Genomic DNA, 72,089 nt, shown 5'->3' on the forward strand with positions numbered 1-72,089 from the left:
AATTTTGTTGCTAGATCACATGCTCTAACGTTCAGTTATTAGGAATCCACCTAATAGCTAAGTCTATTTGAATGAAGACTTGTGCTCTCTGCCATAGAAAATAGTAAAAGCAACTCTCAGCATCTCAGAAATCTCATTTACACAGCATCAGGCTTAAATGTATGGAGAACATAATCAAAAAGATTTATGTGCTTCATTCTATTTTCAGAGACTGAAGTAAATGGAAACTCCAGGAAACACTTCAATATCTTCATCTTGAAGGAAGAAGGAAACATTTGGATCCTTAGATGTATCTGCAATTCTTAATCCTTTCCCAATTGTTGGTGAAATGAAGACTCTCTAGGGAGAGTCAAGATCTGGGAGGATATGCCTGTCTGACAACATTTACCATAACTGTCCTGTCTGTGAAAACTGATGTATAGAAGAGCAGAAGGACCTAATAAGAAGCACGATTGTCACAAATCTACAGTGAGAATGAATAACTACAGAGTAAGATTCAGCAAAATACAGGCACAGTTGTTTAAAAATAAGCATTTCCCATCTTCATCAATCCAATAGATGTCAGATTAGGCAATAGCTTGAAAGTCCTGTACACTCAGAGGTTGAAATATCAAGAGTTTACACTACTACCTGTCTTTCACTCTTTGACTGCCAAGCTTTTTCAATGCAAGCTCTCACAAGAGGCTGAATGATGTAAACTAAATTTTCTTGATAATTGAACAAAATGATGCTAAAAGAGGGCTTGTAAAAAGAATTTCAAGTTTTGAAGTGATTTAGAACTCAAACCTACCTAAAGGGGCCTCTTGCTCTTGGAATGAAACCTTATTGAAGATAAATCTCCATGCATCCAGTTGGGTCAGGGTAAGGACTTTGTTTTTTGAGCTGGGACCCAGAACAAAACAACCTGACCTCTTGAACTTTAAACAAAATAATCAACAATATATCATTTGATCCAGCTAAGATTTTTTTTTTTTTTTAATTAAAGGCTTTTCTCATTCTGCACCTTATGTCACCTGCTTTCATTCAGTAACTGTAAATCTGTTGGCTTTTGATTTGACGTCATACCATTTTTTTATGAATCTGTCATGCATGCAATAAAATTCAAGCTATTTAATGAGTCTGGTAAAGTCAAAATAAAAAAAAACCCAAACCAATACAAACTATCTTTGTGAAATGAGGATCACAGCTCACATATATAGTATCAGGAAAATTTAAAAATGCTTCCCTTTTCAATAATGGCACACACTTAGAGGACACATAAAGCACTTTTTTCCAGTTTTCTCATTTTCAGCATTCTCTTTAGTTCCATGATCCTACTTGAACTTGTGCAAAGTGTTTGACATGGTCCTGCATGACATCCTTGTCTCTGATTTGGAGAAGCATGGATTCGATGGATGGACCACTCTGCAGATGCGGTCCACAGAAGAACTGTTTGGATGGTCTCACTCAAAGAATAGTGTTTGCTGACTTGATGTCCAAGTGGAGACCAGTGACAAATGGTGTTTCTCAGGGGTCAGTATTGGAACCAGAGCTGTTTAACATCTTTATCAGCAATGTGGACAGTGGGATGGAGTGCACTCTCAGCAAGTTTGCTGATGACACCAAGGTGTGTGGTGTAGTCCTTCCCAGGCTTGAGAGATGGGCTCATGCAAACTTCATGAAGTTCAACAAGGCCAAGTGCAAGGTCCTGCACATGAGTCAGGGCAATCCCAAGCACAAATACAGACTGGGCATTGAGGAGAAGGACCGGGGGTGTTGGCTGATGAGAAGCTCAGCAAGACCTGGCAATGTGCACTTGCAGCCCAGAAAACCAATTATGTCCTGGGGTGCATAAAAAGAAGAGTGGCCAGCAGGTCAAGGGACATGATTCTCACCTTCTACTTCACTCTCATGAGACCCCACTTGGAGTACTGTGTTCAGCCCTGGAGTCCCCAGTATACGAGGGACTTGGACCTGTTGGAGAAAGTCCAGAGGAGTCCATGAAGATGATCACCTCTACTATGAAGTCAAGCTGAGAGCTGACTTTGTTCAGCCTGGAGAAGAGCAGGCTCTGGGGAGACCTTATACCAGCTTTCTAGTACTAAAAGGGAACCTACAAGAAAGCTGGAGAGGGACTTTTTACAAGGGCATGTAGTGATAGAACAGGGAATAATGGCTTTAAATTGAAAGAGGGTAGATGCACCATCCCTGGAAGTATTAAAGACCAGGTTGGATGGGGCTTTGAGAAATGTGGTCTAGTGAAAGATGTCAACGGGGCCTGATGGGATTCATCCAAGTGTGCTTAAACAGCTGGCTGACATAAAAGTGAGACCTCTCTTGTAGTGGCAGGGCTCATTCTGGGGGGATGGGGTCATTGCCAGACTGGCTAGGAGGTAAAGCGGGAGACAAAAGAGGCAAAAGGAATTGTATAAGAAGGTACCAGCCAATGAGCAATCGCTGACACATGCGTGCAGAGCACGTGGACAGTGCATGTAGCCAATCACGTTACTGTATAGCGTGTGTTGTAATCAATCATATTGTTGCAAGGCATGTGGACAGGGCAGTTTATGGGTATAAAGCTAGTGTGGTCAGATAATAAAGTTGAACTCTATGAACATCATATTGGTTGCTCGCATGGCAAGCAACACTCTTCCTGTGATTTTTCAACGCTCTTGGGAATCTGGAGAGGTCTCAGAAGGCTGGAAGCTGGCAAACATTGTCTCAGTCTACAAGGGCAACAGGGATGATCCTGGCAACTACAGGCCTGTTCAGCCTCACTTCTGTTCCTGCCAAAATCATGGAGAAGATTGTTCTGGGAGTTATTAAAAAACATCTGAATGATGACACGGCATTAGTCCCAGCCAGCACGGGTTCATGAGCGGAAAATCTTGCCTTATCAACTTCATTTCATTCTACAACAAGGTTACCCACCTAGCTGACCAAGGGAATCCTGTCAACATGATCCTTTTGGGTTTCAGTAAAGCCTCTGATACTGTCTCTTGCAGTATCCTCCTGGACAAGATGTTCAGCATACAGCTGGGTAAACACACAATGCAGTGGGTGAGCAACTGGCTGATGGAGTGGGCTCAAAGGGTTCTAGTTTATGGGGTTATGTCAGGCTGGTGACCAGTCACTAGAAGGGTCCCACAGGGATCCACCTTAGGGCCAGCACTCTTCAATGTCATTATAAATGACTTAGACTCAGGACTTGAGGGAATATTAAGTAAGTTTGCCAATGACAAAAAAATGGAGCTGTCAACAGTCTTGAGGGCAGAGAGGCCCTGCAGAGGGATCTGGACAAACTGGAGAACTGGGCAATCACCAATCACATGAAGTTCAACAAGAGCAAGTGCCAGATTTTGCACTTGGGACACAGCAACCCTGGTTGTACACACAGACTGGGGGACGAGATACTGAAAAGCAGCTCTGTGGAGGGAGATCTGGCAGTTCTGGTCAACAGCAAGTTTAACATGAGCCAGCAGTGTGTTATGGCAGTCAAGAGGGCCAACCATCTGCCTGAAGGAGGTGATTGTCCTGCTCTATTCTGCACTGGTGCAGCCTCACCTGGAGCACTATGTGCAGTTCTGGTTGCCACAGTATAAAACAGATACTAAGCTACTGGAGAGTGTCCAGAAGAGGACTACAAAGGTGGTGAAGGATTTGGAGAGGAAGCCGTATGAGGAGTAGCTAAAATCACTTGGTTTGTTCAGCCTGGAGAAAAGGAGACTAAGAGGAGACCTCATTGAGGTCTACAACTTCCTCACAAGAGGAGAAGGAAGAGTAAGTGCTGAACTCTTCTCTGTAGTGACCAGTGACAGAACTTGAGGGAATGGTGAGAAGATGTGCCAGGAGAGGTTTAGGTCAGACATTAGAAAAAGGTTCTTCACCCAGAGGGTGGTGGAACACTGGAATAGGCTCCCCAGGGAGGTACTCATGGCTCCTGTCAGTATTCAAGAAGAGACTGCGCAACTCCCTCAGACACATGGTGTGACTGTGGGGTTGCCATATGCGGGGACAGAAGTTGGACTTGATGATCCTTATGGGTCCCTTCCAGCTCAGGATATTCTATGACTCTGTGTCCCTGCTTGTGTCTGGGGGGTTGAAACTAGATGATCTTTAAGGTCCCTTCCAACCTAAAGCATTCTATAATTATACAATTTTATGGTAATTTGGCTTTTCCCGAAATCTGTTCTAAAAGTTGTGTCACATCATTAAATTTATCTAACAACACTGACATGAATTTTAAGAATTATGATAATCCTGCTTTGTGGACGGAAGTATTTCTCATTCAAATAAATGGAGGAAAGGAAAGAATCCTCTCCACAATGTTCCTTCACTTAAAGGTGTTTTCCAGGTGACCTAAACAGTTTTGTGGATTTTCTGTTTGTTTGTTTGCTTGCTTGGTTGGTTTTGGTGGTGGTTGTTGTTTGTTTGTTTGTTTTAATTGAGGGGTAAGTTGGAGATCATATAACGATAGTTTATTTTGCTTCTGTTCTCAGGACTTTCATATGAGATATCCAAGTATATAAACAAAAATTAAAGAAACAATTCAATGTCATTATTGTGGTGTACACATTTTATGGAGAGATAAAATGTGAAGAACAATTCTTAAAGTCTTATTTCTAGATATCATACTTTAGCTTTACAAAAAAATCAAGATTTTATAAGACAGAAGACTTTCAGGTGCTGTGAGGAAGGAGGAGTAGTTGATTACAAGTGCTGAGGTATGTTGGTTTGGATTTCTAAAGAAATGTTCACAGATTTCTTTTTGAACATGGACCCTGCTCTACCCATTAGATTACTCCAGTTTCTGCAGTTTTCAGCATAACTTTTTCAATTTATATTTGACTTTATTCTGTTCCGCTTCATCTCCCTGGTTGTGTTGCTTATATAATATTTTGTTAGTGACATCTTCTACTTTTGACTGTTATTGGGATGTCATACATTCCAGATCATTATTTCAATAAAAGAATAAGTAGGAGGATGGAATAGACTACAAGCTCCACACCCTTTCCCCTGCCCCCCCAAATTCTCAAGTAATTTACTGAAATTCCTAGATGGATTAGTACTGTATGTTTGTTATTTAACTGTAATACACTTTTCAGTGTAGAAAAGAACAACTTATCCTCCAGTTAATTCACTATGTCCTTCCTTGCTGTGGTTAATTCTGTCTAATTTCTGAACTCATAATTGTGGGGTCCCGGTCCAATTTCAGATTCAGGAAGGTTAAAAAATTATTCCAAGAATGAGAGTAAGACACAAACAAGGTCAGATGCTATTAAATAATCTTTTTTAAAAAAATTTTTATGCCTAAAGACAGAGTGAAACTATTTCACTTTCATTCCTAAAGCTAGAGCAACAGAGACAGAGGGGGAGAAATTAGGAGGAAATTTAAGCAAGTACATTGGAAGATAAGCAAGAGATGAGCAAGAGATAGTCACCGTCAGGGATCCAAATGTCATCTCCTGTGGGGCAGCTCTCAGATTTCAGGCCTCAGTAATGCTGGCATTTTGCAAGTCTCGGGTCGTGCCGATAGCGGAGTCCAGGTCCCAGTAGGTGTTGGCAGCGCTTGGGTCTCAGGTCCACCGGTCCCAGATGTCAGGTTTTGGTGCTGGTGGTGGATGGCCATACTTGCAAGTCATAACTTCGTCATTTTATAGCAGTTGGTGGCGGGCATTGCCTGAGCACACTGCAGGCCTAGTCGCAGGTGTTCCTGGCTGGTATTGCTGGAGCTTCACTTGAGCTTACATAAGCTTCAAGCATTCTTTGAGTTTTAGCAACTCACAGTGATCATGCTTTTTGTACTTTAATTCACTGTATTTAGGCCTTTACAGTGGGCCCAATTAAGCAAGCAGTGTGGGCAAGCATTTTTCTGTAACAAACAGGCCTCAAGCATATTGTTTTAGCAAGCAAGCTTTGAGACAAATAATTCACAATATCTCAGCCTTTCACACTTATGCCGTGTGTTAAGGACCACTGTGTTTCACACACACTCAAACTGTATGCTGAGGGCCACCATCTCTCACAATAATTTATAGTTTTTGCCACAAATATAGTTGTAAATATGCATAAACAAAAATTGATTCTTCTCTTCCTCATTGGATCTTTTATTTTAGTAGGCAGAGAAAGAAGGTGCAGGGGTGAAAGTCACCCTCAAACACCACAAGGTAGAAATTCAAGTGGTAGACAGAAAAAAAACAATATGAAGAAAGAGGATACCTGTGATGTCTTTTTATTACTTTGTTTATATCTTCATGTGTCAAGGTTTAATTGCAAGGCGACAATAAACCGTGGCAGGTGCTCTCTGTTACCCCCTCCCTCATCCTCCCCTTAGATAAGAAAAAGTGATAAGGAGGAAGGATGGGAGACTTCAAGTTGGAAAGGTTTTAAAGGCTTTACGAATGCTACTAATAAATAGAGAAAATGATACAAAATATACAAAACCACAAAACCAATTATGAATGTACTGAGGTGGAGCAGTGTTTAACCCCTCTTGCATGGAGTTGGCATGCCTCCAGTGGTGGTGGAACTGGGAGCTGGTGTGGCTCCAGGAGCTGCAGGGCAGGCACCCAGAAGTCCTGGGAGGGACTTCACAGCAAACCGGAACTGGATTCAGGGATGCAGGGTCTCAGGATCCAGGCTTAGGATTGCAGGCAGACAGGCAGGGTCCTCTTCAGATGCTAGCCATGGTCGAAGAGAGCGAGAACCTCGTGATGTCCCTCTTTTATAGGATATATGACATGTATGGGATGGGATACTCAGTCAGTTTTAGTCACCTGTTCTGTTGGCCCCTCCTTGCAAATATGCCCCTCTCACGATGGAATGCGTGAAATCTTATCAGAATTCCTAGTTGTTATAGTAATAAATCTAAACATCAACTTCTTCTGCATTCCATTGGTCACTCTTATCAGTCCCGGTGCAAACTGTCCAAAAAACATGGAGCTAAATTCAGAAAAGTACAGTTCCTTAGAAGAACTTAGCTGAAAGGAAAAAGCACTAAAAGAGAACTGGTCTTGTTTTTGACAAAACCAGGACATCATGTGACCAGTTGTTTTGTAATTTACTCTCTGTGTCTTTTAGCTGAATTGAATCAGTGTTAGAGGCAAAGCTAGGTGAGTTGGGTTTTTATAAAAAATATGATAGTAACAGAGAACTAGAGGAGCAGAACAGAATACAAAAATGATAAAATAGAAGGTTGTGAATTTGGAAATAGTAGTGCTTTCTCTCATTACAAATAGGGTACTGTGTACAATAACATTCAAGAACTAGTATTTTGTAGAATCTGTGTAAATTAGTATACTACATTTCTAATATGCTTGTTAATATGCTTTTTTTAATTTTTTTTTTTTTTTACTTTTTTTTTTTTTTTTTTTGGTCAGTGGAGGCATAAAGAATATAGACAAGAAATTGCCTAATTGAAGTCAGATGGAAAGGAGGAATTTCTCTAGAAAAGATCTGCTAATAAGCCTGGTAGGGGTATGCATCATTTACAAGCATGTCCTAAGAAAAGTACGGCATGAAAGATACTAAGGGTGATGACAGTTTGAGAAGTGGAGATAAAAACAGATAGCAATGTTAATTGTAGACAGCAAATCTGCAGTGTTTATACTGTCTTGTGCAGAAGTTCACTGAGGCTGCAAGCTATTATTTTCAAACTCTTGATGCATTTAGTGTATCGTAGAATTTAATGGACATGTTAAAACTAATGTGAAAATAAAACCTGATTTTTTTGTTTTCCTAAGTGGATGTTTTCTCTTCTCCTGATCACCAGATAAAAGAACATAAGAAGAGGCAAGATGGATAAAAAAGATATCTGTAAAGTAACTTAAAGTTCTAGGTATTGCAGTCTCCTGGTAGTTCAAGAAAAATCTGTTTTCCACTACACTTCATTTAAAATAGGTAATCTGAAAATGTTGCATATTGAATGAGCTCCATTGTTTGATTGATTAAATTAAAAAAAAAATGATAAAAAAGCAAAGGTATCTTTTTGACAGCCATGCACATGTGAGAAATCATATGAGATCATCTAACTTAGGTAATCACTTTTGAGCTAGTTTGCTAATGATAATTCTAATTATCTTTTCATATCCAAATAGGCAATATCCATTCTGGGCTAATTTTCCTTCTTTGAGTTGCAAAGCCCTAGAGTATTCTAGCTTTAGCACAGACTTAATTCATTTCAAAGTGCATACTTTATTTGGGAATTGTGTATTTAATCAACTTCTGCAGTAGACTATATTTGAATAGATATCAGAAAAAAAGCATACTTCATTGTCATTTATTAGGTTCTTTAAGTTCTTCTAAAGTGTTTTTTTTGTGCAGTGTCTGACCTATAGGACACATCAAAACTGAATAATTTATGTAACAAAATAAAGATAAAAGGTCAAAGGAGATGTATACTTTTTACAATAGGGAACATTCAGGGACATGATAGTATGTGAGACATATTCCTGAATGTTAAGGAAGATTTCGTTTTCTCATTTTTCACTGCAAGTAAATGAGCTCAAAGATATGAGACGAGAAACCAGATTTGAGAAAAAAATGCAACTTTGAATGAGTGCTAGATAGGAATTAGCTGCTTTCTTTACTCCTTGGGATTTTCTGTGGACCTCAGGGAAGGAACGTTCTGGGAGGTTGCCTTAGCAACACTACACTGCAATAATTGTATTAGTCAGAAAATGAAAAGCCCTCAAATTACTATAGAAAATCACAATGTCCACAGAACAAAAATTATCGCCTGTAGAGAGGTCTCTTTTTACCAGATTTTGGGTCTTCTCTTTCTCAGACAGTCTTTGATAGATGTCTCTTATTGTTACAGAAGATTCCCAGTTGGGAACAGGTTCAACATTCCATATTAATATATCATGGAATCATGAAATCATAGAATAACAGGTTGTAAGGGAACACAAGGATCATCTGCTCCAAACTTAATTGTCAAAAGCACAGTCTAGACAAGATGGCTCAGTACCCTGTTGTTGGGTATTGATAAGGATCATGGCTGAAAACATTGTGGCCAAACTAGTTCAGCCAGGAGATGACACATTCAGAGCAGGGGGAAGTGCGATCTGCATATCAACGATGAGCTAACGAGCCACAGATCAGGCCAGCTTACCAACCAGAGATGGAGGATAGCCCCATCTCCTGATATGCCCAGCTTGGCAAACAACGGGGAAAAGATGAAACCCTTTAACACGGCCCAGGACTTGTCAAAACTTGTTGATCTTTTGCAATCACTACTTCCCCCCGGATTTCTGCATGACACAAAGAGGCAAAGCAGAGACCCCTCAAAGTGGCCAAGGACTTGTCCAGACTTGTCCCTCTTTCTGAATCACCACTTTTCCCCCCAGACTTTTATCTACTCTGGGAGCTATAAAACCTCACCTAAAACAGCACAAGTAGGGAATACCAGCTTGGCCTCACCAAGAGAATACCAGCACCCTGAGGACCCTCACTCTGAACCAGACATTGGAGGACGCTGCGCTCCTGACCCCAGCACTGTCACCATGGAACACCGAGGCCACACAGCATCGTACAAGTCTTGTCATCTACACTGTGGGGCCGTAAGAGACTGGATCCCTCACTCTTTTCTTTCTTCCTTTCTCTCTGCTCTTTCCTTCTCTCCTTTTTTCTATATCCCCATTTCTTTGTCTCTCCTTCTGTATATATATTACTGTCTTTCTCTCTCCCTTCTTCCTTAGTTTTCCTTCCCTCTCTACCACTCTCTTTCTCCCTTTACCTTTTGAACATATAAGGATAACACCATATTTAAGCTCTGCTGTTGATTTCTGGCTAAATTTCATATTATAGTTACTGATGGTTGCCAATATATTGCTCGTAGTAGGATTTTTGCTGTTAATGTGTTGATAAGTTCTGTTATACTTTTGCCAAGTCACCATTCGCTATAACAAATATTCCAACAAGTACTTTTAGTAAAACTCACAATTGAATTGGACCCCGGAGGTGATTGTCTGTCATTCACTTCACATAACGGCGCAGAATGAACCCAGAGTTAACTCACACCTGGTCTCATCTGTTGAGTCAGGGCACATGTTGTGTCTAGAGTTAACTCATCCCTCATCCCATCTGTTGGGACAGGACACCTGTCCAGCTGAATCTTAAAAGCGTCCAGTGTTGAGGAATGCCCAGCTTCACTGGGGAGATTATTCCAATGGCTAATCATTCTCATAATGAAAAGATTCCTTCTTGTGTCCAATTGGAATATCTCCAGGAGTAAATTTTACTTGTCATCTTTTCCATGTGATTCCTTGTAAAAAGGGAGTTGTGGTCTTCTTTGTAGCCACCCTTTAAAATACTGGAACATGGTGATGAGATCTCCCTAAATCCTTCCTTTCTCAAGGCTGAACAAACCCAGTTCTCTCAGCCTTTCTTCATATGGCAGCTTCCCAGTTCTTTGATCATCTTTGTGGCCCTTCTCTGGACCCTCTCTAATCTGTCCACATCTTTTTTGTATAGCAAGGACCAAAACTGAACACAGTATTCCAGGTGTGGCCTGACAAAGGCTGAGTGGAATGGGATAATGACTTCTTTGTCTCTGCTGGTGGTGCCCTTGTTGATGCAGCCCAACATCCTGTTGGTCTTTGTCACAGCAGCATGCTGTTCACTCATATTGAGCTTCTTGTCTGCCAGGACCCCTCACCACAGAGCTGTCCCACTCAGTTTGGTGTCATAGGCAAACCTCATCAGGGTACACTTGATTCCATCATCCAGATATCCCCCATCTGAACTCACTTTTAGTAGATGTGGCACAGAATTCTTGGAACAATTTTCATTTCTTCAGTCCTGCCTCTATACCTATCACAAGGAAAGTGTGAATGTACAGTGCTGCAGAAATGGCTTTCTCCTTGGCTGTGGAAAAATATGAAAATCTGAAGGGAAATCCCTCTGCTTGTATAGAGAAAAAGGAACCAAAGGAACATGGCAACCTCCTTTAGACTCTGATATTTAAATTGTTCCCATGACATAGCACTAAAGATAGCTCAGAAATAACATCATGGTTGCCAGGAGTTGATGTCACAGGTGTATGATTCCAGATAGTCATCACTTCAGGGTCAGTCATTCTGAGGTCATAGGTCAGTAATTTTTCACATAAATCAGTTCAAGAGATTAATTTTGAATATTTCATTCTATGTAAATCATATGCACATATGTACATAATTATCACTTTGAGTTAAAAATCCAGTTTATACATGTGTCTATAACTTTGCTGCAAGATTAAGGCACAATAAGAAATGTTTGCTTATAGAATAGACTTTTTTAGTCAAACCACCCTGCATCACTGAAAGCTTATTCTCGTTTCTGCTTTTCATTCTCTGTCTTTTGTAACCTTTCAGTGCAAAGGGAACACAGCATTTTATTCCTTTCACCATGAGCTAAAAACCTGCTTTTTTCTCAGTAAAACAAAATTACTGCCAAGCTATGTGTTAATGCAAAAATCTTTTAAAGCCTTGTTATTATGGGTTAAGGCTATGGTTATATAACACAGGTTTTCATGAAATATAGATTATGCTGATTGAAATTCTTTTTCAGGTGCTAGGATCAGAGGCTGGAATATTTGATACCTATTTTTTGCTAGCCTTTTTGATTTTTAAGTAGATAAATGTTATGACAACTCAAGAAAATGTGTGAATACTAACATTTGCAAGAATGCAAAAAGCATAGTTTTAAAATAAAAGCTTGGAAAATGCTGCACATCAGTTTGTGTACATCCACTTGAATTTTCCATCCTAACAAATTATCATTCAATTTTTTTTTTTTCTACTGACCAGTCATCAATATGTTTGTTCACAATTATTTTCCAGGAATAGCTGCCACGCATACTGTAGTATTTCACCTGAAAATAATGATGTCAGTCTAGAAATGAGTCTTCACAGGTCAAAATCAAACAAAATACTTTATGGCACAAGGAAAAATGAGGACTTTAAGAAATAAAGACCTCATGTAGCTTTAGAAGATTTGGAAAGAGAAGAATTAAAGCAGACAGGCTTAAAGAAAACAGTGTTGAAATGGTTTTTAAAAGGTCATCTACTTAATCTTATTATTTTATGTATATTTAAATTTTCCCTAGATATTTTTAAGACATTTACTTGAGATCCCTGGGTTACATAAGAAGTACAGGACAATAATAAAAGAAATCTAACATATTTTATATTAAAAAGTTTTATTTATTTATTTATTTTTCCTCAGGTAGACAACTACAAATAGAAATCCATTTAATTTTGTAAGTGTATTCATACATAATTTTTCAAACATAAATGTATTGTCATTATTGTGTTTTCAAATCCTGTCTTGTCAACATCCAACCAGATATCATTCTACTGTTCTCTGAGCTTCAGGCTTCTCAGTTTTCCAGTGATATTTCCACTTATTCAACTAAATTTAACCTGGAGAGTTCTGGTATAACTATTTTTTTTTTTTTCCTGCTAACACACATTGTCATTAGCATTTATATCAATTTATGGAAAAAAACCCTGAAAACTCAGAAGTATTGAGGGAGTTACTCAAGGTTAAACAATTTGGAGAGGGAAGATGAAAATAAATCTAAATCTCAAATTTTTGCTTTAACTTGTTTTATACTTCAGATTGCTGACATATTTTGGAGATAAATTATGCACATAGTTTGAGTTTACAGTGAAGTATTCTATCTGTTAAAGAAACATATCTGTGTCTTGAAGAGAATTTGCATATCTATGTAAACTCCAGACAGTGCACTCTTTAAGTACGTGTGTATATTACAGAGAGACATACAGTCATAGATCCACAAAAACTTGCCCCCATCCAGTTCATTCACAATGATGGCACACAGAAAACCTTCAAGCTGCAGAATTAGATGAAATTTCTGTGGACAGACCTCCTCAGTGCGATCTTTTCTTTCTTCTATGTTTCCTTTTGTATCCAAAAAAACATTGTAAATAACATGTATGTGGAACAATTTTGACATATTCCCTTAACATATAAATTTTTAAGAATACAATGGATAGCAATATGGTTAAAACCTTCTTTCCTGAGGGAAAAGCGGTAGGTCAACTATAGGACAGGATCTTACAATATTCACAGTGAAGTCACTGACAGAAGAATATCAAAATCAGGCTACTGATTATTTGTCATACATACATAATAAACATGCTGTGTTAGTAATATCCTTAACAATTTTGAAACGAGTTTACGTGATAGAAATAATCTATTTAAAATGTAAAAGATAATTTTGAGAAAAGTCCCAAACAAAAATATTTTGAAGATATATTTCCATACATTTAAAGAGTTTGAACAAGTTTACCTTTCCGTTCTAAGCAGTGTAATTAAATTTGTTGCCCTTCTTGTCCTTAGGAAACAAGAATCAAGAATATCAAGCCTTCAGAATAATTCAGTTAATGGTGTTCAGTATGGCAATAAACACACACAGATACTATTTCACGCAAAAATAGAGGGGTGGAAGTAACACTGTTGGCAGCCTGGCTAATAGTGGATCTAGCACAAGTTCTTTAAAAAGTGTAAATCTCAGAATGAACTTGGAAAAGGAAAATAGTTAGCATGACGAGCATGTTCTATATTTTAATGTCTGTGCTTTATGTCAGTAGCCATAGACTGAATGTTTATGTTACCCAGTTGTTTCTGTAGCAGCAAGTTTTAAGATGCATTGCTGGATTTCATGGCGGTAATGAGAATTTTTGGAATATTCTGTGGATTAAAACCTGTAGGTGATCAAGCTGAATTTATCTATTGAGAGATCATGGACAAACAAAGTACAATAAATATCCTTTGTTCATGAAAATATTATGACGATCATCTTCATTTATTTAAGTGATGAAATGTTCTTTATGATGTCGTATGAAAGCAGATTCACCTATCATGTGGGAATGGGATAGAATAAGATATAATAGCTTGCTCCACTGATAATCCTGTTAGATGAATCAAGTTGATTTTGAAATATTAAACATATTTTTCTTGTGTAAGAAAACCAGATTCAACATTAATATACAGAAATTTCCAATCAACTGGCTGTTACAACTGTAGGCTTTTTTTTTCATTTTCCATATAGGAATGCAGTAAATAATTTCAGCAGATCTTGAACCAAATGACTGAGAGACAATTTCCCCTTTCTACTTGACCAAGGCTAAGTCTGGTGAAGACAAATGCAGAAAGTGCTTTGCTGGTGTTTCTGCCTGTTTTTCTTTGTTTAGTTTGTGATTCACACCCTGAAAATGTGCCTCAAGTTTTTCTTGAGTTCCAAGAGAAACAGGCAGTGCTTTTGAAGCCTCCTCTTAGTAAATCAAGATCCTAGTCCCTGTCTAAGGGAACTGTATCAAAAGAAGTAATCTCTGGGCATAGATATAATTATCCCAGGCTCTACTAATACCTAGAATCCTTAACCTTAATCAGCACATATGATAGGAGAACTGCAATGGTTTATTGCCTGCTTATCTCCTCTTGGCAATGGCTGTGAGTTAAGTCCTCAAACTGATTTGTTTAGGTCTTGCAGCTGCCTTTGATGCAATTAGCCATGAAGCGTTACTGATACTGTTTTGTTAAATACACCAGGAATAGACAAAATTATGCTCTATTCCTTTCATTCTGAAAAGATGCATGAGAAGAGCTGACCAGAGAGAGGTTTACAACAATGCTGATTTGAAAAGTGGAATGGTAATGCCATCATAAAACTGTATTTTTGGTATTCGTTTTCATCATGCATCGGATGAAAAAAAAAAAAAAGACTAACCTCATATTATATGGAATTGAATAGAGTTTGAGAAATGTTTATAAACAAGGCAGAATGTCAGATTTGAGATTGTATTAGAGGCCTATCTTTCTGAAGTTCCAGTGTTTTATGGGAGTTTTAGTTATGGCGTCTTATACATTAATTTTCTATTCTGAACCTATGGATTCTATCTTCTTTGCTTACACAGCTGATCACAGATGTAAAAGAGGAAGATGAGCCACACAGTATTTTACCATAAACTCCAAAACAGTTTAGATTTGATATCAAACTAGCTGGAATGGAATGAACTTCCATTTAATACACAGTAATTTCAGTTCTAGGTGATAAACAGAGACACAATTGTAGAGGAAGAAAATTGCCAAATAAAATTTACTCATGTATAATTAACGTTTTGATTACACTATGTTTCTTTAAAAGCAACAACAAAAAGGTAGGAAATTTCCAACCAGATACTTTTTGTTACTTCAACTATCTGGTTCATATGCAAGAATATTGCAGAGAAAGCAAATGGATATATATAGGGATATCTGCAGCTTGTAGGTGGTGTTTGTCTCAGTTTCTTTATTTTGTCTTGCTTATGCTTGATTGACAGTGTTTTGCTGAGACTGGAGGAATGAGATAACTGAAATGTAATCTTAAAAAGAACGGGCATCAACTGCAAGAAACAACAATATAACTCATTAATCTATTGGAAGACTTTGTATAGTGTCCACTCACTAAGCTTTCCGTTTGATCTTGTATGTCACACAGAAAGCAATGACAATGTCTGATTTTTATTACTTAAGGCTAGTAACTTGTTTCTGGCTCTGTGGATCTTTCTCATAGTGGTACCTCAGCTGCAAAATAAAACAAACAAACAAAAAAACCCCCAGAAACACAAAAACAAACAAACAAAAAAAACCCCAACCAAAATAATCCCACAACAATGCCTCCTCCATAGAGCTTGAAGAAACTACTCAAGTCCAAATACTTGAAAACATTTTTGCAGGCTATATGTTGTACCCAGCTTGTAGGTAGCTCCTAAGTACAACTTAATGTGTTGAAATTAATCTACCCATTCATAAGTGTATTAGGTCTGGTTACCTTATGTGCTGCTATTTTTCTCCAGACAAATGAGGTCATTTGAAATATTAAAGTAAAAACATTCTGAGAAAACTCTGACTTATTTAGAAGTGGTAAAGTCACGTTTGCTTTAAGTTTTTATTCATCTGGCTATACTTAGTTTTCTCTGACATTCTGAGTTTACTAAATAATCACTGGAATGATAGACAGCAGGACTATAGATCTTCAAAAAAGGTAGAACAATACTTAACTCTTAGGCCACAATAGAAAAAAGAGCTCTTCAAGACAATTCTGAGAACACCTTAGTTTTAAATGACAGAGGCATTGATTAGGACAGCAAATACCAGAAGAGTAAACCAGAGATACTCTGATGTATTCAAAAGAGCTACCAGTCTAACAGAGGAAACAAAGGAAACTACAGCTGGGAACCTGTTGGGCTAGAGATAATGGGAACAGCAGGAGAAGAGGGAAGGAAAACATCTAAGGAGAAAATAAAACATTAAAAAGAAGAAACAAAAAAGGAAATAAGAAACCAATAGATTATGCTGGAATATTTGACATTGAGGGGCAGTGTCTGAAGGCATTTCTGAAAGGTTAGCTCTAACTTCCTCCCAAGCCTAGGCTTGATCTGGTAAGATATTAACCAAGAGGGATGTCTAGGCAGCTCCAAAGGCAAATGGAAAACTAACAACAAAACCACAAAAAATAGACGAGAACTGAAAGGTTGTACTCTTAGAAGAGAAAGTGGGGGTGTAAACATCGAGTGTGGTATGATTTCAGTGTATTATGGAATTAGTACTTTTAGAACCAAACCAAACCACAACACAAGAAAAAACCCCCAAACAAACACCACAAACAACCAAACCAAACCAAACAAACAGCAACAACAACAACATTTAGCTGTGATTAATTCTGTTTTACTTTTTTCTTTCGAGTTTAACAGTATGCTCATATTCCTGGATCAAACTTAAAGACTGAAAAACATATATACTTGTATATTTCATTTGATTTCTTTTCTATTTTAGATTTATTTTCCTCAATTTCAATAAAGAGTTATGAGGTCATGTTTTTTTCTATACATTATGACAACAAAACCAATATTACTATAGATTGTTTTCTTCTGAAGCACTTTAGAGACTGCATTAATACACAATGGTATGACTCCTTACTCATATCTTAATTTCATAGATCACTTGACAAACCAAATCTAGTAAGACTGAATAATATTATTTTAATTAAACATTATACTAAGTAATGTTCTTGTGTAGGGATACAAACAAGCTGAGTGCATATACTATTGAGAAACATTTCAAGGGTTTTTGTTATTCCACTATATGTATTCCAATCCTACACTTAAACTAACATGATTTACCACTCATTTGACTAAAAGTAGTCATCTGCAGTTAGGGCAATCACTTTTCTCAGTATAGGCAATTGCATTTAATCTCAACTGCATTTAATCTCAACTCAGTTGGTCTCTTAAATGTCAGTGTTTAATTCACCTTTTACAGAATTGGAAACACTTCACATGTCTGTCTTATCTGAAATTATTCCATTCTCAGACACTTATGTGAATGATTATTCATTTTCACAACAAAAGTCTTTGTAAGACTGAAACAGGTCAGCAAGTCTCTTTTTCCTTCATCCATTTCCTCAGAGTTTTGCATTCACTCTTTCATGTAACTGTCATGGCTTTCTTGCAAAAAAGACTATCAAGGTTTTTACTACTCATCTTATAAACTTGCTTACAACAAAAGATTCAGCAAAAGCAGGCAACTCTCTATGGACTAAAAAAAAATAGAATTTCTCAAATGATGTTGAAAGGAAAGGCACCAAAAACCTATCAACAGATCCATGTCCACCACATAACCTCTCCTCCAAGGAATAACTCCATTCTGTAGCTAGTACTGGAGAAGAAAGATTGCTTTAGTGCGGTCTATATAGCTTTACAGGAGGTTCTGTAAGGACATATTGGCATCTTCCTACATCAAGTTCACTTCACTCTCATCCTTTTTGACTTCAGTTTCTGATTACTTCATAAACCTGAGTCTGCATTAGCTGATATCATGCCTGTAATTCATGTGCTGCCTACGTTATCCCTCGCTTCCCTATTCTGAATCTAAAATTTTCCACTAAATTCTAAGTATCTCTCAGCACTCTCTGCCTAATCCTTACAATGACTACACAACATGAATCTTCATTTCTTAGGAAAAAAACATTTTGGTCTTTCCTTTTGTCTCCACTTAAGCTGATACTGATCAAAGAGTCAAGACAAGCTTACACCTTATAATTGTCATTCTCAATCTTCATTTTGGTGGTTCTTTTGATACAGTCACAGTCTTGCACCAGTTAGAAATAATAGACATGGGGAATGGTGAAAACAAGTGGCAGACATCAGGGGTTCTGAATGAAACTAATGAGAAATTGTGGATATCTTCAATTTCAGGAGTTTAGAAGATAATCAAGATAATAAAGCAGTCCTGAATGGCAACTTTTGGTACCACTTAAAACAGGTGGTGGTGGCGGCATGTGGTGTTTTTAACAGCTTTGATATAGGAGTCATATAGGACTATCAGGGATGACCTTCCAAGAATTTTAGCTGACTTCCAAAAGCAGCAGCAACTTCCTTACGAACAGCCAACATGAAATTACGACATCTACTCTTAAGTTTCATGGTGAACCACCTGTAAAAACACTCCGGACCTTTCATCATATGGAAGATGTGGGCATACTAGCTTCCTGTTTGACCAGCTCTGTGTCATTTCCTGTCTGCTTATGGGGGAGCCTGTGAGTCAAACAAAGACAGAGAACTTGATTTCAGAAAGGAAAGGGAAGGGAAGGGAAGGGAAGGGAAGGGAAGGGAAGGGAAGGGAAGGGAAGGGAAGGGAAGGGAATAAATATATTAACTACCCATTTTGAATACAGGCATGGTGTGTAATCAACTCATGGGCAACTCTACATTATACTGTGATGGTCCACAGTTGACTTTATTATGGGACTATGTTATATATTTGGTAGGAAAACAGACTTCTTCCACATACCTTCTGTATCTTCTCCTATCACTAACTTGCATCTTCATAAACCAACATTGTAAGAAAATGTGAATCTCCTTTTTGTTGTTTTGAAAAGTTCTTGTTTATAAAGATAGTTGCAGTCTAACAGGTGCGTATATTGGAAAATTAAAACAATGCATAGCTTTCCTGGTTGTGTTGATTAGACTGTCCAAAAATCCTTTCTATATTATAGACCTTTCATTTCAAAATGTGTTCATCTCTATGAGCTGGAATATTTCTCACCTCATATGATTTTACTGCAAAAACAGGAAGAATCACGTGCTTCGGACATAGTACTTTGTTTTGTTTTCTATTTAAGTATTAACTATGCTTGAAATTCTGAAAGAAACTTATATAGTCTGTAAAGCCAGGAGTACTGAAACAGAAGAAAATATGAGCTTAACCCTTTGCAAGTCAAAATTGCTGAGTGAAGCTTTAGGAAGCGTCTTATCTATCTTACTGCTTATTCATTGATTTTTTTCACCATTAAATCTCTTAGTTATTAAGCAAAATCACATGTTAAAACTGAGTGACAGTAACTCAAGTTCTTACATGAATTTTAGTCCTTCTAACCTTTCAGGTTTAAAGGTCACAGACTAATAGGCAGGCACTTCTCAGAAGAATATCACTTTTCTCTTCTTATCTGGAGAAAAGAGAGGTCTCTGTCCTGGTTGTGTAGTCTTGGTAGACTGGAAAATGTTTAAGAACTCCTAGAACCAAACTTCATGCTAAACCTCTGAACTTTGAGCTATGGCTCTCTGGTGCATTCAGGACATCTTCTCCCATTTTAAGAGCAATTACTCTATCAAATTCTTTACCAGTTTTCTGGCCCTGAATTTTCTTAGGACTAAAAAAACTATATGATTATCCTGCTTTCAGGGATTTGCCATCTCCAGCATCACCAATAGTTGGCAGCCTTCAATGTCTCTGTATAGAAATTCCTCAGTCTTCCTTTCATTGTTGAACTAGGAGACAGCCATCTCTCATTTTTTGTTTCTCTCCACAGGCTTGCAGAACATTTCACTCACCTAGCCAGAAGGAAAGACAGGAAAGACCATTTTCCTGTCTTTTCAAACAAAGAATCTCCACTGCACCTCATACTTCTTCTCATCTACCACTTATTCCTTGTTTATCCTCATACTTCATATACACGTCTTCCCTTCTTCCAAAAGCAAGCACATTAATTTTGCTAAGACTTGTGAGACTACTGTACACACTGAGAACTCTCATTAACTCTTAAGTGAATAGACAAGTGGTTTTATTAGACTGGCTATGTTGCTCAACTGTAATGTTCTTTTGAAGCTGTTCAGCAGGGAAACTTATTTAATATATATGTGCACATACTTATTCTTTCCATAGTCCTCTGAGAAAAGAATTCTAGAATCATTCCACAGTACAGAAGAATGACTTCACCTCTACCTCCTTTCAGTGCTTATTCATTGCATATGATATTCTCAAATTATCCTTTGGAACAGTCCTTCATTATATGGTAAATATTTTGATATTAAAAATCTTATACAATTTATTTTTAGTAGAGAAATCTAACACAAAACCTGAAGCTCTACTAGTGTTTTACTATGAAGGAAAGCTAAATCTATTTCCAAGCTGAGCAAGGAAATTACTGGCTGTTCCACTATTTCTTTTTATTATTATTATTATTTTCCCCCTCCCCTAGATTTATATAGTTATGGGCTCTATTAGAATTACAAAATTCAGATGTGTTTATGGTGTTTAATTGTGATAACACTCATGAAAGATATAACATATTCAAAATTGTTCATATTAAAAAGATAATGTTGTGAGGACAAATTAGATAAAATTCTGAAGAAAACACCTGAGATTTATTCCATTTTATATGGACACTTCTTTAGAGATGCAATAAGAATTCCAGTGTTAAATACAGCCTGACCTAATGATGAAAAAAAAAAAGTTTTTCTAGGAGAATGTTGTGGTCTAATATAAAATAAATACTACAAGAAACAAATACTTGCTGAAGGAATATGTGGCAGCTACTAAATAGAATATTTAAAAACAATAATATTTGAAACACATGAATTTATGTCACACTAGCTAAGTGACCCAGCCAACCTAGAAAAAAATTGCCTTCCAATTAAATGAAGTGAGAAATTTTTCAGTGATTTCGAGTTAAGTTTAAAGACCAATCTAATTAGAAATATGGTTTCATAGTTTATGTTTCTCAGGGCAAATTCCAGCCTCTCCATGTATAAAGTGGGTGAGATTGCATGAATGAACTAGTATGAGTGCAATAACTATTTTCTCAGAATCTAGACTAAATGTTTTATTCTGTGTTCATGGTGTTGATTACCTCTTCTCTTCCTTTAATGTGTGGATAAATAATAACAAACAATTTTAAACAGTCTCTTAACAACATGAAGTTCTCTATACAGCTTCAGTTTTGCATTCTTTTTTTCTTACAAACACAATTCAAAAATAATAATTAAGATGATTCCCCACAGTTAAATGCATCAACAAACTTGTGTACCTCTTTAATTTTAACCTAAATGTCACAACAGATGCTGCTCTTCCAGTCTCAATAGGGAGCAGATTCCACAATCAGGGAGTATAATTACAGAAAGCACTAGCTCCTGCTGTCTCAAAGTTACACTTAGGGCACGCTAAATAGTCTGCCAGTTTCAGTCTTCAGTAGCTGACTGAGGCCTTTGGTAATAAAAGATCAGTCAAGAGTACATTATGATACTTCACAAAATGCTAACAGCTTTGTAGAATTTATAATCTGGTGAGACATATGCCAGCTTTGTACATTACCAAACAGTTAAAAACAAATACAATAAGAGTAGGAAATAAATATAGTATGAGTTTGTAACAGGCAAAGTGTCTATTTGCCATCATACAAGCAAGGTAATACATCTGACATAAAGCATAAATTCTCAATAAATGAAAACCAGGGATTTTATCCAACAGCCTTTGTTGGACCCTCATCATAGTTAATAAGAGTCAAATAACATTTTTCTTTCATGAAAGATATGATATTGAAAAAAAACCCAAAAAGCCTGTAGTGAGGTTTTCCTTTTGTATTAGGTTTCTTCAGAAAAATCCAAATTTTTAACAATAAGAAAAATTAAAATATGTAGGAAAGAATGGGTCATAAAGTGAATGAGAGAAATTAATAACCCTTTCTTCCTTTTGCTGCATAGAAGTCATTGGCATTCAGGAGAAGGGTTCAGGCACGAAAATAACCCAAAATGAAAGAAGTAGGGCACTTAAAATATTCCTCCAGGAAAATATGAACTGTTGAAAGAATCTTTTAGTGTAAGTACCTTCTCTCTATAACCTCAAGTTCATGATTTTCAGCTGTAAACTTGGGGAACACTTAATTTGTCTGGAATGTGTGGTAAATCATGGAATTAAGAGAAGATAGATTTACCTGATGGAAATCAGATGAAAGGCACCCAAATAACAGTGATGGGTTTCAGTAATGTTAAAAAAATGTATTTTCAAATTTCAGTACACTTCAGCCAGACCTGTGACCTTTTTCTTAGCTAAATTCCAACATTTAATCTAATTTGCTCCAGAGACAGAACAAATCATTTAGCAACATCTGAAAAGACTTCTCCAGACATTATTTACAGTATGAATTAAAAATTTCCCTAATATGGGAATAAATAATTTATATGAGGAAAATTCATGTGGGAATAATTATGTTCCATTTGGGTTCACTTCATGCATTCTTCAACTAATTCATTTTATTAGTTGTCAGTTTTTTCTTTGTGAGGAAGATTTTCTGATTTAAGACATACCAGATAATGTAATGGGCCTGAAGATACTCTCAGTCCTGACAGTCCCTGGCCAATCCCCAGGGGTCTTTCCACCCATACTTTTGGCCCAGGACTCCATGTCAGCCCCTGGGACCACCAGGCTGTGCTCCAGCAATGCCACAGGAGGGTCAATCTCTAGTTCCTCATAGCCCTGTCTGGCTTGGCCATGGGGCTCACTGAACCAGATCCAGCTTTGGCCCATCTCTACCCCCATGGCCCTGTGTGGCCATGCTGGTGCTGTGCCAAACCTCAGGTTCTTTTGTTGGGCCTGATCCTGCCCCCACCCACCATCCCTGTCTGGCTTTGGCCTATCCCCACCCCCAGGGAAGCACCCAATGCTTGGGGCTAGGGCTGTCTCTGGCTGCCTCCCATCTGCCCTGCTCCTGGCTGCGGGGGGTGGGATGGGGATGGGCCCTCCCCACTGAAGATGCCTGTCCTGCTGGCCTCCGGGTAAGCCCCTGTGGCTCCTGGCACCCTCTCTAGCAGGGCTGCCAGCCATTGCAGCTTCCTGACAGTCAAATCCAACCACAGCAAGTACGCAAGACTATAGCACCTCATTTCTACTTTTCCTTTTATAGTATCAGTTACTTTTACTTTGAAAAATTCTGAATACTTATTCTGTCATACTGTCACAATAATCTTGATTGATTACTTTTTGTATCGGGCCTATTAATCTGGTTTATGTTGTTAACTGTCAAGAACTTCAACAACATATAAAAGAAATAATTCCAAAGAAAAAATTAAAATGCAGAAGTCTGAAATAATGAATGAAACCTGCAAATACAATTATATAATAAGCTCTCAATGAAACCTCCATGGGTATTGTGAAGGCAGACAGCAGGAAAGGTGGGTGAGTGCATGGAAAGACTGTTGCACGATCAGTAAACAGCACAAGAAAGAGGCACCAAAATGAGAAGTTACAAACATTAGCATTTCAGGATACGTTTGGCTTTATTTACAGCCAATTAATGTTATATCTCCAGAAGTGTAATGTGTTCTTGAATACTACTAGATTTATTACATTGTACATGTAGCAGAAAAAACGGTCAGAGAACTGCACTGACCTTACCCCACAGATACAAATTATACCAGCCTGCAGGATTGCATAATCTCCCAAATCCAGGGTTTAGAGCACAGAGAAGCTACATGCAGATTATGAAAAAAATAGCAAATTCATTCCCTAGGAGGGAAGTGTTGAGCAGAGCTAGCAAAAGATAGAGGTATATTTGCTAAGTACATAAATTCCTTTTGTTTTAAACCTTTCCTCAGAATATACCACTCACTTCAGATTCCCTCACTGACATGAAACTTTCTTCCCACTCATTTTCACTGTAGAAATAGATAAATGCATTACTTTTCAAGATGCTTTGTCCCAGTGCTGTGTGTTGAGATCCATTCACTGCATAAAATGTTCACATACAGGAGTTTGAAAGCAACAAACTACAGAGCAATTCCCCTGTGAATACCTATCCTCTCCTATCAAATTCCTCTGACTTCTCAGAAACTTATTCATAATTCTTTTATGAAAATTTTGGATTTTTCTGGAAATTCTGTCTCTTGTAGAATCAGTACAAGAAAGGGGCTGGGTCTCCAGCTGAGGTCAAGAAGCTATCACAGCAATACATTGGCTGGGGCCACTCTCTAGATGCATTTCATAGATGGTGGCCACTGTCTCAGAGGCAGCTGCTCCAGAATAGGTTGCTGCAACAAATAAACATCACTGGAAGACAAAAATAGTAACATTGCTACTTTTACTACCTGTGCATCACTACTTCAAACAACAACAAAGGTACAGAAGTCTTCTAGGGTAAGCAGTTTCATGTGCAGCTAGCCATAAGAAGAAAAAGTATTCTTCCAGATAATCAAGTGTGACATTTTAGCTAAGTTGCATACTTGTGAATTAAGTAAAAATACATTTGAAATCACTGCTCTTGAGAAATTGATATTGCAGGGTGAAAAATTTCAAGAGCTATAAAAATTATCTTGCATATTTCAGAGTCTTGAATATCTGGGAATAAACTTTTTTTTTATGGTACTGTTTTTCTTATAAATTTTTAATCAATCAATGAGAGTGACTCTGCCTGACTGATAATACCTTCCAGCTAATGTCATGTTGCCCACTCTGGGTTCTTTTTGTCAGTGGTATCTGGAAGTATGCAAGCAATCAGGCTAATTTTCCATATTTTCCCATAAACAATAATGTAAAAAAGTCTCAAGTCTTAATGCTTTAAATTAATGCAATTTCTATTTTAAATTTTGAAAGTTCTGAAGTTCTGAGCACATGCTTGCATGTGCATGCATGCTTGTGTTTACAATTTCACATTGAATACCAGTCTATATAAAATTGTAAATAATTTTCTATCTATGCTTTCTCAAGACCAAATGAAACTTGTTCAGCTCTCCTGTATGGAAAAAAGAAAAAAAAAAAAAAAAAAAAAAAAGGTATGTCACCTTGATTTTAAAATGCTATAATAGAGTAAATGTTTACATGTTGGATTGCCTAGAGGTAAATTCTGAAATTCTCTAAGATGCCTCTTCCTCTTAAAGTCTTTCTATCATGGACTGTAGCAGCTAATTTTAAGTATTAACTGAATTTATAGAGATAACTTACACTCTAAGAAAGTTATCTAGCTGTCCCTGCTTTAAGCAGTAGGGTTGGAATAGATGATGTCTAGAGGTCTCTTTGAACCTCAGCTATTTTGTGTTTCTGTGATGGAGTGTTTACAGGGTAGAGATATGACTGTTAAGATGATCTTGAGACACCAGGTGTGGCCTCACCAGTGCTGAGGAGAGGGGAAGAATCACCTTTCTTGGTCTGCTGATGGTGTTCTTCGTAATACGACCAGGACACTGTTGGCCTTTTTTTTGTTGCAAAGGTGTATTGATGGCTCAAGATCAACTTGTTGTTCACCAGGACCTCAGGTCCTTTTCTGCAAAAATGCTTTTCAGCCAATTGGCCCTCATTGTATAGATGTCCCTGAAGTTATTCCTTCCAAGAGGCAGGACTTTGCTATTCCCTTTGTTGATCTTCATGAGATACCCATCTGCCTCTTCCTCTAGTCTGTCAAGGTCCCTTTGAATGACAGTGCAGCCATCTGGTCTATCGCACTGTATGTCTCTATGTTTATATAAATACTCATTATAGTGAAAAATCTTTATGGCTCATAAGGGCAGAATATAGAGAATAATTCCAGAAACAGCCTGTCAATTTAACCAGCATCTAAATTTATCTCATTTACACAGCCATATATGAAAAGGGCTTGAGCTCTGATTTCAATGGTACATTCAGATATAGTCATCTGTATAAACAAAGATTTAGTTAAACCAGACACTGAAAAAAAAAAAAAAAAAAGAGCTTTTAAATACATCCCATGATGTCTGGTGCACTGCATGATTGTTCATTCATATGCCCACTTTCAAGGGATGGCTTCAATGCATTAAACAGAATGAAGATTTGCAGTTCATTGGCAAGGAAGAATTAATATAAAACATGTATTTAATAGACATAGTGGTTAGAAATACCAGTAAACTAATCCATTTCTAAACAAATATGTTCAATCTTTAAATTCTTATCAATATCCAAAACAATCTAAGTGGAAATTTTTGAATGGAAGTACATGAATTTAAATTTTAAGAACTTTATAGACTCTTCCAAAAAGGAAAGAAGATTTAGCTTCACTTGTTAGCTCTTCAGGATGGATAGTTGCCCAATAAATTTATCAACACATGGGATTCTCTTCCCATAACAGAGAGTTACCTCTGTCTCAGGTGAGTGAAGTTAAAGATTCATTCTTCCTGAGATAGGGACACTTCTTTCTGTATCTCTGTAATTAACATACACATACTGCTTGCTCATACACTTAGAGTATCGCAATTACTCATTACTTTTTCCCTCTCATATGCATTCTCAAGATGCATTATTAATCTAGGTGATTTAGCTTCCTTTTGAAGGGGCAAAAATATTAAATGAAACACCTTTTACTCAATTCTGTGGGATTTTAAGTGATTTGTTGTTTACTTTTTGTTTCCTTTTTACCTTCTCCAATTCATTAAGAACAGATTGAGATTTTTATAAACGTTTTTATAATAGCTAACATTCACTTGGGTCCTTGTAAAATAATCCCATAGAAATATTAACAGTAGTTGAAATTCATGCCATTGAAAATCATTCTTGTCCAAAGTTTACTGTTGAAGTTTTTCCTTATTTTTCCAATTAGATGTAATTTTCATAATTCAGGTCTGTTTTCACTGCACTTAGTTTTGTCAGTTAGCTCGATATGTATAAGTATCATATTGCTTATTGTACATCACCAGCTCACTCCCTAGTCTCCTAAAACTGTTTCTTGTGAACATGTAGATTTTTTTTTCCATATATACCCAAGAGAAACTTATGCTATTTTTCTGTTGGCATCTATTTTCTACTTAGGCCCTTTGCAATTCACATAACCTTTCATATCTCTGAATCAGCTGAGAGTAAGAAAAATGAGACATTATATGACAGAGAGGTATATGGAAAAGAAGGCACCCTAGATTAGTTATTTTAGATTTTAAACAATGACTAAGAAAAATGTTATTATGACAGCAGAGCTCAAAATAATGTCAGCAGCAAGATGTGAAAAGGATCATGAGGGTTTTGGAGCATCCAGTCTAACAGAAGATCTCCTGCTGGGAATGGAGTTGCAGCCTGAAGTCATCAGAAGTCAAGGTCATTGTTTAAGCAGCAGGCTAGTCACAGATATGTTTATATACTTGAACAAGCATTGAACTGTGGAAGAAGACTGCAAGCAAAACAAAGAACCATGATATTTAAAATGCAAGAATATTTGTCCTAAGTGGAAAGCAACATGAAGTGACAAAATTTTAGCAGTTTTTGTAAGGAAAAGGCAAAGGCGTTTAGTTAGTTCCATTTTATGTTGTCTGATCCTGAAGGAAACATACAAAAATGAGGGTTTTTTCTGTTTCCAGCAGCCTATTTCCACATCATGAATGCAATGGGCATTCTGAGACTGTCCATGGCTGGCTTGGTACCCAAAGGTACTTCTGGATGTGTTCTTCCAGAATAATTTTTCTGTTTTGAACATGAAAAGTCAAGGAGGAAACAGTAATGGAACACTGCAAAATCCAATTTGACCAAAATGCTGTCCAGTATGAGACACTTCGTTGAAAGTGTGTGAAATAAAATTATGCTATTTAATAACTGGAGGAACTGTGGCTTAGTCTAGAAAATCACAGCTAATGAGTTTACCTAATTGTAGACCTTAAAATGAAACATGAAACCAGCTTTTTTCCATTGCCTATGCAAAGGTTTGCCATATTGTCTCAACAGTAAAAATATTCCTTATGAGATAGTATATATACTTTAGATGGCACCATATTTCATTTGGCTACAGAACTGTTGTAGATCTCATCTCTGGATATGTATGTGGCCTTCCTGGCTGTTGGATAGGATTTTGTTCGCTATTATTTCTCCTGTTGCATCTTATGTCTCTGAGAAAAGAATCTCGTCTATTCCAGTAACAAACACTGTTATCTGTTTTTCATTAAGTTCCACTTTTTGTTATAAATCAAAAGCTTCCCATTCCTTCACTTTAAAAGATAACTGAAATGTATAGTTCAAGTTGAAGTGTTGTGGCCAAACACATACAGCCAAGTTTCATGTTACACAGAGAGCTTTTATAAGCACTTTTAACAAGATCATGTACAAGACAGTCCATATACAACATTAGGTTCAAATTTGAAAATGAATTAAGGGACGTATCATGACTATAGGAGGCTTTCAATTTGATGAGCTATTTTTAAATAGCTTTGCAATATGCATAGGTAACATATTTCTAACACACAGTCACAATAGATTTTACCTCTCCAAGTCCTGATGCTGGCTTTCTGATAAATCTTTTCAGTTATGGTGCTGAGGAAATTATCCATCTTTACAGATGTCTGTCATATCTGCAGTTTTCAGAAAATTCCCAAATACCATATGAATATTTTATAATGATGTTTAGCATTGAGTACCCGATCCAACCTTATAAATGACTCTTCTGTATAATTAGCACATTAGTAACTCCGTAAGATTGAGTCTGATGAATTATTCAAACACAGTTCTGCAGAGCTGCTGAGTGAGGGCCCTCTGTAAGGGTACTTTAAAACTCTCCTGTTAAACTTTGAAGTAGTAAGGAGGAAAAGAAATTCAGCTGAAAGTGGAGAGAAACATTGATTTTTATTGCCATGTGAAGAACATTTAGAAGTGGAAGGAAAGATACATGCTGGAAAGAGAAGCTTAGGGAAAAAAAATCCTTAATTTCTTAATTAAAAAAAAAAAAGAAAAAAAAAGTATTTATGAAGACACAAAACTGCCTTCTTTGTAGTCTCCAGTGGAATCCAATAAAGGTGATTTGAGCAGGTCCACTGTATGAAGAAATACTATGTACCCCAATGGATGAATTGTGTTATTAATATAATTAACATGTTTCTTTCTTTGTCTTCAGGGTCTGTGAAATGACTTTTATTTTTCAGAAATTTAAACTCTTTGAAACAAATTTTGTGTTATAGATTGCTTGCAGTCTTTTGTTTGATACTTCTGCCTACGTTTAGATGTCATTTTCATTTGAGTAACCAGACAGATCAGTCAAATGATACTGTTTGTTTACTATTTGATTGATTGTAACTAGTAAAGATAGAGTGAGTTCAATAAAGTCACTGTGCTTATCATTCATTTAGGAAGAGGGGCATAAGGCTTTAAAGTAAGAAATTGTAAAGGTATTCTAAAACCTTTCTTAACTGCTTCACTTATTTTTTTCTTTCTGAACTGCTTGATTGGCATATAACTGCTAGGAAACCTGTGCCATTGAAACAGGCTCAGGAGAAACATGGTGTTCACTTTGAGTGAATACCAATCTACAGGTCAAATTTATTAACTGCATCTATATGATGCCTCTAAATGGTGCTTCTACTACGTTACCTCTAACACCATCTCAAAGGCAGGGCAGCACCTCAACTTCTTTAATCTTCATCACAGACACCAAACGCTGTAGGACCAAAAGCTATAGTGAGACGAGCACAGAAGGAATAAAGACAGCATCTATTTCAAACCAAAGGCAAGAAGAAGTCTTGCTGCTGTCATCCCTAAACAGTAGAAAAAGTAATGAAACCAGAGCACGGGAAAAAGTCTGGCTCTAGCAAGAACACATCTTAGTCACAGTAAAGGTCTCAAACTGGATTTTTTTTTTCATGAAATTGGTGTTATATCTTGGTGACAGAAAGCTGTGCTATAGTTTTAGTTGCAGTTGTTTCTAGAATGTAGGAAAAAATTCTGTCTACCCCTTCAGCATACAGAAATAGTTGGATTTTGTTGGTAATGTCGTTCCATTTCATCAAGGTCTTTCTATGTGTTGCCATGTATCAGGTTTCCAATTTTGATTTCATTAAGAATACACATCTTAATTATACTGTCTGTGATACTTTATATGTCTGAGCAACACTGGTGAAGCCATGCCTGGAGTGCTGGGTCCAGTTCTGGGCTCCCCAGCACATGAGAAGCACTAATACCCTGGTGAGAGTGCCATGAAAGGCCAGGAAAATTATTAAGGGACTGGAGCATCTCTCCTATGAGGAAAGGCTGAGACAGCTGGGACTGTTTAGCCTGAAGAAGAAAAGGCTCAGGGGGATCTTATTGATGTACATATTTGAAGGAAGGATGTAAAGAAGACAGAACCAGGCACTTCTCAGTGGTGTCAAGTGACAGGACAAGAAGCAATTGGCTCAAACTGAAAGACAGAAGATTCTGTCAGAACATAAGAAGAAACACCTTTTCACTGTGGGGGTGATCAAGCACTGGCACATGTTGCCCAGAAAGGTCAAGGAGTCTCCATCCTTGGGAAATGCCATGTAAAGCTTTTTCGACAAGCTCTTTGGGCTACTTATTAAATGGGTAAATTCTACAAATGTAACTCCTTCAATATTAACAAAAAAACAAAAATTAAAAAAAAACCAACCAAACAAAAACAAACAAAAAAACAATCCAAAACAAAAAAACAACCCACCAAACAACAACAACAAAAAACCACAAGAAACTCTTCTTTGTGACAGATTAATTTCCCTCTTTTCCTTTCTCCAGAAAACAAATGGAAATTTCCTACAGGTGATCATTGTATAACATGGCACAAATTTCATAGCCTGGAACCAGATTTCAGCTCAGTGAAGTGTTTATGAAGTGCACCAATCTGGTTTGTGTGGTCATGACTCCCTCTAGTGATGTCTGCACAGTCTACCATATTCTCATACCAAATGGTTCTCGAAATGAGTACCCCATGCTTTTTTTCTGAACTCACTGAATTCCATAATAACTGTTAAGTCATGCTTTATTCACATATAGGCTTTAGCATCACAATTAGTCAGATCTGATGGTACTAACACATGATAGAAAATTTGAAAATAAACTGTGGAAAAAATGATTCAGAGAGAAGGAAATAATATAAAAATTTCTGTAAATTATAATGCTTTTAATGTAAAAATTTTAAAAAATAATTATTATTGTAGAAATAGAGTTAAAATGCCAGAATATATAACATATAAATTAGGGATCTCAGTTTAACCGAGCTCTAATGTTTAGAAGTGCTCAGTCACTGAAAAGTTCTGTAAATCCTTGTTCTGAGGATAAATGTTCTGTACTTTTTATGGATGGATGTTTTTCTGTGAATCTGATTTTCTGTTGCCTAGTGGAGTGCAGCTGTATCTGTTTCATTTATTGTCAACACTCTGGGGTGTTCCAATGAATAGTAACTTGCAAGCCAATTTCTAGCTCTAGGGAAGAAAAAATAAGAAATTAATTCCTTTATCCCTTACTCCTCGTAACAGATGTGTGACCCTTAATTACATTCACAGGATCTTATGCAGAATGAATAGATAAACCCTAAACTGCAGATAAGCCAGTGAAATAATACAACATTGCAAGAGTTTTGTTGTTGAAATGAAATGCAGTTGCATTTATCTTTTCACCAAAACACTGTGTATCAGAATAAGGTCACTTTGTCAGTTTAACTTCAATTTTAGAATTGTATGAAAACAGTAACAATTATTTCTATTATCTCAGTTGTAAGACTTTTTTTTTTTATTAATCAGTACCAAATTAAAGTAGGAGTCTAAAGCAACCAAATACTCGTCAACGAATTACAATACAACACCCCTGAGTGATAGTTCAGGACAAAAGAATGTGTCCACTGAGAGCAATGTTATAAATATGGACAGTAGATAAGTGATTAAGATTAGAATATTAAGTAGTCTTATTGTTCCTCCACTGTATGTCTCCTTATCTCCACCTTGAGGATGGTATTACATGCACTAAATTTGCTTAATGGATGATCAATATTCTGTCAGCTCTAAACAAGAATGAGTCACAAGGACCTTTTTCAGGTGAGGGACATTGCATATTCTTGAGAGTCCAAGCTTATGAAATGAGAAGACTATAAAATAATGTATTCAGCACTCAAAAATATTGCAAAATAATGTAGAAAACTACATCTTTAAGTCCTCATACAACAGAGAAACACCTGCTTTAGGAGATTTAATGTTGCTTTCTTTAGAAAGATCTAAGTATACCTCAAAAACAGAACTCAGTAAGCTAAAGTTCACCTGAGGCAACTTATTTTGTATGCTGAACCTGAATCTGCAATTAACAAATTGATCCACTTATATAGTAGTGAAACTGCAATAAATATGTAGAATTTTATCTTGTTTTAGAAAATATTGTTTTATCCTTTACCTATCAGTGTTACTTTCTTCCTTCAATTTACACAAAATAGGAAAGGATCCTACCCATTGTGTTTTGGTGTCCTTGTTATACTTTAAAATAAAAGACTTATTTTGGTTTTTTTCCCTATAATTAGAATTTTACATGCCCCTGAAACTGAAGGAAAAGCAGCCACAATATTGTCTTTTCTATTTGCAACCACCACGAAAACCCTCTGCTGTTTTCAGGTAATGGATACATATGTGAATTCTTAATCATGTTTGGGAACAGACCGATTAAGTTCCCAAGCTACCTGATCTCCTCACAGCACAGTCTTTCAGGAATTCTTGTTTCAGTAGCAAAACATTAGTTTGTTACTATTGCTTTGATGGCACATAGGGAACTTGTATTTTTGTTTCTTTTTTATGTTATTCAGAGATTTTACTTCCTTACAGTTTTGTAGGTTATTATCCGAAGAGCTGCAATTTTTTACATCATCAGAGAAGCAAAGTAGCCTTTCATTAGGGCACATCTGTAAATTTACTGTAGGATCAAGAGAGATTTAAGAAGTGTTCAACACATGACAGTGAGGGTGAATGAGAAGAGACATAAGAACTGTGATGTAGGTAAGGACAGAACTACAAACTTGCAAAATTCTGGTTAGTTTAGGTAGAGTGATAGAGAATTAAAAAGTCTTCATTTATTTTGAAAGTCTTGTGTCTTTCAAGTTAAAAATCTTGTGGTTTTGAATTAGTGCCCTGACATGTCACTTAAGAAAGAGGACAGAACAGAGTAAGTATGTTTGCAATTTATTCTTTGATTTCCTCTTCTTATTGTTGGTCTCTATTTAAATTGTTGGGATAAAATTGATAAAATTCTAACAGGTGTTAAGTTCCATGAAAATGATGAGGTTTTTAATTCTTTGGCTCTACTGCTTCACAAATGAGTGAGTGAAGCCACTTTAGAATTTCAGTATGTAAGTTCATCCCATTAAGATGAGAAGAAACATTTATAGCTTTGTCTGAGAGAGGGTAATATTCAGGTTACTAAACTACAAGGCTCTGCGTATACCCAACAAAAGACTGCAAAGGGATGAGTGGAAGGCTGCAGACACTGGAAATCTGTGCTACATCCTAACCCTGTTGCATTTCTTGTAGGTTACATTTTTCTGGCTGGATTCTAGCTCTTCATTACTAGAATAAATCTCAATTAATGGTAAAATAACTAAGAGCAGCACAATAATATTATTATCTTTTTTCATTCAAAGTTTTACAATAAACATGTGTTCTCCTCCCATCTTCTTTTCATTAAAATTGTACCCTAAACTCCCTCTGTCCCCTCATAAATTTTTAATTTTTAATTCAGATGTTGTTTTAAAGTAAAGAAGATTATAATGTTGTTGTTGTTATTGGAGCTGTATTTATTTGCACCTAATTTTTAGATTAGCTATGACATGTTGAGTAGTAGAACTACCTATGACATTAACATAAGTCAACAAATCAGGTCACTTTTTATAAAAAATAAAGATCTTGCATATGTAAAATAATTCTTCTTAAATAAGTTATTAAAGAAAAAGTTTCTGTGGGGCATAGGAAACCTTATCTTTCTCTAACACCAGGTATTGGTCAACTGTTAACCATGCTGTTCCTATTTTATAACAATGGAAATAAGGAAGAAAGTGCTTAACTTCTGCATTGGTCTCACAGCTAGTGATAGGGAAAGGCGCCAATAAAATTCAAGTACACTGACTTTAATCTTTGTTTTGTCTATGAGATAATTTGGCAAAGGTGAGAAATTATTATGATGAGACCTGAAAATGAGAGCTCATGTGATGAGATTCTCGCTCTCTGCTTGCACAAATTGGTGAGTGAAAGGTGAGATGTGCTTTCTAAAAATAAGTGAGTGAAAGTGACCGACCAGACACATTAAGAAATGTAATTCAGTGGAAAGGAAAACTACCTATTTCACATTAAATACAAACAATGTTTAATGAAAATAAAGAAATAAACCTATATAAAGCCCTACTCAGGTAGACAGAGATTTTTAAGAATTTGAAGGGTCTCCCCTGTGGATGTACCCAATTCAGTGGTGAAGAACATCAGACATCTTCCAATGGTTCTTAAGTCATAAAGTTAAGTGATTCTCAGGATATAGGCCAATGTTATTTGACCCAGATCTGAATCGGTGACTTTTTTTTTTTTAGTGGAGAGTCCAATACATCCAGGTGTTGCAGTGTTCTTTATGAGCAGCTCACTAAAGAAACAATGTCCAAAAGAAAAATCAGATTTGTTGTTTGTTTTGATATTTGTCATGTGGATATAGAGATGTGGAGAAAAGGACCAGAGTTTATACATATATTCACAGAAGTTGCCTTAAAATGTTTTAATTTCATGAAGAAATTAAGTACCTCTACTTGCTAGATGTGGAAGATATCACTCATAAACCTTGAATGCAAACCATATTATTCCTTATGACCTTAATTCCTGTCCTATGCATTACATCAAATTACATGGATATCAGAAGAGGTGCATTTTATTACTACTATTTCTTGTATTCTTCCATTACCAGCATAATATTTTCAAAAAATGAGTTAATGTTATAGGCAGTTCTGTAGTCCTAATTAGATCACTGGCATGATATTTCTTTTGTGTTAGTATATTATACTACTACCTTCCACAGTTCTCCAGGTTGTCCTACTTGTCCTTGGAACAGTACATTTCCACATATTATATTGTATCCTGTCACTTTTTATTGACAGATATTTAAACACCTCTGTTTTCATTATAATCCCATTACTATAGAAAGTTTTCAGCAATATGACAAATGTTCATTCCCTCGTACTATTACCTAAGCAATATGTTTAATATTCACAATTGTATGGTTGATGTATTCTAAATGACTGCACGGTAACAATTTTTTTTTTTTTGTTTCAGTCAGCCAAGTTGGTCAGTTGTCCACAAAACAGCTTCTTGTATCTTTAGTCTGTCATGTGCATTCTGCCTTAGCACTGACAGCCTTCTTGATGCCTTGTAGGTTTGTCCCTAAGAGAATACACTGAGTTACTTAGTCTGGAGTATCTAGCAATGCACTGGTAACTTTCATTCAGTATAGTGGACAGCTTCACAGCATATAGTACTATTTCCCAAGCAAGTGTAATGATGCCAAAAAATAGCGGAAAACAAGCATTTTGAAATGCTGTTTCAAATGCCCCAGTCTGGAATAAAAGGCATTCTGCAGAACAATATACTGAAATGTACATTTTTCCAAGCAGTAACTTTTTACTTTGTCTTTTTGATAACTGCTTTAAAGGAAGCTATCTGAAGCAATATTGAATTGAATTTTGGAAGAAGAGTTGCACTGCATTGAAAGTTTCTAAGTTGTTCTAAGATGGTTACTGGTGTCATTATGTTTTGGTGAAAGAAACTCTCCTACATTAGTGGTACTGATAATTTTTATTTTTTTTTTTTTAAATTATATACACCCCAGAGTATAGAGAAAGTAGTGATAATACAGTTCAGCTTAAGTGTAGGCTTTGTTTTGGGCAATGGTGCACAAATGAATTGCACACATAATTTTAGTTGTGCTGGAGTTAATTATTTGGCTACTTGTAGTGCTGTTACAAAATATGCACAGAGATGCCCTTTTTATGGTGGTCTTTTTCACTGTCTTTGCCATCAGTTTGGATTCTTGTACAGTTCATTGAAAAGTTATGGATTTTTCTCACACAGATTGTGTCAGTCTTACCATGGAGTGGTATTTCATCTTGGTGCTTGTTATGGCTAGCAGTCACTAGTGATTTCTTATGTCAAATGTTGGTGAAATTCTGCAAACATGCTATCTATATGCTGTTTAACATCAGACCAATACACAGCTTCTCTATCTGAACTCAACTTGTTTTGCAATAGGGTGTTTTATAGCAAATGGTGATAAATAGTTTAAATTGTTATTAAAATGTATATAGACAACAGAATAAAAAATGAGTCTGATTGTTTTTCCATGGGAAAGGGTATAATAAATGTGACTACATTTCATATATTGATCTGCAGTTAGGTAGTAGGCTAAAACTGACCCTGTAGTTTTTGATGCACAGCTTCTGAGGTAAATAATTTTTCCCTTACAAACTTGTAGATATCAGTGAAGTAGTAGTCCAGGTTAAAGAAAATCTTCCTAATACAGTTCTAAGTCTGAAGAACAAGATGCTAGACAAGATACAGTGTTTAAATCAAAAGTCATTTAATCAAAATCAGATACATGACAGTGAACACTCAGTTCATGAGACTTATAGCTGAGCAACACCTCTATATTTTTGCTTTCTTACCAGAAAAAAAATAAAATACACATGTTTCTTTAATGGATTTTATGGAGGGCATGTAGAGCAGCTGACTGACATCTGCGAACAGCTGAGACTGGGAGGAGGGGAGCGGATTGTGTGAGGGCAGTTGAACAGTATTCAACTCTCTTACTAATCTACAGATTTCATGGTATTCCAATAACCATATTTCATTTTTATTATGTTTCTTCAGAATTTCTATTACCATTGGCTTCTGTGGCCTTTTTTATTATCTCGGTCTCCTCCTCAGTTATGTATTATATAAGCTTTAAATACAAAATTTTTGCTGTCGGCTCATTCATTAATTTCCTGTAGTTCCACTGATCCTGTCAGGATAATTCTGATCACTGACCAAGTGGTTTATTTCCATGTCTCTTCATCTCATCTTAAAATACTAATTTGGGGATATTTATTTCTGTTGTACTTCATGGCTATAAGTGCTCTTTCTTTTTCATTCTGTTTTGTTACCACACCACAAAATTATGGATTTCCTTCTGTATTTCCCGTTATACAGTTTCTGCTAATTACTGAATTACACAGACAGGTCATATTTTTAGCAGATCTTTTGTGTTTGCATGAATGATTATTGTCAACCTACTGATTGTTTATGTAGCTTGCTAAATATTTATTAATTACTGATCAAATGAAGTTGCAACTTGTATGGATCCCATATCTGCAGAGGAATATGTAAATTGCAACTCTGATTTTTGTGTTGTGTCACCATTGGTTCACATAAGACTTCCTTGAAGACTGCAATAGTGTTATAAATGACCACTCTTCACCACTGTAATGATATAAAACTTCCAGGAGATAAGAGCACTCAGGCCACGCATTCTCCTCCCCAGGTTCTGGTAATGGAATACAACAATAACAATTCCCATGTGAAAGCAGATCAAATGCATCTGAAATCCTGAAACCTGACGCTGAGAAGTTCTTCTAAGAACTGCTTATACACCAAATGTGTGCTATTACAAGTCACGTTTCGTTCATAGTGCTACAAACTTTCAGAGGTGAAAAGCCATGTTAAATTCTGTCACAGATGGATTTTTACATGGTTTTGATTTAGCATCAGTTTGAAATTGATTGAGGTAGATCACAATCTTAATATATGATTTCTAATAGTGCTGAATTGACAGCTGATTAATACAGTGATTTCAAACAATTCGATCGGAATTGTTACAATCAAAACAATTACTTGATTGCAGAGTCAAAAATCGCAATGGTCACACTACACTTAGAAAGAGATACATCAGATAGCATACACATAGACATATACACAGATATATGAATAAAATCACATGTATACAAATTTATAAATCACACACATGCATGTGTGTATTAATCGATGGATATTTGAATATAAGTGGAGGTACACCTATGACTGAAATTTCCTTGTTGAGTTTAGTGAATTACTCACTTTAAATGCATTGGCATTCTCAATGGGTACTTGTCGAGTCTTGGGAAATCTATCTTCATCCATGGCTTTGCCATTCATCCTGAGGTGTCTCTGAGAGGCATTCTGCCTCAGAGGCAGATGTGAAGTGGCTGTGATCCTGGAGATCTCAACTGGCCTCACTTAGGGTCATTGTTTATAGGGTCATGAGATCATTGACTTGAGTCCATGTTTTTCCACTTTGGCCACACTTAGGATGCAATAATATTCTGTTGTTTTCCATCATTTGTCTACGTCCAGAACGTTTCAGATTGTATAGTTCTGGTACTGACTCACTCAGGCTACAATCCAGGTAGCAGGTGAGCCACAGGTTTGGAATGACTGATCATTGCTACCTTTTCAGGCAGAAGGGGTATCTCCTCATATGGCAGGAGCTCTGAGAGTACGGAGGGCATACCTGAATGCTGTAACTCACTACACTTGCATAATGGGAATCGTTCTCTGCAACACACCTGACTTGCCTGGGTGTTGATGTGGCCCAGAAAGGGTGGGACTGCAACCACCACAAACTCTCAGTGTCACATCATTTCCTTAAAATTAATTAAATAATTACGAGATAACATAATTGGTTACATTTATATCTCTTAAATCCTTAGCTTCTTATCTCAAATCTTTATCATCTTATCTCGTGGCAGAAGTGATACAGAACATTGATGGAAATTATTTGGAGGTCTGGACAACGTACAATGAACAATAATACATTGAGTTGTACACAAGAAATGTAAAACTGTGCATGCTTGTGTGGTATTTTCACAGCTTTCTTTTCACTTTGGAGACTGTCTAAATGATGAAATCAGTTCATTAATCTGGAAAATGAGGCTCTAGGAAAATGAAGAAAGGGAACTTTATAGTAATTTGAAGTTTTCCATGATGTATCAAGCACAAGATTGATAAGGAGCAAGTCAGGTAACACAAGGATCTAATACCATTTTAGATGACCTAATGTCTGCTATTCAGCTGACTTTCCAGAAGGATGCATGACTGATTTGTGTCCTGTGCCCTATCTACACAGTCTAATGTGGTTGAATACATCAAGGCTTTTGAAATATCACTATATGTCTACTTTTAGGCACTAAATAGCTCTACAGGGACCATGATCAGTTCTGCTCTTTTCAAGAAGAAATTTTACTTTATTCTTCTGCCAGCTTCTTCATTAAAAAAAAAAAAAAAAAAAATCATTGCTTTACACACCATGTTGAAAATACAAAATATAAACAGACACACACACTTAGTGATACTTTAAGAATTTTTAACCCTTTTTATTGTCTCTATATTCATTCTGAACTCTACAAAGAATTCTACTTGAGATCAGAGTAGTGAAAAGAAAGAATACAAGGAATTTCATTGCTATTTTTTCTGAAACCTGGTTTCTCAGCTGCGGAGATCTATTGGAATTTGAACAAGCTCAGATATTTTTCAGTGTTTCTCTTAATGAATACCTGACAAGCTTCTAGATTTTCTCTTTACACTAACTGTAATGCCTTCTTGTAAAGATCTCTTTTTAATTAATTGTCTTTTCTGCTAAACATTTGAAAAGACATGAGAGGAAAAAAAAAAAGAAAAAAAAAGAAAAAAGAAGAAAAAGAGGAAAAAGAGAAAAAAATATCCTAGACACAAAACAAAAACCTGACAGACAGACATTTGGATCAAAATGTCCATTAAACTCTGCTGATAATCACTTTTTTCGGAGAGAAAAACATTGTACTACACAAACTGAATTTCTAATTCCATTCTTATATGCTTCCCAGACACTGCTCTCCCTCTTTTCTGTTTGTTATACAGAAGAAAAGGATATGATGGTTTTTTTTCATCATATTTTTGAGTAGTTACTGGGAATGGTGGATATATTTGTACTTCATCTCCCCTTAAGTGATGGGTTCTGTCTCTCTTTGTCTGCAGGATGACTTGAATATACATGCTGTTTATTAGTGTGATCTATCAATAATGAATATAAGACATTCAATACTTACAGAACTTTCTGTTTGGCTATTTTTGAATGCAGTTTATAAATGAACATATTCTGCTCTAAGATGACTGTATTAAAATGCATCCCTCCAGAACAATATACTTTACTGGCACAGCTGGATATTCTGTAACCCAGGGAGCTGAAAGATGATGTTTGTTTGAAATTAATGTCTTCCTGGCTTTATAGCACTAATTCATAAAATGTATAATTCAGCATAAAGAATTTTGGAGGCAACATGTATGGTTGCATTAAAAAACGAAAAAAACATTTTCAGAACAAAATTCTGTCTTAGGGACACATTTTAATACTTCTATTTTTTACTACTTTGTTTTTTCTTCTATTCCACAGAAGTAAATGTGGTTTTAGTTCTTGCAGTATACATCTAGGGTATCACAGAAAAAATGAAAAAATCTGAAAGTCTCACACAACCTGTCATACTCCCTTGAGACAGGAAAAAAAATGAGAAAGTTATCCTAGCTCACTTTAAAAAAAAAAAAAAAATGAAGTTGTCCGATCCTGACCATACAATAGTTTTGGTTGGAAAAGACCTTTAAGACCATGGAGCCCAACCGTTAACCCAACATTGACAAGTCCACCTCTAAACCATGTCCCTAAGAACCTCATCTACACACTTTTAAGAGTGATAAGGTCTCCCCTCAGCCTTCTTTTCTCTAGACTAAACAACCCCAGTTCCCTCAGCTACTCCTCATCAGACGTGTGCTCCAGACCCTTCAACAGCTTCACTGTCTTTCTCTGAACACTCTTCAGCACTTCAGTGACTTTCTTGCAGTGAGGTGCTCAAAACTGAACACAGTATTCAAGATGGGGCCTTATCAGTGCCAGGTACACTGGGATGATCACTTCCCCAGTCCTGCTGATCACACTATTTCTGATGCAAGCCAGAATGCTACTGGTCTTCTTGGCTACCTGGACGCACTTCTGGCTCATATTCAGCCACTGTCAGTGGCGGACTGTGGTGGGTTCTTTGATTCCCTGACAGAGGGCATGGCAACAGAAATTAGCCTTGAAGATATTAAGGCCTACCCGTTAGAAAGATGGGAGTAAAGGAGTATCCAGAGATGTTAAGGATGTACCTGTGAGAGAGAAGGAAATAAAAGAGTAACATTGATGATAGCAAAAATAGCCAATGAGATGTTACTGCTGCAACTTGTAACCAATAGTGAAGAGACACATGAACTGGTAAAACTGTATAAAAATGCACTTGTGGCAATAAATGGCATCTACTACTTTCATCCTGGAAGAACTTGGTCTACGTCGTTTGTCTGTCTCAACCACGACAGCTGTCAACGAGCATCCCCAGATTCTTTTCCACCCCCAGGTAGCTTTTCAGCCATGCTTCCCCAAGCCTGTAGTGTTGCATGGGGTTTTTGTGACCCAAGTGGAGCACTGGTGCTTGGCCTTCTTGAATCTCATACAACTGGCCTTGGATTATCAATACAGCCTATCCAGATCCCTCTGTAGAGCCTTCCTACTCTCAAGCAGATCAACATTCCTACCCAATTTGGTGTCATCTGCTAACTCACTGAGGATGCAATTCAAACCCCCTCATCTAGATCATTGATAAAGATCTTAAATAGAACTACCCCCATTACTGAGCCCTGGGAAACACCACTTGTGACTGATTGCCAACTGGATTTGATTCTATTCACCACAACTTTTAGAGCCTGCCCACCCAGCCAGTTTTTCATCCAGTAAAGAGTACAGTGGTCCAAACCATGAGCTGTCAGTTTCTCCAGGAGGATGCTGTGGGAAACAATGTCAAAGGTTTTGCTAAAGTTTGGGCAGACAACATCCACAGCCTTTCCCTCATTCACTAAAGAAGTCACCTTGTCATAGAATGCAATCAGGTTAGCCAAGCAGGACCTGCCTTTCACAAATCCATGCTGACTAGACCTGGTTTCCTAGTTGTCCTGTATACGCTGTTTCATGGCACACAGGATGATCTGCTCCATAATCTTCCCCAGCACCGAGATCAGACTGACAGTCCTGTAATTTCCCAGATCCTCCTTCTCTCCCTTCTTGTAGATGGGCATCACATTTGCCAGTTTCCAGTCAACAGGGACCTCCCTGGTTAGCCAGGTCTGCTGATAAATAATTGAAAGTGGCTTGGTGAGCACCTCTGCCAGCTCCCTCAGCACCCTTGAATGGATGCCATCTGATCCCATAGACTTGTGCATATGGAAGTGGTATAGCAGGTTGCTCACCACTTCCTCTTGGATAATTAGGGCTTCATTCTGCTCCCTGTCCCTGTCTTCTGGCTCAGGGGGCTGGGTACCCTGAGAACAAGTGGTCTTACTATTAAAGTCCGAGGTAAAGTAGGCATTTGGTAAGTCAGTATTTCCCTTGCCCTCTGTCACTGTTTTCCCCCACATCCAAGAAAGGGGAGGAGTTCTGCTTAGACCTCCTTTTGTTGTTAATGTATTTATTAAAACATTTTTTATTGTTTTTTTCAGCAGTCATCATGCTCAGCTGTAGTTGGGCTGTGACTCTTATGAATTTCTCCCTGCATAACTTCATAGCATCCTTGTATTCCTCCTTCTTACATGGGTCATAAATTCTTCTTTTATTCCTGAGTTCCAACTGGAGCTCTCTGTTCAGCTAGGCCATCCTTCTTCCCAGCTAGCTTGTCTTTCGACACATGGAGACAGCCTGCTCCTGTGCCTCTAAGATTTCCTTCTTGAAGAATGACCAGCCTTCCTGGACTCATTTGCCTTTCAGGACCGCTTCCCAAGGGACTCTGTCAACCAGCCTCCTAAACAGGTCAGTCTGCCCTTTGGAAGTCCAAAGCAGCAGTTCTGCTGACTCCCTTCCTTACTTCCCCAAGAAGAGAAAACTCAGTTATTTCACGATTGTTATGCCTAAGGTGTCATCTGACTGTCACATAGCCCATGAGTCCTCCTTCTCTGTTCACAAACAACAGGTCCAGTGAGATGCCTTTCCTAGTTGTCTCCCTGACCAGCTATGTCAGGAAGTTGTCTTCTACACACCCCAGGAGCCTCTTAGACTGTTTCCTCTCTGCTGTGTTGTATTTCAGCACAAATCTGGTAAGTTGAAGTCCCCCATAAGAACAAGGGCTAGCAATTGTGAGACCTCCCAGCTGCCTGCAGGTTATTTCATATGCCTGTTCATACTGGTTGAGTGGTCTGTGACAGACTCCACCAGGATATCTGCCTCGTTGGCCTTCCCCCTGATTCTTACCCATAAATACTCAATGAACTGTGCTAACTCCTGCCCAAGGATTCCTTTCCCCTTGTCGAGGTTTGGATTGCAGGGTGACAATAAAACCATGGTAGATGTATTTTTAACCCTTTCCCCAACCTTCCCCCTTCAGCCCCTCCCTCTCCCCTCTTCCCACTAAGGACAGGCGATCGGGAGGGAAAGAAGGACAGAGAGAAGAGAGTTGGAAAAGTTAAAAATGTTTTACTAATGCTACTAATAAGAATAGAGAAAATAATACACCATATACAAAACCAATCTTGAAAGTCCCAGCAACTGCAGAGCCAGCACCCAAAGTCCTGGATTGGACTCTGCAGTCAGCTGGAGCTGGATTCAGCCTGTCACCAGCCCTCAGTTCAAAGGGATGACTAGCAAGGTCCTCTCCTAGTGTCGGCCATAAGCAAAAGGGACGAGATCCTCATGATCTCGCACTTTTATATGAAGTATTCATGTGAATGGGATGTTATATGCACTTGGTCAGTTTCTTGGTCACCTGTTTCTCATTGCCCCTCTCGTGAGATGTGCATCCATCGTTATCATAACCTTGCATTCCATTGCTATGTTTAACAAAACATGTATTTGGTTTTCCCGGAAAACGCAGCTAATATGAAAGCTTTAGCTAACAGGCAAATTCACTGAAAGAGAAATGTGTTTTTAACAAAACCAGGACATCTTCTTTGAGAGAGGTGTGTCCCATTTGTTGCCAGCAGGCCTGGTGTCATGTAAACAGATCTATGACCAATAAAAGAAAACCAACAAATTTCTGGGGGTGACACCAGTCCTGTAGTCAGATATTAACCTGTAGTTAAGACTGCATAGTAGAAAATGTCCCTTGGTGCACTGGTAAGGAACAGTGAGGAAATCATGTGTGTTCTCTAAGTGTCTGCAAAGCTCACATGGAGGGAAGAAAAAACCCTTTCTTTCACCTCTGGCATCACCACAATCAAATAGATGTCTATGGTATAAATACTCTGATTTACGTAGTCTGAAGGTATGTATCAATTTTGGCACTAACATTTGAAATGGCAAGAACAGTAACTCCCTTACTCTTTCAGTACTCCAAACACTAAATCCTAAAGGAAAACGACATTTGCCAGGGTATTAGATAAGATCTGAATGTCTTTCCACAAAGTGAGGCAGACAACTAACTCTCAGAAAGGTTAAAGTCACAAATGAGCTCTGAAAGTTTTAACCTAGGGCTGAAGTGAGTTTTGTATCCCATAGAAACACAGCCAGTGGGTGTGTTTGACAGGGGAGCTGGAAAGCTTGAATTCAGTGTGAAAAAGGGACATGATGGCTGCAGCAGCAATGGGCTATTTTCATACTTTGGAAGGGTCGTTATTTGCCTGGCCGTGCTTTGGGCACAGGTCCAAATATTCTAGGTCTAACAATGACCAAGCTTTCCACTGTGCCTAATCTCTGCTCACTTGTTTTTCAAAGCCTATCTTGTTTCCATAGTGGTCTGTTGGCATCATCCATCCCAGCCAATGGGTTTGGTTACACTTTGGCTTTCTCAACTGCCAAAATCACTCCCCTTATGCCCCAGCAAAAAGGCTTGTGTCCAGCCACATCAGGTCCCTGTCAGGGCCAGGGCATTAGCTGTGGCATGGGGAGAGGATAGCTACTGCAGTCATCTCTGGGTTGCAGAGCTGGTTTGGTTTCTGACATGCCCTGAGAGAAGAGTAGCAGCACAATGTTTGTCCTTGTGAGCTGAGTGGCAAAGGAGGCATCAGGGACACCCAGCAGCTGTGCCAAGTGCATGGCCACCAAGGGCAGGGACAGCCCCTTGGGCTTCCTGGGGCAAACACCCCAAAGGCATTTTTCCAAAGAATGCTGGGTGGAGGGGCAGTGGGCTGGAGTGGCAGGGCTGCACAAAAGGCACCATCACCTTAGGGCATCGCACAGGGGACCGTCACAGGGCCACTACCCAGCAATGCAGCAGCAGACCCAGAGAAGGATAAACAGAGGCATCCTCCTGTGTCCTGCTGCCAGAGCTGACCTGAGGGCAATCTGAAGACATCAGAGAGGAATGCCTTGAGGAGCTGTTGGAATCACTTGGCAGGGGCTGAGGGAGGAAGACTGGAGGCTGGACAAGTCTGCTGGAGGTTCTCTGCTGCAAAGTTCATCTGATCAAGCCCTTTTCATCTGGATAGCAGTGACAAGACCAAGGTAATGACTTCTTGAGGAGCACTGCAGAACTTGCTGTCTTCATCCACTGCAGAGCCAGTGACAGCAGTCTTAAGATGTTAAAGGCTGCTGAAATCTACAGTTTGCATCACCACACATTATAGTCTAAGCATACCTTAAGTGAAGAGTAATTCTGTGCTGACACTTCCCTTTCCTCAGTTCATGAGACTATCAAGGAAAATGTTCAGAAGCAGTTTTTTTGAGATCACATTCATTTTTATGTGCAATGATGTATTAAAAGCTGTTTGTTTCAAGCTAACAGAAAGATTCACTTATATGTGATGCTAGTTGTATTGAAGAACCAAGTTATATACAGAACTATGCAGAAGTGTTGGACTCAAAGAAAAATTTCTTCTCCTGTGCATTTTGTTATTCCAGAAGCTATGTGTGTCTGAGGAATTCTAAATATCTTCAAAATCCTGAAGCAGTTCCTGAGAAGATTTTGTAGTTTTTCCCCTCTCAGTTCTATGACTCCTTACATAAGCATAATTGAATTAGTCTACATCAAATGACTATCAATAGTGAAAACAATATATTAAAAAAAATCCCCTAAAAATAATGTTTTTTTCAACCAGGTGTTAAATCAAGTAATTTATTTGTTTTATTGCATATTTGCATAATAAGGCAAACTAGAAACTCTCTGTAACAGATGTGTTGGTGGCAGGGAAATTTGATTACTGGCTTCTATTATTAATCACTGCACAAATCTTAAATGATTTGTTTCTACAGTTTGATCAATTTACATCAGAGTACTTGCATTTATGCACAAAATGTGGAGATAAAACATCTGTTCACACCTTACTAGCAGCACTGATTTTTTAATAGGGTTTAAGGTTTCTGTTGAGCAAGACACAAGAGACCAACAACTTTTGAAAAGAAGATTCCACTGTTTCTGATGAGAATAATTCATAGCTGAAAGGCATTTCATATTGGCAATCATATATATATTGTGTTTATTCTGACTAGAAAAAACAGTAAAAAAAATGCAGAGTTATGAAAACTTTCTCAAATTTTAGCCAATTAAATTAGAGACACATGGTAGTTTGGGGTTTGTAATTTTGTTTCTTTTTGCCTTTTTTGTGGGTTTTTTTTTTTTCAGTCCCAGAAATTTTTGGACAGTTTGGGAAATGATAATTTGCATTTTCACCATTAAGGACCTTCACTTTTGTTCTGTTTCTTCTAACTTAGAAATTTACTGTAAATTGTTAGTTATATTTTACATCAGTATTGAATTTGATTCCACACACTTCAAATGTTATGCCTCAACTTTAAGGATACACATGCAGTGCAACAGAAGCACAGCCTACAAACACTAGTATCTGTGTGCTTTGATGTATTTCAGATAAGATGTGTAATCTTTCTGTCTAAGGGTCAGAACTTCAAAGTTTATAATTGTCTCATTCATGCATCTGAATTACTGGCTTGACTTGCATTGCTAACTGTTTTCTTGGTGAAGGTGAATCTTAGGTGGTGTAAATCCTAGCTGACATAAAAGTTTTATTGCCAGTTGTATACTGCGTCCCTCCTGCTATCACAGAATGGAGTTGTGATGTTCCTGTTCAGAAAGGAACATGACTGAAGCACATTCCTGTCATATGATTTCTAGTAGACAGAATCAGAAAGTAGCTAGGTTTCTAATTTCATAGTGTTTCTAGGATCAAAAGAAAGGCATACCGCTACCTCCTCATGGTCTTGTATCCCAGAGGAAGTCTTAGGTATCACACCATATCTGTTGCTCTCTGACTATATAGGTGCTGTGCTGTGCCTGTTTTCACAGAGTTCAGGTGGTTTCTGAAGGCAAATTACCTCATAACCAGCACAGAACATAGTATTGTTGCCTAAAGGTTGAACTAATTTGTACCAGCTGACTATGTTTGAAACACATGCTGTATATCAGGAGGGACAAGTTAAAATACTCAGGTCCTAATGGCTGCAAATATGAAAATAGTAGGCTTTTGTGCCATATTGGTGGTTCTCATAAACTGAAGACATCTGCTCAAAGGACTTACAATTTTTCTCCTTGAAATAAATGGATCCAATCAATATTTCTGGATTTTATGCATCACATAGGCCAGACAGGTACAATGAAAGATAGGAGTGTTAAAATGTGATTTTATTTCAGAATATAAGACTTCAGGTATCTTCTAACACTGACATTTTAATAGATCACACAAATTTTATAGTATGCCTCAAAAAAAAAAAAAGTGAAGAAAACTTAATTTCCATTAATTCCCTATTAAATTGGCAAATATTTTGATCTGATAATATTTATAAATGTTTCAGCTCCAAGTCAGAAATACTGTCTGCTGCACTTACCTTTATGCTTTCATACATACTTACTTGTTAAGAAATATTAAAATATTTTAAAATTGTTTTTTACCTTTTGTTGTTGGAATTGCCGCTTTTTACAACCAAGGTTGAAGTGTAGTTCTCAATTCTAAGTGTAAGTATTCAGTAGGTGTACATTTCCTATATAGGGTATTTTCTTAAGGAGCACTAAATGCTGTCTAAAATCTTTGGTTTTATCAAGCATTAAAAATACATTTCCAGTTCACAAAACCTTTCTCTTGAAGTTTTTGTAAAGTATGATCACAGATTCCTGGGGGGATAAAATAAACAGCAACAACAAAACCAACATACAGTAGCAGATGGAAATGCAAGAGAAGGCTGATAAGTCAGGGTTACGAGTGGTTCAGTGATTCCAATGTGAGCTAAAGGACAAAATGGAAAAAATGTCTCAGAGAGTAAGAGGGTAATACAATCCAGACAACAAACTTAACTCTATTACAGACACACAGCTATCTCCAAAGTTATTAACACAGTTGCCTGAAGTGTCTGCCAAGGAGCCAGATGTCACTCCTCCATAACTTAGCGCCTTATGATTGTCATTTAATCTGAAGGAAAAGGAAACGTTGTGTTCAGATGCAACAAATATAAAGCTTAGACTCAATAGGATTTTCAGTTTGTTTTATAAAATCCTAAAATGTGAATTTCCAAGGCCACCTTTAATGCTCAGCGAATCTAGTTGTATTGTATCCAATAGACAATATTATTTTTAGGAGAATATTTGCAGCCATTCAGAGGTTTTAAGCTCAGAAAAGATGAGAGTGATCATTTGATTTTATATCTCCCACATAACACAGACCACAGAATGTCAATGATTAATTCCTTCACTGAAGGGGTGGGTTATTATTAGCTGTATCAACCGAGAAGAACAAAACTGTTATTTGAAAAAAAAAAAAACACCACAACTATAAATTCCACATAAGCATAAGAATATTTGTGCAGTATGATACCCTTAAATGAACAGAATTTAAAAAGAAATTACTTGAAAAGGTACCAAGAAAACAAACAAACAAAAAAACAACCAACCAACCAACACTATTGTGATATAATTTCTCATGGGAATTGATTTGTAGGAAAACTGTTATAAATGATTAAAAAAAAAAGAAAAAAGAAAAACACCACCAAACAAACAAAAGAAAAAATATCCAAGCATATACCTAGAATTTTATAGGAAATATTATCACTTCAGTCCTAAAATGGAGAAAGGGTCTGTGGAAGTGAAAGGAGGTTGCTTAGGAAGTGTCAGAAAGATCTCATAGACATGAAGAAAGAAGCAGTAGCTGAGTCTTCACTGCCATGCACTCCCCCTAAAAAAACCCCAAATAAACACGTAAACAAAAAACAAACAAAACTCCCAGTCTATCCTTGGGTCCTGATCCCTTGATATTATACACAGCATTTCAGATATTTCATTTTCAAGTTCTATTATGGAGCAAATCAGCTTATTTTCTCTGACACGAAACACAAGCATGATTCTAGGGCTTTGTGCTACCTACTGCTTCCTTTCAGATATTGGAGAAAATTTACATCAGCTTTGGTTCTCTTGCACCTCTAGACTTCTACTGATAGAAACTCCCTCATGCTTTCATACTCTTGCACCTCTAGACTTCTACTGATAGAAACTCCCTCATGCTTTCATACTACATCCCAAAAGTATGTAACATTTATACTTGGGATTGTGCTATAACAACACCAAACTGACAGGCTGTGACAAAGCCTTCATATTAATAATAATGTATTATTATTATGCTGTAGGCCCTTCAGCATTCAGCAATTAGCTAGTCCTACAACACTTTACATTTAAAAAGATATTTTCTGTTTGTGCTAACTTTGAGGGCATAGCTACATCCAGAATAAACTGTTAAACTTTTCTTTTGAAGATCTGGATTCCCAAACCATAACTATAACTCTAAACCTAACCCTAACACATAGATTAAGTTAAAAGCCCTATCTACACAAAATAAATGACAAAGGCTTATATCAGAAACAATGCTGTTGTCAGCTGAAGCCAAGGATTTATATTCTCTATTCTTCTACTGATGAGTTTTCTAACTATAAAATAAGGTTAGGGTTTGGTATTAGTGTTTGGGACTATCTACCTAGTTTATTGCTTGATGCTATACAGCCCCCAATACAGGAACATATTGATTGGCACCAAGAACTTCTGTTACTCTTTTTAATGGTGATCTATATCTTCTAGTTATAGTTAAAGTTACGACAAAGGCAAGCAGACAAGAAAAGGGTGCATACTGCTTAAAGCCAAGGACTTATTTTCCTCTTCTTTCAATCAGTCTTATGGCTATTCTTCAAGTTGGGGAAAATATGAAGTCTCAGGAACAAAATTTTTTAAAATCCAAATTTTTCTGGATCTTTGAAGACTCCTGAAATATGCAGAATTAGGAGAACTGTTGTCAGGGTCTCTTTTGTAATATGATACAAACATTTGTGTATAAACAGATTTTGTTTTATTTAAAGTATGTAAGAATTATGTTGAATTTGACTTTTTAGTAGTAAATAGTTTTTGACATAGAATCACAGAATGGTAGAATGATTTCGGTTGGAAGAAATCTTAAATATAATCTTGTTCCAACCCCCCTGCCATGGGCAGGGATATCTTCCACTAGACCAGGTTCTTCAAAACCCCATCAAACCTGGCCTTGAGCATTTCCAGGGATGAGGCATCCACAACTTCTTTTGGCAACCTGTTCCAGTGCCTCACTACCCTCACAGTGAATAACTTCTTCCTAATATTTAACTTAAATCTACTCTCAGTTTAAAACCATTATCCCTCATCCAGCCAATTCCTTATCCAACAAGTGATCTGACTGTCAAATCCATCTCTCCATTTTAGAGAAAAGGACATAATGTAGAACAGTATCAAATGATTTGCACAAGTCCAGGTAGATGACGTCAGTCACTCTTCCCTTATCCATTGATTCTATGCCATTATTCAGGTATAAAAACTGTATACTTTGTTAACCTCATGTTCTGATTTGCAATTATTCTTAGGCATCGTGACACATGTTTAAACAGAGATGGTATCCACAATTTTAAAATGACCTCTACTGCTTGGTATTTTAATTTACATTCCTTTAACTCAAATGAAATTAGTCAGGTTTCATTCATGGAAAGGAAGTACCCTACTTCTACTGACTTACAGTGATTCTTGGATGGTGAAAACCTTTGATGACTTTTAAAATCTCACCCTGTATCATAATTATATAGTAACTATACTCTTTTTCCCTTTTTGCATATCTGAAGCTATTAACCAAATATGCCAATAGATTTACCTTTTTCTTCCTCTTCAAATCGATGAATAATTTGTTTGCACTATTCCATTAGTTTTGTTCATTGTTTTTCTGCAGCAGTTATTTCTCAGGCTGAAAGTTTCCATTCTTGGTAATTGCCTAGAAGTAATTGTTCTGGTTTTGAAAACTCTGAAATATGTGGTCAGCTGTTATAGAATATAATTTGATGGAAATAGAAAGAAAGAGTAAGAGGTAGAGGGAGAGAGAGAAGAAGAGGGAGAGGTAGAGGACACATTTCCAGTTTCCTATTTTAAAATAAAAAATGTGCTGCTGTTTTTGTAAATAACTATGATTAAAAGAATAGATGTGTTATTCAAACATTGTAGGTTCACAGTCTGTGGATAGACTGTTATTCTCTTCAATCATTAAGTAAACTTCATAGTATTCTTCTTGTCTCTGCACTTACGTATAGTAAAATGTAGAACAGATTTGTGTACAAGGTAGGCCTTTTCCTGATCTAAAAGAAATATTCCTAGCTGAGGAGATTGTCATGCTTGTTAAGTTTAGTTTTTCTTAGAGTTTCTAGTTCTCCTTTTTTCACTCACCAGATCTTTGAGACAGGCATCGACAGGCACAGGGGCTGTGCAGGCCCCTGGCACCCTGTTAGCTGGATGCCACAAGTGGTGGTTGCTTGGCAGCCAGGATCTGTCCCATTGCCCCATCCAGCAGCAGGGCAGGAATGGGGGGCAGTTCAGGACAGAGAGATTGTCAAGAAAAATCTATAGTGATGATATCTGTCTGAGAAAAGACTGGGAAATTAAGTCAGTGGGTCCAGGCTAGAGGTAGTCCTAGAGACCATGACCAGGGGCAGATAGAACTCAACAATTGCTGGGCAAGTCTATAGGCAGGTCCATGTTCAAGCAGGGGAGGTCATTATCTGGGTTAAGTTCAGGGTCCAGATCAACAAGGGCACATGGCTGCGGCACAGCTGAGACTGTAGTTCAGGCTAGTCCCAGAGGGAGACGCCCAGATTCAAAGCTATTCCCATGGGAATAGAGACTGGTCCTGCCTGTGGACTCCCAGCAGCAATGCTAGGTGCTGCTCTCCTCCAGGGTCCCTGGAGGGCAGGGAATTATGCTCAGCTGTACTGTAACTGATCTAGTCCCTGGCTGAGGCAGTCACATCCCAAAAGGGAAGAGGATGAGCTTAGGGCTCTGTCACTAAGAAAGAAACCTTTATTTTTCTGTCTGATGCAAGAGGGGAATTTGAATCTTATAACTCAAGCTAGTCCGCAGTTTCATGGTTGGGGGAGTCTGGAAAAGTCAAAGAATTTAACTGGCAGTGATACAGGATTGAAAAGATACAGGATTGAAAAGTCTCCTTCATCTTGATTCAGATTCTTCTTCATCTTGAGACAGGTTGCAAAATTGATAATCAATATTATATTGATAATCATAAAATCGATACAAAATCACTGCCACTAGTCTACCTTTCTTTAGCCTCCTATCAGGAAGAGCATATCTACCTTGAATTATTACATATTTCCATGGTTTCTATGAAGTATGTGAGATGTAGAAGTGTGTAAGATTTAAAACATCCATCCTCTATGTTCAAATAATAGCAAGGTTATGCTCCCCTTACTCAAACTACTCTTCACAGTGATGAAACTCTGGCTTGTCCTGATCTATTATGTGGACTGTGTCAGAATAAAAGGACTGTAAATTCCACTGTATAAGTGAAGTTGTCTATGATAATTCTTGGTGCTACCCTACCACATCTTGTGGTTTTGTTTCATATATTTTCCTTGAATATAACGAAAGTCAAACATGTGAAGAAGAGGGAAGCACAGGTTCTGGAAAAGTGAGAGATGCTACTGAAAATGAAATTGAGTATTATGGAATGCTCTGAAGCTTGGGGTTTTTTGAAGCTAGCTTTCTTAGCAGACTAGTAATTATTCATATGATATAGCTACCTTCTGCAAAAGGATCATGAACCTATATCCTATTCTGAATGAACACGGTAGGGTTTAAACATGCACACAAATCATAACTAAATAACAGTGACTAAACTGTGCCTGTGAAATATATGCACATATGTAAAAAGCAATTGTGCTGAAGCCATGCATATGCATGAATAAGATGAATAACTGTATGTGCAGGCTACCGCCAGTGCATGAAATTACCTGTTTTGCAAGTGTAAATTAATGTTTTTCATGCCCATTTACTTATTTACTGTCATTATATTTTGTGTGTTCAAGTTAGCTGACTGATAATTTGGGCTCTTCGGATACACACAAAAGAATAAAAGAAAAAAACAAATCTGAATCTTGAGAAGAAATATAAAAAAAAATCTTAGCCATTCTTATGCTAGAGAAGCAATATTTATGTCACTGAATATTTACAAAACACATTCAGATCATATAGTGTTAGTGCTATCCTCCATATTAGCCAATGCTACAGAACATTGGCATGTGGATCGATGCAGTTAGTTGCACAGTTCAGCTAACTAAAAATTGCAATAATGACAGCACTGAAATTTTTAATGTTAAATTAAAAAATATATTTCATTTAGAATAAAGTGAACTCAAAATAACTAATTTACACCAAGATGCTTGAGGTAAAAAAATCTCCATGAAACCTGAAAAAGAAAGATGGATATAGAACACACTTGTCTTCAAAATGCTGTGCAATTGCAACATCTTTTATAATTCCTAAATCTGCTTTGTGTTGACCCTACTATTTGTCTATGACATGTAAGTCACTGATAGCAGTCATGCACTTAAATTCCATTCTCCACGGCATTATAGGAACTGGCACTTCCAGGAAAGAATAAAATGCTAATTTCTAGTTTCATTCACTTACTTGGCCTGATATTAATGCATTAATACTGCCACCTGATCTGCAAGTAACAATTCATTACTCTTCCCAGGATCACAGCACTACTGTTTCCAGCTCTCTTAGTAGTCTTTGAAACTATGAAAAATTATGCAACTTATTTTCTTTAGGTGTAACTGTTAGAGTATTCCTCAGCAGACAATCCAAATTAAAGCAACAAGCTACAAATTTAAACATTAAGTAGTAAATTAATAGTACTCACTTCATGCTCTTCCTGTTGAAGCACACAGCAGTATTACTCCCTGCTGTTGTGGCTTTATCTGGCAGGTAGCCAAATGCCACACCACAGCTTGCTCACCTGCAGTGGGGTAGGGGAAAGAACAAATAAATAAGTAAGTAAGTAAGTAAGTAAATAAATAAATAAATAAATAAATAAAATATTTAAGCTCTTGGGTTAAGGTACAGGCAGTTTCATAGGACAGAAAGGGAGAATAAAAACAACAACAAAACCAAGAACAACAGCAACAACAACAACAATAATAATAGAATACACAAGAGATGCACGATGCAACTGTTCACCACCCACCAACCAATGCCTAGCCTGTCCCTGAGCAGCAGTTGCCACTCCCTGGCCAACTATCCCCAGTTTATATACTGATCATGATGTCATATGGTATGGAGTATTCTTTTGGCTACTTTGGGTCAGGTGTTCTGGCTATTTCCCCTCCCAATGTCTTGCGCACCTCCTCACTGGCAGAGCATGGGAAGCTGAAGGGTCTTTGATTAGCATAAGCCCTACTTAGTAACAACTAAACCATCAGTGTGTTATCTATATTAGTCTCAAAGTAAATCCAAACTACAGCACTATACTAGCTACTAGGAAGAAAATTAACTCTATCCCAGCTGAAACCAGGACACCAGCAAATCCTAGTTCTATATATTCAGAACAATGAATTAATTGCAGTTGAGGCAGAGTCTCTCATCTGCTTCTCTTACAGTCTCTTGAAATATTACTTGTTGAAAATATCAGCAAATACTTACATCAAGGGGTCTTTGATATCCTCTCTAAAGATTCAGCCAACATCTATCTGACATAGCCCTTCTGCCTCCCCACAACACTGGATTACATTGCATCACAAGCAATGAACTTCTTAGATTCTTCAAATTTATACAAGGACAGACCTTGAGCAAAATGTTACAGACCGATCATCTAAAGAAGATAATCCACTGGTCAAAAGCATCCTAAATTTTCCTGGGGTCTAACAGACTTGTCAGTGCTGCCCAACTCTGCCTAACTGTTATTTCCAGTACTTCTGTACTTTTTCTGAATCTTCATAGAAGCCAAGTTAGGATATAGGTTAGCGGAGACCATCTATAAGAATATCAGTGCTGAATACAATCAACAAGTACCTTGGGGAGACCCCAACCTTTTCCACACAACTCATTCCAGGGAGAAGCATTCAGCCCCCAAATCTTTTGCAGGCCAAGGGCTCCTCATTTCCCATGTGTTTGAAAAGTACAAATCAATAAGGAAGATTAATTCGAGGTGGATGAGAGGAAGGAGTTTCTCTCTAGTTTAGTTTGCATTCTAAAATGATTTTGTATCTGTCAGGAATGGTTCTTATAAGACCATTTAAAACCTCCACTTCATAAGATTAGAGAAATATGCTGCAGAAGGCATTTGCCTTTATAAACCTTAGCTAGGTATTGCCAAAACTATCCCTGGGAAATCAAGAGCATTGATGGTGCATCTGGTGCAACTCAGACATGCAGAATTGATATGAAATACAAGTGAAAGTATTTGCATTTGAGATCACTACAAAGTCTGTATCTTCCCTCTGCTTCCATCAAATTGCCAGTTGCTGATTCTCTGGACCCACAGAGTACTCTGTTAAATCTATTTATTGCTTTACTGTCTGTTTAATAATAAAGTAGAATTGACCATAGTCAAGCTATAAAATAAAAAATAGAATAAATTTGAGCTTCAATAGTTTGACATTAAATAATTAATTTATGATTTATTTTTAAAGTGTTTTTGATTTATTGGCCTATAAAACAGTTAATTGATAACAGCATCTTGTTTACTGAAAAGTATAGAATAGAGAGGCCCACACAAATGATGATAGCCTCTTATTATCATTCTATCTATTTTAATAAAAAGGCCTGCATCAGAGGGTCTAACCCAAGAGGATTTTCCAAAGTAGGATTTATGTTTTCCTACTTCAGTCTCCTTTTTCTCCCTGAAGCAGAAGTGATTTTGAATGCTTTGGGCTCTGCTGTTGTTTCATTTGTATAATGTATATTATACCTTTGAATGACCTCGATCTTGTCAAGGTTTCACAAATCTTGATTTGAGCTAACTCAGCCACAAAAGTACCTGAAACAATAAGTTTTTTAGGTTGTAACAAACATTACATTTAATGAGTACAGTGCACATGTAATGATACATTGAATCAGTATGAAGCCTCAAATAATGATTTCTGTTGGCACTATAAAAGGAATGTAATTTTTCTTGTTGAAATACCATTTTTCAGTTGCTGCATGACTGATGTGGTAATTATCCCCTACACCTGGGATTTAAATCCAATCCTACAAGCCCATTTTCTGTTTGCAAGCTGTCAGACTGATGCATAGGCTTTGTTCTTATCTGGCAGTAGGCGAGGAATCAGTAATTCAGAAACAACAAAGCCACTGATGGGTCATCATGTAATCTGCACTGAAAATTGCAATCTGTAATGAGATTGGAAACACAGATGAGGACACTAAAATTGATTACCTACCATATCTAAAATTTTCAATTTTATTGCACAAATATGATCAAACTAGCTCATAAATTTGAGGATTAGTTGAGAAAGAATGAAAATTACTTTTAAATTATGTGAAAAGGAGATAAGTTATTTGAATGTAAATTATTTGTTTTATGGCAATATGAATCATCTCCAAGGTGATTCACATGTTCACATTCCATTATTTTCCATTTCAGAGTATGGTCTATCTTGTTGCCTAGTTCAAACTGGCATAAGATACTTTGTTCCCTTAAAACAAAAATAAGTTCAATAATGAAGAGAAATACTGAAATTAGTCAAATGTTGTAATATAGAATGTGGTAAAGCACAAGCTGGGAGGGCATGAGCTTTTTCTCAGCAAAGTAACCAAAAATAAACCTCACCTATGTTGAAAATATAACTTTTATTGATGTTCCTGGCTGCAACTTACAGGTAGGTGTCAAACTCTTGTCCTCATCTCAATACCATAAATGTCCCTTTCCTGCATTGATGAGATTATGACTCTTATAATAAACAGAAATAAATGACCATAGATATTTTCAGTAGGGTTCTGATCAAGTACTCTGCTGAAAAAGGGAAAAAAATCCTGATTTTTCCAGTTATCCAGGACATTTACTGAGTCAGTTTTTTTGTCCATTCTTTCTTAAGAAAATTTGCTTCTTTCCAACATAAGCATATTTTCTTTTTTCTAAACACAATCTTATTCTCTAGAAGATACTATAAGTTGTCCACTAGTATTCACATATCAACATGCACAGTTTAATTCACATTGTTTATGTAGACATCTTCAATCATGGCCCAAAACTAATTGCACTTTTAGTCCATTTCATTATTTTGTGTCATTGTTATGTCTTGTCTTTCTTGCTTGAGTTTATAGCCAGCATTTGCCTTCAGAATACATTTTCCACCAACCAGTGTTCTCTAAGGCCATCTGCCATGTCTTTGCATGACAATAGTTGTGGATGCTATTCTGTTCCTTGCTCATAATAACATACTCCAAATACATCTAGTAGTAGAAGTCCTTAAAGGGTTTAGGTACAAAGATTTTTAGTTCATGAGCTTCTAACTTCTATGGGAAGATGCCAAGATGACCTTCCCAGCTGTGGTGGCTGTATATTCCAGAAGGAGATAAGGAGACCATAGACCAGGTTTCAATTTTATTCACATTTCCTTTTTAGTAAACCCTTGGCCTTCCTATCTTTTCCAGCTGTAAAATGATATAACTGTCCAAGGTATATAGAAATACATCAGGTGAGGTAATGAATTATTATAATAAATAATTGAGCTCTTGGAAAATACATCCAGAATATTTACACATATGCTTATTGCCAAGTGGGACCCTTTGAAGTAATCTAATTTTGCCCACTCTTTGTGTCAAGGACTATAAAGGAATGCTGTCCTAACTCGTTACAATTCTTCAAATTAGTCTAGAAACTCTTACTGTAATAGAAAATATGATCGAAGGTTGTAGGTCCAAATGGTATGATAAGCAGCTCTATTTTCTCCTTTAAAACTGCACACCTGATATTCTCTGATGGAATATACATAGCAGTAGTCATTCTTGAAGTGCAGAATTACTGAGCTTTGACTGTAAAGTCACTAATCATATAATCTCCATCTGATTCAGAAGCTGAATTGAGGGATGTAGCACTTCGCTGATGCATGTATAGTGCTTCCAGTAACGAGCTTACACAAATATTCCAACAATTGGCAAGGCATACAAAAAGTAATACAATAAATGTAATTAATCTGAATAGGTACTGTGTATGATGTAATTTACAGAGTTGAGTAAACTATCATGCAGTTTCTGTGCTGAGATATATTGACCTTATGCAATGCATACAAAACATCAAAGGGGCAGGCAGGGATTCAAGTACATTCCACAGATCCTTACTTGGGATCTGCTGAAGTACCTATTAGACAGAACTGCCATAATATCAAAATGTCTATAACAATCTACATTTCATTTACAAACTAAATCAATCTACCAAATCAAAGAGCCATAGAAAACACAAACACAGTTAAAAAAAAAATGTGCAATTCATGCATGTAAAATGAAGAATTGAAGAATTCCATTAACATATCAGCTGTCAAGTTATTTTAGAATTTTAATGTTTGTAATTAATTCATTACTATTCATGCTGAAAGAGTGATCATCTAAATTACTGTGTCCTAATTAACTTTTGTTTATCCTTATGTTACATTACCACATATTAGGAATTATTCTTTTTAGTAACCATATGTATTTTTAGATGAAAAATGCAGAAATAAAGAAGAAAACTTGATGTCAAAAAAAAGGAAAAATGATGGGATAAACTAATATTGATCTAATAAATTAAATAGTTGTTACATAAAGACAAAACATGTTAGAGGTACAGGAGATCAACTGAGTATGATGAAGACTCAGTGGCAGGAAAAAGGCATATAATAGGCCACATTAGGAATATTTCTATCTACTGAATGTTGTAAACCTATAAATGATATATAGAAATGAATACACCAGTAGCCTATATGTTCTTGACTATTTCAGAAAATCAAAGTGATTTGATTTTGTTTCCATCGTGTATAACACAGAGACACACTCATTTTATTTCAAAGGTGGCTTCTGATCTTGGGTTATCAAGCTTAGAGACTGATTTTTTTACTCACAGCTTCAGTAGACTTTCATAACATGTTGATATGCAATATTATGTACCAACAGTTAAGTGAGACACAATGTATGTCTGTCATTTTTTTAGGTATTAGGGGTGGACTTGGTAGTGCTAGGTTTACCATTGGACATGATGATCTTAAGGGTCTTTTCAAATCTAAATTATTCTATTATTTTATTATAAATTTTTGTGTCTGGAAATTCCACCCACAATATCCTGAAGTATTAAGTCAGTCCTTTCAGGACCCTATGTTTTATGCAACTACTCTCAGCAATGTGTTGTTGTTTTTTTTTTCCTTTGCCCCAGATACACCTACAGCTGAGTAGGCTGTTTTATCTCACAGCATTTTGTTTCATTTGTCTCATGCCTAGTGTTTTCATCACCCATTCAAAAATTCCATATGCTTGCCAAAATTCTCAGCACATCTCTTGTATGGCAAAACAATTCAAATTCTTCTACCCATCTGCTGTTTGTAGATCTTATAATTGCCACTTAATCCTAAAGACCAAATACAGTCAGTATGCAATCAGATTTGAATGCACTGATTAAGAAAGTAACTCCCCATTGCAATAAGAAGATACATTCTGTCAGGAAATAAGCAATATCTGTGCCTTTTCTGTACAGTAAAGGCAAAGCGCATCTATAACTCATATCAGTTATTAGTCATTATTACAGTTTGTCTGTAACTAATGTAAAGATTTCAAAATTAGATGCACAAAAATATAAAGAGGAAGTTGTACTTAGCTGCACTTATGATTTACAAAGTTAAGAAAGAAGAATAAATGCAAATTTTTGCATCCAAATGAAATTAATGGTAGATTAAGAGAGAAAAATGTGTGGATTTTGCCAAAGGGAGAAACTTTAGATGATATGTCAAGAATGGAGGGGAAGATCTTAAATCTAATGAAAGAGTTTACATATAAACACGAGCCAACTTATTTTTGATCCTGAAAAAATATTAAAAAAAGCTTCAGTGACCACAGATTATAATTCGCCATTCAAACCGTAATAATACATATTTCCATACTCAATGAGATTGTGTAGCTAGTTCAAGTTTTATCCATAATATTTCAAATCCACCACATACCAGAATACCAAATAGCTTATTTGAAAGGGGTTGCCTGAGGATGTCTTGCAATGTTTCAGGTGTCATGCACAACCAGCAATTAACATTTATTGTAGATTTTGTCTTGAAGAAATATGACAAATCCCAATTGAATTATTACATAAAACATAGGTGCTTAGTGGAGGAAAAAAAAAAAAGGCGAACAGTGGTCAGGATACTTTTCTTGACATTAAGGTTGTGTAAACATTTCTTTATTCCAAAATATCTGCTATTAGAAATTTGGCACAGATAAAAATGTCAAATGTATTTTTGTCTTTTCTAGAATATTTGACATACCTTTGCGTAAGTTCATGATTTTTAAGAGATTTCTTACAAAATAGTCCTTCTTAAATCTTATGATGCTGCTCTATTTTGCAATCTGTTTAAATATAATTGGCCAGAGAATAACTGTGGCTGGAAGGATAGGAGACAGAATCTTGTCAATATTGCATTGAGAAACATTGGAGAGCAAGGGGTGAAATCAGACAGAGTTCAGAAAGTACCCTTTAGTTATTTGTTTTACAGATATAAACCAGCTGTTTTTCAATCCAAAAACACATTATAGAAATGGGGTACGGAGTTGATTATTTTGTCACTCAGTAATGTCACAGTATAATGCTATCTTTCATTATTACAATATAAAGCCAAGTTTTTCAAGTTCATTAGTGGTGAATCTAGCCCTTCATTTTACAGAAAAAAATAAATAAATTTAATAGGTACATAACAAAAGAGCTGAGAAGAAACTGGCAGTTTCCTCATATTGACAATACCTTTAAAAAGCTTATGGAAGATTTTATTAAAAAATACATATTTCTTGCAATTTGTCACAGAAGTGCTACCTACAATGACAATAAGACACACCCCTCTCCCCAGCAAGCTTCATTTAACTATCAAAGAATAACAATGCCTGCAAGGTATGAACAGAACATTCCTTCCATTTTTCAACTCTGTCACACTTTTATGTTTTGTTCATAATGGCAACTGTCTTACTTGATGTATTGTAGTGATGTTCTCACCTGCTTGTTGTCATTCAGGTGCTAAATGAGGAGAATGAATTTGTATAATTCTTTCAAAAGTGCATTATAATGACACAGGCTGGCATATTTTATTATACACCCCACCAGACATTGATTATTTTGTGCAGTTGGCATTCAAGTTACTCTACTTGGTTTTTGGTAGCTCTTGCCAGCTTCCTTAGTGCAAAAGATTAACAGGTATAGTAATGGGGAAATTTTCTAAGTATAGGCTTGATAGAGAGGTAAAGAAAGGTGAGATTTCATTCTTCATTACTCATTAAGACACAATATTAGTTTGCTTTACTGTACCATGGTTTTTCTAAGCCTTTTTTTAGTGTCTAAGTAAATGGCAAAATTAGTCTATCTTACATATACAGGAAATCAAACATTTCAGTATTCATCTCTTCATAAGGATTTCTTCTAGTTTGCAGTAATTAATTTGATGTCATGAAAATGTAATGTTTTAGCAACTCCGGTATGTGACATTTAGTTGTTTAATGGTCCCTGATAAAGCCACTATCTTTTTAATTTTTTTTTTATTCAATTAAAAAACAACCCTTGTGAAAAACAATCTTTAGGAGTTTTTTTATTAGTAATAATAGCAACTGGTTTGATTTTTTTTTTGTTTTGTTTTGTCTTTTAATTTTACAAAGGTTCTAAAAATATTAGCTTAATGTACTCATTTGGGCTGAGATACATTTTGTTGTCTTCATAGTAGTTAGTATGGTGCTGTGATCTATATTCCTGATGAAAATGATGTTGATAATATACTGATGTTTTATCTACTGCTGAACAGTACTTGCACAATGTCAAGGCCTTTTCTGCTTCTCACACTGCCCACCAGTGAGTGGGCTGGGTGTGCACAAGAAGCTGTGAAGGGACATGGCTGGGACAGATGACCAGAGATATCTGAGACCATATGATGTGCTCAACAAGAAAAACTGTGGGGCAGAAGGAGAAAAGGGATGTGTTCAGAGTTGTGGAGTTTATCTTCCCAAGTAACCATTATAAGTGATGAAGCCTGAAGAAGTGAATAAATTCCTTGTTTTGCTTTGCTTGCAAGCAAAGCTTTTACTTTGCCTATCAAACTGTCCCTATCTCAGCCCAGGAGTTGTCTCACTTTTACTCTTTCAATTGTCTCTCCTGTTGCACTGGGAAGAGTGAACAAGAGGCTGTGTGGGGATGGCCTGCTGGCTGGAGTCAAAACATGGCACCTAAGCATCCAAAGATCAGATAACATTCTTCCTGACAGATGTACTGATGCAGAATTTTGGCTAAAACCTTTATAATGACAAAAGAATTTCCTCCAGAGTTTGTCAAGATCCTAGTTTCCATCTACCTGTGGCCTTTTGCAGGCTCTACAGAATAAGTAGATGCAACTCTTCAGTCAAGTGGAATGAAGACTTGGAGGTTTCTTTTATTTTTCTTTTTTAACTATTACAGTGGTCAAAGACAGAACTAAGTGTCTCTAGTGTGATACCCCTGTCCTATACATAATAAAGCTGAAAGCTCTCTGCTGCCTACAAATGGAGTGTTAGTTCAGGGCTAAGCTCAGTCCAAAGCCCTGTTTCAGTGCATTTAAGGACACTGGAATCAAGCTATCCATTCATCCTAACATCATAGATGAAGAGTGAGACTGTAGGATGAGAAAAGGCATTTCCCTATTCAGCATTGTCATGGAGAACAGAAGAAAAGAGTTAATGGCTTGTTACTAAATGTTTTATTGGAGTAGTATGTTTCCAATAATAAGAGAAGATAGTTAAAAAATTCTATCTTGTTCAGTCTATGAAAAATGACCAAGATGAAATAAGATTTATATTCATAAATACATTAGAAAATGAACACTGGAAGGGAAAATGAGTATTTATCCAATGGACAGCACTTGCACAACTATATATCCATAAACATAACATGAAGTAATTCAAGCTCTGATTTGGAAGAAAGTTTATATTTACCTTAAAAATAAGAATTATAAAATAACCTTCCAGAATTAGTGGAAGAGAAACAACTACTTTTATTTTAATACATTAATGAGAAAGAAAAAAATACTATTGTACCTACAAAAGTGATGACTAGCCAATATGACTGAAAGGGTCCCTTTGAGTGTTGTGGCCTCTTCAAAACAATAATTTTTTAAGCACTTACTATTATATTTTCTTATTTTTAAGCTGAGTCAATGTCCTTTATTTCCCTGGTGAACTACTTGGGTTTTAATTACAATCTCATTGTTCATCTATAGGAACATCTGGCAAAACTATTCAATGATTCCAGATTTCATGGATGGGGGTTTAGGTAAAGAGATTTGCTGGCTTTATTAGGGAGCTGAATCTGACCTGCATTAATGGGAGAACACCTAGCAGAAAGAACATAATGGTGTATATCTACTGAGGCTAACATAAATCTACCAAGGCATAAGCAATTCTGTGGTTGTATATTGTAGATGCAGTACAACAAAACAGAAGAATTATAAGACAGAGACTCAGAACTGATTTGTTTAGATAAATAGCTATGTTTTACAAAAAAAAAAAAAAAAAAAAAAAAAAATTCAAAAACATGTTGGGTTTTGGGTGGGGAGGTATGATTTTGTTGTGAGAGGTTTTTTGGCTTTTTGGCGGTTTGGGGAGGGGTGTGGTAATACTCTCTATAACAGCTATTCAGAACTGTCAGAACTGTTCAAGTAATTTCAGGAGTCTGTATATTATCACTAAATCAACATATCCAGCAGAGAAATATAGTATGTTCCTGGATTCAAAGTAAATATAAAAAGTCTCCCAGATTTCTAGTGCACATTGCAATTAAATAAATAGAATATGAAGAACTTAAGGTGCATTCTAATTACATAGACATTTAGTCATCACCTTACTTCTTCTGCGAAGATTTATGCATTCTAAAATTTCACTTTCAATCTTCGTAGTAGTAGCTATCATATTATTTCGTCCTTTGTCTGATTTTATAAACAAAATACTTTAAATCTATCGTGGTACAAATTTGTCATCAACAGCCTCTTATTTTTTCAAGAATAACGATAACATTTGCCATCTGCTGGAACACTGAGCAAAGTCAATCACATTAAAAACAATTGTAAAACTTTTTCAGAACTTAAAGGCTTCAGAAAGTTTGCTTTGTGATTTCAAAGCAATGACTCTATGACCTGGTATTTTTCCGTAATGTCCATCCAATTGTCCATCCATTTCCCTAACAAGCTCCCTTTTCTATATGGTTTACAAAGAATAAGAATTGTTGATGTTATGCGATAAAGAACTCTTTGCTTTTACCACAATCAGAAAGAGGATATGCTGTAAAAATAAATTAAAAACCACTGCACCAACACTTTGAGATTTTATACAGAAGTTAATTAGGAAAACATATGGGTAAGTATCTGTTTCAACCCACTCAGATCAAGAATGGACCTTAACAAAGATCGCAGTGAGAATCACTGATGGGAAGAACACTGTCTAATGTATATGCTACTACAAACTAAACCAAGTCGACTTTGCTTTATACTTTTTGTGGAATGTACTTAACTCTTAGATTGTGAAAGCATTAAAAGAGTCAGAAAATCTAATTCCTTAATCTTTAGTCTTAAGAAAAAAACTATACTTATAAAAATGAGTTGAGGTTGGTAATTCTGATGCCAGTAACAGCTAAATCTCCCAGAATGTAGAAGAATTTTTTGAAAAATATGATTCAAAATCAGATTCTCCTGCTGCCACATAAACATGAGAGAAGGCTGAGAGAATAATTTATTTGCTGTTCTTCTTTTCCTGAGTATAAACACAATTTCTACAAGCATATACCCCCAAATTAAGACATAAAGAAAAACAACTACATTCCATTCCATTCTATACCACAGCACCTCCTATCTAAGAAAAAAATACACATTTCTTATAAACAAATATTAATTTATGTGAATAATCTTTCACCACTGAAGTTAAGAGGGCTTAACATCCCTGATTTTTAATGGGACAGAATTAGATCCAAGGATATGATCCTACTAATCACTTGTCTTATGTACACATATGACTGAATCTATTTCTTTGTGTAGTTTTACTATAAATTTATTTCTGTTGCATCGCCTTTCACTCTTGTAATTTTTCAGCTTTGTTTTCTCAGTCCTTCATACTGAGCCTACATATTTACCTGTATTAAACATTTAGATTTCTCTAAAACAGCCTCTGAGTCTCATTTTGCTATTCTTTGTCTATCCTCAATTTAACATCAAGTTATGATGTAATTAGCTCATGTATTTCCTCTTACGCATCATTAATCCATTGAAGAATGACCTAATTTAACTATCTGCTGTATCCCCTTAAATATGTCCTTCCAAGTTAATATTGTGATCTCTTCATCTTCACTTTTTAGACCTTTTAATGTTCTCTATAACATTTCATATTAAAAATTTAGAGAAAATAGGTATCTGAAATCCAAATGAAGGTCTAGATCTTCACTAAATTATCTGGAACTGTTTTATTTCATATACTAGCTCTTTTATTCAATTTAAAAAGTTGAATGACTGGAAAGATTTCCATGAAACAATTTTACTGCTTTTTTCTGCTTCACGTTTCCAGTAGATGTGTTAGCATTGACAGGTTACCTGCAAGCTCAATAAAAATCAATGAAAAAAAAATTTTTATTAGCTCTTTATGGTTTAGTATTTGTTCCATTATTTTAGTAGTGAAAAAAAAGGTTTACTAAAAACATCATAATGCAATATTTCTTGTGATAATAATGGAGTGTTTGTTGTTTCCCCCCCATTCTTTTAGTAGCTATGCAGTAATTCTGATGTCTTCAGGAATAAATATCGGTGATATAGTTCAGCAAATTAATTCACTAGTACTTGTAATTCTTCAAAACATATAATGCTGAATGGCTGATCTCATGCTTAAATAGAAATTTTCTCATGGAACATAAATGAAACTCTTCTAGTTAGGAAAATATTGCAGAAAAAAAAAAAATTAAACCAAGGAGAGCAGCTTAGAGAAAACTGAAATAGTTTGCAAAAAAAACCCAACAAAATCAAACAGGCTGTTAATCTTGTGTGAAAATGAAAAAAGATGAAAGCATGTTAAAGCTTGAATGCAAAATATTGATGTGCTTAACGAACATATATGCCCTTAGCTGATATCATACATTGTTAAAGGTGATAAAAAACTTATTTGTAAATGACTATTTTATGAAGGTTGAAAAATATAGCCCCTTTCCCCAAAAGAAACCCAAGTAAACCTGTTGGTACTGTGTTGAAATTCAAGATCTAATGAAAATAGAAGCTACTTTTTTGTATTTATCAACTGTATACAATGTCAAAATGTCATTTCACCCCCACCCTTTTTTAAACCTTATTGACATAATCACCTACAAATGCAAACACAGATTCTCTTTTTCAGTCTATTGTCAAATCAGCAGTTTGTGTGACACTCCGAAGAATGTACAGGCTCAGTCTTTGCCCCCCTAGGCTATTCCCTTCCTTGCTTCCAAAGCATGCCAGCTTCAGCTCCATCACATCACAGCCCTGTGTCATCCACTCTCTGACAAGAAGACTACCTATGAGCTGATCTTCTGCTGACCAACAAATACATGTTTAAAATATTAAACATAAATGGAGCAATGCACCACTTATGTCTATCAGTTAAAACCAGGCAGGCCATAACCATCTAAGCCTATATTGTCCCAAAATGTTTTACCAGTATTGTTTGGTCAATTCTTTTTTTCTTGCCAGATGTAAACCTCACACAAGATTTGCAGATCAAGCAAGGAATCATGCTGGTGACAAGTTAGGTAAGTTTGGTAAATTTGGAGTTCAGAACCTGACACTAAAGAAGCTGGTGTTTCTTTCTTCTTCTACCTGTGCAAGATTCCTGATGCCATTAGCTGCCTCCAAAGGGTATTCGTGAAGCAGTCCAGGTGTCTTAGCCTTATTCCTGAAGCACCAGGAAATGTGTGATCCCAGTGGGCACAAATGTTGCCAAATACTTTTGTTCTCTACGAAACAATAGACAACCTTCCCCCATCCATGCAAAGGAACCGGGCATTACTCCTGCTCATAGGAGGATGTAAGAAGGAATTGCCTTTCAGTGACCTTATCTCAGAGATGTAGAGAAGCAGTCTCAGCTCTTCCCCAGGCTGGAAAATGTATCTAAGTTGGTTACTGCATAAATGCACAAGCCTTCTTGTTTTGCAATCCATATATAACAGCATCTGTCAAACCAACCCTTCTTATTTAGAGTTTTGAGACTTACAGTTTGAGCTTATTAAATTAATGTAATATGCTTTTACAATTTTATAAAAATGCTTTTGCTTTCCTTTACTGTCAGGGTATCAGAAAGGTTCTGGCAAATTCAGGTTCAGATCACGTCCTTTAACTGCTCAAACGAAAAAACAAAAAATGTATACCTTCCAAGTGCTCCATTATAAATGTACACATGACATTATATATTCCTCCTCTCTAAAAAAATACCTTGTCTCTAGCAAGCAGAAAAATCTTCCGTTATTTCAATGGCATAATTTTTTTTCCAGCCTTATGACTATCTGCAAGATGGCACTTACACAATCACACTATGCTGATATTTTCTAAACTCCATTTTCACAGAATCACAGAATGTTAGGGACTGGAAGGGACCTCAAAAGATCATCTAGTCTGATCCCCCTGCTGGAGCAGGAACACTTAGATGAGGTTACACAGGAATGTGTCCAGGCGGGTTTTGAATGTCTCCAGAGAAGGAGACTCCACAACCCCCCTGGGTAGCCTGTTCCAATGTTCTGCCACCCTCACTGAGGAGAAGTTTCTTCTCAAATTTAAGTGGAACCTCTTGTGTTCCAGTTTGAACCCATTACCCCTTGTCCTACCGTTGGTTGTCACCAAGAAGAGCCTGGCTCCATCCTTGTGACACTCACCCTTTATATATTTGTAAACATTAATGAGGTCAGCTCTCAGTCTTCTCCAAGCTACAGAGACCCAGCTCCCTCAGCCTTTCCTCATAAGGGAGATGCTCCACTCCCTTCATCATCTTTGTTGCCCTACGCTGGACTCTCTCCAGCAGTTCCCTGTCCTTCTGGAACTGAGGGGCCCAGAACTGGACACAATATTCCAGATGCAGTCTCACCAGGGCAGAGTAGAGGGGAAGGAGAACCTCTCTCGACCTACTAACCGCCCCCCTTGTAACCCACCCCAGGATGCCATTGGCCTTCCTGGCCACAAGGGCACAGTGCTGACTCATGGTCATCCTGCTGTCCACCAGGATCCCCAGGTCCCTTTCCCCTCCGCTGCTCTCTAATAGGTCATTCCCCAACTTATACTGGAACCTGGGGTTGTTCCTACCCAGATGCAGGACTCTACACTTTCCCTTTTCATCAGAAATCCTGTCAAACAAAGAGTACTTCAGAGCAAATGTTATAATACTGTTCAGTTTTCCAGGACTGAACATATTTCAGTCTCTTTTGTACTCAGAAGGGCCCATTGGCTCATCGATTATTGAAATACCAGTTATCTTCATATTTTTACCAATCTGCAAACGAAACAGAAGCTTAACCTATTTGCTATTATGTCAGTCTGTTGGTGTTTTTGCAGCAATGCAAACCATGATGCTGACTGGCCATGATTAACCCACTCTAAAGAGGTTGAGCCTAACATTCCTTTCTGCTTCTGGCAGCAAAGCAGGCTTTTAATATATTTAGCTTCAGGATAGATGACAACAACAACAAAAAACCAACAAAACACAAAAGGGGAAATTCTCAGCTCGCAGCAACATGTTACCAAAATAAAGTGTGCATATAATAAATATAAATATGTGTTTGGCTGTCAGTACACATGCCTCAACACTTCTCTCTCCTAGGGGAGGGATCAATCAATCCAATATCCTGAGATTTCAGGGCACATATATGCATTTTGTTCTCCCTCCAGCATGTGCTATCACCCTTTAAAGGGAACAGTTTTAATTCCTAATTATGCTAGACCATTATCATTTTCAGAAAACAAAACAAAGGAATTACTCAGGCAACTGTTGTGGGGAGAGTTTTCCAGCACTGCAGGAAAATACAGTTGTTTTGAAAGCTGATGGCATGCAAATGTTGTCTATTCCTACTTCTGAATAACTGCTGTTTCTGAAGGCAGCTTTTCACCCCAGTGAGTTAAACTATTTTACAGAGATGATAATATCGTTTTGTCATCTCTGTGTTACTGCTATCAATGTGTTGCACACATATGAACATCCCAACATATTTGTTCAGTTTTTATCTGTATTTATGACCAGTCGGCTTATCTTTTTAAACTTCAAGGAATAAAGCTTCTAAAGATTGTTTGCTCTTACTATCTCTTACATACTCAAAATATAAAAAGGAAAAAAAAAATAGGAGGTCAAACATTGAGGGTACTTGCAAGCGTTACACTGAGTGCAAAATCTTGTTCTTCTACAGGCTCCCTCTGTGTTATTTTAGACAAAAGAGTGGTTACTTCTGTGCTTCAGATGAAATTTAACTCTTCGATCTGTAAACTGACAATTATGTTACACTTCATCTGTGTAGATGACTTCCATTACATGTAAGGACTAGTCTCTATAGAAAAAAAATTCAGTCTATAAACATAAATTATATAAGCAGGGGCTTATTTTTAGGTACAGGTAAGTTTTACAGCTGATTGGCAAAACAATGGAAAATGATGGTCTGTCCACAGACTGCATTGAGACAGAAAAGCTTCTGCACTCACTGACCACCACTCCATGATCCTTTTCGAGGATTGTCTCTCCACAGCTCCTGCCACAACAAATTTCATTTCAGTTATCTAGATTATTAGATTTCATTTATTGTAGCATTATTATTGAAATTTTAAGCTCTAGTATAGACAGCTCCCTATACCCAGTAACTCACCATGCTGATGTTGATTGAAACTGCTCACAGCAGACTGTATTCACAAAATGCTGAAAGAAAATGTTAAAACTGGAGATCCAACTGTAGTTTAGTATACAGCTATGATAAAATTGATAGTTTACCTGGTCTTAATAGTAGAGAAATATTTGCTTGCATAGCCAGTAGCTAAAAGGAGAATTTTCCAAGCCAATTCATTCACCACCCTTTCTAAAAATGCTTTCAACAGATAAATCGATTGAGTTGGACTTTCTTGAGTATAGGCATCCTATTTATATAGATGTGAGATAAGGTGCTTTGATAAATATACAGTGGCAGAGACATGCTGCTCTTGAAGTAGATATATCTCGAGAACCTAGTCTTGAAATCAGATCTGCCATTTTTGCATTCACACAGTGAACATTTACAAGTACTGTAGCAGGACAAACTCCTTTCCGTGAAAAACAAAGAGAGAGAAAAATAACCTGCAGATAGCTAGACAGTTAGGCAAGTCTTCTAATACATTCTGAAACATGAAGATAGTGTATTCCAAATTATCTTTTCAATATGTCCAGATGTTTGTTGTATCCAAATATTCAATCATTTCATAAAACAAAATGTGTTATTATCTTATATTTTCATAATCAGATGCATCATATAATTTTATAATTGATAAACATTGTAGCCTCTATTATATATTTTATTATTATCCCAAGTCAAATTAATGTATATTGGAAAATATTTTAAAATATGTTGTGGATTTATATTTACTGTTTATCTGGTTTTGATACTTATTTTTTTTTCCAAAATAGCTTAAGTCAATATCTTAAAAATCACATTTGGTAAGAAAAAAATAAAAAGTTCAATCCTTTTAGCAATATGTAGCATTTTAGTTGTTCTAAACAGAAAAAAATTATTTTTTTATTTACTGTCTATAACCTTATTGAAACTAGAATTAAATTTTCTGAGCTATGCCTGTGCTAGTGTAAACTATGTTTTCAAATAGACTTAGTCAAAATTTCTTTTAAAGGGAAGCAAATTAGACAGGTGCAGCACACCAAATGAGTTGAACTTTGTCCTCAAAGAAAATTGGTTTTTCCTGTTCAATTTCATTTCAAAGAGATCTGACAACTGTCGCTTTGAACAAACTTTAACAGCACAATATCCTTTGTTCAAATTTCCCCCTGTCAGCTTTTCCATTCCAGCAGGAACTTAGAACAAAGTGTATGCTGCCCTTTGAGTTGAGAACTTCATCAGCTGAATGAACGCTGGTACAGTGCGCTGAAATTGAGGGCATACTCTCTCTGTGAATCTGAACAGTGCACTCTCTCAACAAATATAACTTCTCTGTCTTTTAGAAGGATAGACTAGGTATCCATCCCACCTCACATTTTCATTCTTCTCCTGTGTTTACTGAAAAGGAAAAGAGTTTGAAAATCCACCTGTTCAAACCTAGAAAGGGTAGCAAAAAGTCTTGGTCACAGACACATCTCTTTCTTTTCAGGTTTTCATATACAGAAAGTATAGAATAAATCTGCATTTACGCAATGTCAATCCTTCTTAAATCTACTGTCCACTAAGTTCTTTTGCTTTTAATTATTGTCTTGAGAAAGCCCTTAAGGTAATTTCAAAAGGGAAAAAAAAAAAAAAAGAAGAAGAAAAAATAGAAAATTCAGAAATCTCTTTTTCTAAAATTGAAAATACTCAATTCAAGAGATTAGTCACATTCGTGTAATGAATTTGTGT

Source organism: Nesoenas mayeri, assembly GCF_963082525.1.
Source record: "Nesoenas mayeri genome assembly, chromosome: 5".
Taxonomy (NCBI): domain Eukaryota; kingdom Metazoa; phylum Chordata; class Aves; order Columbiformes; family Columbidae; genus Nesoenas; species Nesoenas mayeri.